This window comes from Prunus dulcis, chromosome 7, assembly GCF_902201215.1.
Source record: "Prunus dulcis chromosome 7, ALMONDv2, whole genome shotgun sequence".
NCBI classification, from domain to species: Eukaryota; Viridiplantae; Streptophyta; class Magnoliopsida; order Rosales; family Rosaceae; genus Prunus; species Prunus dulcis.
In genome coordinates this window covers 17093426-17160349 of record NC_047656.1, presented here as the reverse complement: position 1 = coordinate 17160349, position 66924 = coordinate 17093426, and the positions used below count along the sequence as shown (strand labels likewise).

Genomic DNA, 66924 nt, shown 5'->3' with positions numbered 1-66924 from the left:
CCAATTTGAATCCTCTCCTTATCTTTTTCATTTGAATCTTCTCCTCATCTTTTTTTATTTTGTTATAAAACCCTATCTAGGATAATTCTAACTCATTTTCTCACCCGAGTGGTCTGTTTTACTCTATTAAAATTTTTTTTTTTTTTAATATTCAAAACCTTCTTTAATTAAAAGGGAGAAATGTGAAGAGACACATGACACGTTGCTTAGTCTAAAAATGTGACACACGGCATTGCACAAACCAAATCTGTTGATAAAGTTAGGTTTGGAGTGAACTCTGTGCAGACTGTTGTGTCTAACTTTGCTGATGAGCATTTGATCCATCCAATTATTCAGAGCAAAAAGAAACATATAAAAGAAGAGATGACGAGTCTTGGAGTTTCACAGTTCACATAAAAAACTTGAAACAAAAACAGAACCAAAATGATGATGATTTCACAAAGCTGAATGCTTTAATGATCATACAAAATTGGGCAGTCTTCAAATCCTGAAAACAACAAAAACCCAACTTAAGTATGTGATATTTGTGTCCAGTCAACCCATCTAGAAAACTCATTCATTCAACATAAGGGTTGTGCCCATTTTTACTGCCACCAATGCTTAGTTAAGGTTTAGTAGGATTCCAGACATGATCCAATCCAACTTAGGCCACCAAACGTTTGACTAGGATCATAAATCCTATCCAACTACATAATCCAACTCACAAAATGAGCTCTTAAGGATTGCTCGGCCTTTGTTGATTCATGATGGAGCTGAGGATTATCAAGCAGTCTCTGTGTCCTCATTTTGAAAGGGTGTTTTGTGCCAAGTCAAGTGTAAGGTTCCTTGGCATACTAAGTTTGATTGTGTCAAGTTTCAGAAACTGCACAAGAAAAAGAACTGGAGGATGAAATGCAGGTCAAGTGAACTTTTGCCGCTGCCAATTTTTTTTTTTCTTTCTCAAGATGGCTAATTTGAGTTAAATATTTACTCAATCTGATGTTGGTTCTGCCAAAACGATACCAAAATGCATTGATCCTTTTTCTGCTGATGATCGGGTTTGAAAAATCATTTTGTTGCTGGCCATGGTTTTGTGTGGAGCCAAATGTACTTGATCTCACAAGTTTCATTAACCTAGTGCTTGATCCATCTTTTTTTTATCTGACCAAAAAAAGATGCATCTTTTCTTTCTGTTTTTGCCATTCCTAAGTACAACAACCCTCAGATTTTCCAGAATATATTGTTGGCTGCTTTGATTTTTGTGCGAGCTTGGAATTTGCGATTGTTTAACCGCCCCTCTAAAAGGTTAAGTTTAAAATCCTAGGGTTAATTTGATATGTTGGACTGAACTGACTAATTTATGTTGGATAATATTAATTTGTTTCAAAGAGTACTAACTATTTATCTATAATATTATGAAGCGTTTGGTGTTGTTCAAGATAAATAGTTAAGTTATATTGTGTTTGGTGCTCCGGATAATATCGGATCATACTATAATTTTTTAAATCTTTGATAATTTAAATGGAAATTGAAATTCAAATGACACGAGTTCTTTTAGTAATATTCATATGACAATTATTTTTTCATTTGTTTTTGCCAAATCATTTTAGCCATTAGATACATCCAACAGTTGCCTAATACTAAAACAAGAAACCTCTCTCCTCATTCTCTCTTCCTTCTATCTGCTTCCTTCATTGTCTTCCTCACTGGCCCACCCATCATTTATGCAACCCCCAAGTTAAAATTGGAATATGGGATTTTGACCAAAAAATTAATATATTAAAAAGCCCAAACTGGCATGTGTTCTTTTTTTTTTTATAGCCTTATAATTAAGCGTGTATTATCTAAAACGAGGTGTGTGAGTTGTATTAGTTGCTAAAATATGAATATGGTTTGAATGTATTAGGCTAATTTTATTCTTCTCCATAAGGAAGTATATATAAAAGTTTACAGGGTGCTTTACAAGGAATTAGATATAGTAAAAAATTAGAAAAGTATCTCCTAATTATACAATGATTTACCAACTATATAAAAATAGGAAAGTAAATCCCTTAATTAACCAAAGAAATAAATCTCCTTGATTAATTGGGAGACTCACGTCAACATTAGTTAGTCAGGTAATTAAATAATATAAGTTGACACCAAACAATTGACTTGGATTATTTACTCATATCTAGAGTCTAATAAGGTTTACCAATTTACCAAGGAAAGGATTCCTGACCTAACACCAACAAAAAATACCGAGACTTATTTAACCTATAATTAAGAGTTCCCACTCACGGTCTGCCTTGAAGATACGTATTCTTGGCATCGACATCCCACGAAATTAATCAATTACTAAGATTGAATCATGGAAGGGAAGAAAATTCGACACCAAAGGAAGGTTGTGGGATTGGCGATATTGTTAATCAATGACCAACAAGATGATATTAATCCAAGCACTTTCACATGTGATTTCTGCGTTGAGTCAAAGCATCTGCAAGAGTCATTCAAGGTGAAGGGTTGCAGCCATTTTTATTGCGACCAATGCATTGTCAAATTCGTAGTGTCCAAGCTCCAAGACAATGTGACATCCATTATGTGCCCTGTGCCAGGCTGCAAGGGCATGTTAGACCCGGAGCACTGCCGTCCAATTCTCCCGAACCAAATTTTCGATCGGTGGGGCAGTGCCTTGTGTGAAGCTGTGGTTATGGGGTCTGAGACTGACAAGTACTTGTACTGTCCCTTCAAGGATTGCTCAGCGTTGTTGGTTTATGAGAATGGCACCAAACGGGCTGTGTGTGCATCAGTGTGTCCTCATTGCAAGAGAGAGTTGTGCCCTAGTTGTAAGGTTCCTTGGCATACTGCATTCGATTGTATCCAGTTTCAGAAACTAAATGATGATGATATGGTCAAGGTGCTTGCCAGAAAACTGAAGTGGCCGAGGTGTCCAAGTTGCAAATACTATATTCAAAAATCTTCTGGGTGCAACCACATGATATGCAGGTCGGTTATGTAGATTATAGTACTCTTGCTGCTTAATTAATTCTGTAGATTGATTGTAGCTACCAGTTTGGAAATTAGGCCTAATTTGAGTTCTAGTGTTACTTAATTTGAAATTGGTTTCAAGATATTATGAATATATACGTAGATACAAAATTGTAGATACATTCAAATTCATCATTGATATGATCATTCATAAAACTATGAATCAAAGTATCTAAAACGTACGTCATCTTAGTTATTCAATGATATGAAAATCTAAATGCCCTTTGTTTGTTTATTTTTTTTTTAAAGCCACGTCGCCATCGAAATTGATTAGTATGAGTGATGATAATTTCCAGTTCGGGTTGTTGCAGGTGTGGACGTGGGTTCTTATACGACGAACCCAACTATTCCTTTTACGACAGAATACGTATATTCTTGGAAGAAATATGTATATTCTTGAAAGAAAGACATATATCATTCTTGAAAGAAACACGTATATTCTGGAACAAAAGACGTATATCATTCTTGAAAGAAACACAAGAAGCACGTATATCATTCTTGAAAGACACACGTATATTCCTGAAAGAAACACAAGAAGCACGTATATCATTATTGAAAGAAACACGTATATTCTTGAAAGAAACAAGTATATCATTGAAAGAAATACTTATATTCTTGAAAGAAAGACGTATATTATTCTTGAAAGAAATACATATATTCTTGAAAGAAATACGTATATTCTTGAAAGGAGAATAGTAACGATCCTTCTACTGATACACTCGATAGATATCTTACTAAAATTGCTTTCTCTTTTCTTTAATTAATGTAATTAAGGTAGAGCATCTCCAATGTAATAGCAAATTAAACTCTTTAAATTAAAGTTTTTGTTGACTTATGCGACAATTTGAAAAGATTTGTTTGTTGCTTTAATAATTTTTGCCCCAACAGAGTCTTAAATTCAATTAATGCATTGTTATGGTAAAAAAATTACGAAAATATGTGAAGAAAGTTTATATATTTATTATTTGAAAATAATTAGTGTATGTTTTATTTTTCCAACACAAAATTAAATGTTTTGAAGAGTAAAGTCAACTTATCAGTTCTGAAGGTAAAGATAAAAGAATTGCAACTTTGGTGATTTAGTTTGTTGGAAAGAATTTTGCTGATGTGAATCACATCTATTTTCAAGGGGAAACTTTGTTTATGCTCCCCTGGACTTTAGCCTAATAATTATAGGGTTTTATCAATCTTAATTAGCCCCTCAAAACCATCTTCAAAACATCAAGCCTATCTCTAATTACAACAATAAACCTAATGCAGCTCAATAACAAACATTCCCAAATACAACTAGGCCCATAATACTAGTCTACCCAACTTATTTTTTTAATTATCGTCTTGCCTGTTTTTCTTTTTCGTGCTAGAACCCCTATTTTTAAGTTATTAAATTGTGGTTATTGATTTGGATTTTTTCCTTTTTTTTTTTTTTGTTCCCTTGCCAATTCTATCTTGTAATTTCAGTGGACCTTCCCCTTTTTTTTTTTTTTTTTTTTTTTTTTAATTTTATAAACTATCCTAAATGCAAGATTCAATACAGATTATGGATTAGACTTTGTCGAACCTGTAGCTTGTCGTGTGCATTGGTGTGGGAAGATTTTTATAAAAGAAAGGGAAGCAAATGTTTTGTTCTGAAGCAAGTTGGGAAATTTGCGATTGCAGGGAATAATAATGTATTGTTTTTCTGTTATTTTTATTTTTGTTGAGTAAAAAAAATGCCACTAAAAAAGGTTTAAAATCCTTATTGACCAAGGAAAGGATTCTTGAATTTAACACCGACACAAAATACCAAGACTGCTCTATTTAACCTGCCTTGAGGAGTAACGTACGCACGAAGCAACAAGAGGAATAATAGCAAACTAGAACATACATGTTCTTGCCCTAATTAATTCAAAATTTTCCACAGATTAAAAGCCGAAAAAACACACACACACAAATAAAAAAAGAATATAGTTTTCTATGATTGCAGCAACTAGTTGGGAAATTAGGCTTAATTTGAGTTGAAGTATATACTTAGTTTGAAATTGAACATGTACGCAGATACAAAATTGTAGATACATTCTCATTCATTCTTAATATATTCATTCAAAACCTACGAAGAAAGTATCTACGTATAATGACATATCTACGTGTACGATGATGATTTCGAATTTGGGTGGTTGCTTGCAGGTGTGGACATGCGTTCTTCTACAAATCCAGACCTCACTCTAATTCGTACTACGACAAAATAAGTCTAATGTTGGTGCTAGAACCCTCGTATTCTTGGAAGAATTGGAACAATCCTTGTACGAATACATGCACATTTAACACCACAGCTAGCTTATTCAATTTTATCTTTTGTTTTCACTGGGAAGGGCCTTCCATTTTTATAAAGGGAACAATGTTGGGCTATCTGATTTTGTAGCACAGGTTTGGTTGCCATTTGTGGGCCTCAATGTGTTTGTATTGGGCTTGATCAACAGACACGTGTTTGATTTTTTTTTTCTTATTCCAAAAATACATTTCAGTTTTCATTTTTTTTTCTTAACTTTTTTTTTTTGCCTCAATCACAGCCTCTCCACATGCCTCTTGAAAAAGAACCCCAACTTCAGCCACTTGGGACAGAATGACTTGCTTTATTTGGGGAATAAAAATTAAATAGGAAAGTTAAACCAAAAATAAAAAGACAAAATAGCATTCAACTGAGAAAATAATGTTGTGAAATGAAATATATATTTAGATTAAGAAAGAAAAACACGTGTCTACTTCTGAATGGGTTGCACTAGTGAGCAACGAGTACGAACAATGAGGGAATCATTGTCCTTACCAAAAAATAAGTCTACCATATAAAGTCACTTTTTGCTTGTGAGGTAGAGATTTTGAATTAGACTGCGTTTGCATTGGTGTGGGAAGGTTTTTATAAAATAAAGGGAGACAAAGTGGATTAAAGAATGCATGTTTTATTCCCCATTAATTTAAAAAAAACAAACAAAGAGTCTTTCATGTGTCTATCTTTCATATAAATAAAGTTACTTTAAACAAAAGTACTTCATATAATTTGAGAAGAGAAGATGGCATAAGGAAAATATTGGCACGCTAGTGGTGGTTGTTTTCACATAATTAGAGGAGATTCACAGATTGAATGAAATGAATGCAATGATGGATACAAATTTGTTGTGAGTTTGATACCTAATTGACGCTAATTCATTATAATATCGTAACTTTGTTGTATATGAATTATTTTTTTATTATAAAAGTAGCTTTGTAGAATTTTAAAATAAATAAATAAATAAATTGATCAAATAATTTGTTACCAATGAACTCATATTATAAGGAAAATACTTGTCTTCTCTCTTACATTCTTATCAATAAAAGTTTGACATGTGTGTAGAAGTGTTTTGTTTTGTTATTTTTTTTGCGTTAGATAAATTATTTATTGCACTTGTGTCAAGCAACATTCATTAATCCTTAGATTTCTATGTGGATGTGTCACACCAGTTTGACATGTGTGTGGTAATTTTTATTTTTATCTTTTTTTATGTATTATTTTTACACACATGTCAAGTAATATTCGTGAATGCTTGCTAGTGAGGTTTAGTCCAACGAAAAAAGAATCTTAACTTATATACTAATGGTCTCGAATTTGATTCTACATGACACCTTGACATAGCATGTATGAGAAAATCCTCCTTCCTCTTCCCCCTTCATTCTATCACGATGTGTCACACTCCACAAAGCACGGCAAGAATTCCTGTCTTTTCTGTAGTTTTTATAAAGGCTTATTATCACAAAACGTCCTTAAAGTTTGCGAAACTATCAGATTGCATCCTTAATGTTTTTTTTTGTCATTCGTGGTCCTCAAAGTTAGCATACATGATCACAAATGGTCCCTGCCGTTAGGTTCCGTCAAAAACTCCGTTAGTTTGCTGACGTGGCATATATGTATATCACAAAACATCCTTAAGGTTCACACACCTATCACAAATGGTCCTTACGAAATTTTTTTAATTTAAAATTCATAAAATTTTTGTTTTCTTTTTAAAATTTTATGAATTATAATTATTTTAAAATATATATTAAATTTTAAATACATGTGACACTATATTATTGTAGATGTGGGCTTCATATATATGCCACATCAACAAACTAATGAAGTTTTTAAAAAATAATTTAAAATTCATAAAATTTAAAAATGAAAAAAAAACTAAAGGTTTAGGATTCATAAATGGTCCTCAAGATTAAAATCCTTCTATAAATTGTTTTTTCATTTATAAATAATTTTAAAAAGAAAACCAAAACTTTATGAATTTTAAATTTAAAAAAAAAATAAATTCGTAAGGACCATTTGTGATAAGTGTGTAAACCTCAGGGATGTTTTGTGATATATATGTATGCCACGTCAGCAAACTAACAGAGTTTTTGACAGAACCTAACGTCAGGGACCATTTGTGATTGCACATACTAACCTTGAGGACCATAAGTGACACAAAAAAACATTAAGGATGCAATCTGATAGTTTCGTAAACCTTAGGGACGTTTTGTGATAATAAGCCTTTTATAAAAGAATAGCAATTTTTAGGTTGATTGGCCAGAATCCAACCCAGAATATGTAACCAATAAAATAATAACATTGTGCTTGATTAATTGTCGTTGATTAAAAAGAGATCCCAGGACTGTATAATCGTCTGCGTCACCACCATTGTAGAATTTAAAGAGTTAACCATAATTAACAAGAGTAGCGTGCACATTAAGGAAGAGGAAGACTACTCAAATTGAAATTGCAGAGAGAGAGTCCGAAAGCGTCTCAATCTCAGCGACAAGTTTCCAATGAGAACAAGGAAACCTAAGATGGAGAGAACAGTGGCTCACTCTCAGTCTCAGCCTCAGTCCCAAATTGAGATCGTGAACATTGAAGACGACGATGCCTGTTGCTTCACATCCATTTCACTGAAGCGCTCAGCAGAGCACTTGGAAGAGGAAAGAGGCCTTCAATCGATCAAAGCAGGTAACTTTATCGACCTTTCTGATGAAACTCTAGACTTTTACGACGATGACGATGAGCTTAGAATTCTTAGGTTTAAACCCTCAAACACCCCCTTCGGAAAACGAACAAAGCCCTTTACGGGTCCTTCTGTGACCGAAGCTGGGCAATCTTCCAATTCCAATGAAAACCCATCTTTTGTTTGTGAAATCTGTGTTGAAACCAAGCCCGGAAACCAGTTGTTTGGGGTAGAAAATTGCAGCCATGGTTATTGTACTGACTGTACGGTCAACTACGTGGCCTCAAAGCTTCAAGAGAACATCACAAACATTAGGTGCCCTGTTCCTGATTGTAAAGGATTGCTAGAGGCCGAGTATTGTCGACCAATTCTGCCCCCTGAGGTGTTTGATAGGTGGGGAAGTGTGTTGTGTGAGAGTGTGATTCTTGGGTCTGAGAAGTTTTATTGTCCCTATAAGGATTGCTCTGCTATGTTGATTGATGATGGGAAAGAGGTTATAAGGCAATCACAGTGCCTCAATTGTTGGAGAATGTTCTGTGCCCAGTGCAAGGTTCCTTGGCACGAGGAGATTGAGTGCGAAGAATTTCAGAAGTTGAATAAGGATGAGAGGGAAAAGGAAGCTGTCATGTTGAAGAACCTTGCGCAGCAGAAACAATGGAGAAGATGCCCCAATTGTAAGTTCTATGTGGAAAAATCGGAGGGTTGCATGTTCATGATGTGCAGGTCAGTTTATCTGCTATTTTTTCTCAAAGTCTTCGCATTTGATTTATACCCATATATGTTATCTTTTGTTGAAATTATTACATGGTTTTTTCACGTGAATTAGCAATTTCGTTGTTGGTTCTACCTTATAATATAAAAGATCAGTTGGAGTTGCTTTGCCACTCCATGCCTGTTGTATAAAAATCCCCTTGAGGATGATTATGCGATCATGTTTGCTCACTATTATTGGATGCATTGCTGGGAAAATGCATTTGATAAAGAAAACTAATTAGTGCGTCTTTATGAGGCTACACATACAATTTGCCCTGAATTTGCTGTACTAAGCATCAAAGCTATAAAGTAGACTGCTCACTTCTTTATCTCAATCAACCTCTGTCAACAGCAATTTCTGTCTCCCTAAAATTGACTTTATTCAAAACTGTTTACCTTGGTTGTTCTCGGTTCTTGAAACGTGGTTCAAGGTCCACAGACCAGGGTATGAATTTGAGTACGATTACCCTATAATAGCCAATTCCTACGTGGAGGAATTATTGGTTTTCTGGCACCTCTAGTAAGGTAATATTCTCAAACAACAATTGAGTTCGAGCGAAAGTTCCCATCTTTAGAGTCCTTTGTCTTTGTCCTTTGAAGTGGCTATCTGGAGGTCTAATGTGGGAGTCTGCAAAAATAAGGCAGCCATGCCTTGACACATTTGAATAGATTTGTGAAAAGCAGTGAACTGAATTGGAGTTGTCACAATGGATGAGCATAGTAACTGTGTATCTTTGTTCAAACGAACAAGATAGGAAATAAATCCTTTCTTAAATTCAGATCAGCACTTCCTAACTTTTTTAGCTGCAAAATTTAAACTTGCCTAAATTTTCTTCTTGTTTTATGTGACCAGTCTATGAACTAAATTTTGAGTTTACTGTGTATGAAGCTTTCTATTTTTCAGAACTTTATATAGCTACACCCTATTGTTCTGCTGAAATTTTCCCTGTACAATTACTCTGACTTGTTTCGTTCAATGAATCCTTGAATTCCCTGTGAATTTCTATTTATTATGTGTTGATTGCAGGTGCAAAACAGCTTTCTGCTACAGATGTGGTAAAATTTTAAAAGCCAATCATGGCCACAATTGTCCCAATTGTAGGGGGCGTTGACATGTTCTATAACATAGATTATGATGATACTTTAAATATTGCAAATCATCAATCAGTACATGTATGAGAAAATTCTACAGTCCCAAAAGAGGTGGGATAACAATAGCTGATACCTCCGTGCTCAATAAAGTTCCAGTTAGCTTTTCATCGGATTTGAGCTCGGTTTGAATATATCTGCACTTCACTTTTAAGTTTAAGCAGTAGGAGAGTTTACTTCGGTACCGTCAAGTCTTGCAGATGCTTCAGGTGTTTCAATGCTTCCCATCCTCTCCACAACTCAGCCTTTCCAAAAGGTGACCATGGTTGCGGGGTAGCTACCTAATCCATGAGGGGCAATATAGGCCTTCCACTGAGTATAGTTTATGCTGCTTTTTACAAGTTTGTTTGAGGCTCTTTCGCCAAATGAAAGTGATGCTCCTTCTAAAGGGGGAAAAAAAGTCCTCCACCCATTGAATGAGCAATGATCAAGTTGGTAAATCGTTCCATGAAAATGTACTATATTTACCCAACAATCAGTCAAAAAGAAACCATGTTTGAGCTTCAAGTTATTCAAATTTAGACATTTGGTTGACGATTAAGAGGCAAACTTCCAAAAGCATATAAAATGATCAAAACCAGATATAAAACTATGAGCAAGGGTCTTGATGGGCTCTGATTTTTGTGACCCTAGTGGGATATTTTGGGCTATTAATTGAATTACAGAAATACCCCTGACGAACAATATAAACTATTGAGTGGCACGGGAAGGAAGGTTTGTTTTGGTCAACAAGAAGAAGGAAGTGGTGAAACTAAGCACTTCCCCACTACAAACCAAAGGAACCGAAACCCGTCCGCTTTGTCAGGGTGCATGGTTAACTTGTCACCACTAAAATTACCATAATGCCCCTATAGATGCTGCATTGCAATTTGCATGGACAACTCAGAGGACATATAATTGATCAGCATCAGTTGACGATTAAGAGGCTAACTTTACGGAAATTTTGAAAGCTCATTGAAAAATCTGTAACGTTCTAGTCAAGAGGAAAATTCTTTTGAAATCTTGGTGATGTGGACCAATGGCTGATTGACACCATGCACAACTTTAAAGGGTAAGGAATAAAGTAGAGAGTAATAAGAATACTGGAAAAAAGAAGGATAAATGAGCTTTTCATCTGTAAAAGCCTACAAGAGCGGTTTCTGGTTTAGTTGTGAGTCTAATTAATTATTTAATTAATCAATTTTCTTCTTTTGGATGCTCAAAGTTTCTACTATAACTGTTGCTTCTACTCTCTTGGCTTCTCTTAGTGTAATCTCTCTCTCTCTCTCTCTCTCTCTCTCTCTCTCTCTCTCGGTGAGTGTCAATGTTTGATCTCACATTATTGTTTACTGTTTTCTCTTTCTGCAAAATAATATATATATATATATATATATATATATATATATGTAAGCATATGCGTATGAATGTATGTTGTGTGTCCTGTTGTCACGCTTGGAAACCAATTCTGTCAACTGGGTTTATGGAAGATAATGTGATCAATATGTTAACCCATGAGTTTAATTTAGCTGCCATTTAGATTATAAGGCCGGGTATATATATGTCTTATATTTTTCTGTTCTCTTCATGCAAATTTTGTAATACATCTGTGTTGGGTTTTCTGGAATGTATGATTGGGGTTTTGTTCCTGCTAAATTTAGGTTCTTTCAGGAATTTCAGAGACTCATTTCATAATAGATTTAGAGAGTGCTGATTTTCTTAGGCTTTATTGGAAAACATGACAGTAAATTCATGTACAGGAAAGTCTTTAAGCTAATTGTATGTCCATTTTTCATGAACTTTATGTGCAGCCAGCATAAAATAAGCAGAGGAGGAAAAGTCTTTATCTTTGAAGATGGACAACTATCTTAATCAATTTTTCAGTTCCTCTTCATGGTCAGATGTAGATGTGAAGGAGAGATCATCTTGGGGATGTTGTGAATCTGGGCAACCAAATGAAATGCTTCTCAATTCAGCTGGAGTGGATGAGGATGACAACAATAGTTCCCCTACATATTTGACTAATTCAAACCACAGTATGGAGAGCTTTGCTGCTCAAGATGCTTCATCTATTGTTCATGATTTAGAGTCAGATGCACAAGATGATGGTAAAAACTTCAAGCCAAACCTCTCAAATGGAAAGGTGGATGGTAGCTTTAAAGTCGAAAATCCTGGCCTGCAATATGATGTGGATATTCTAACCCCCTGCTCACTTGCTTCTCTGGAGCAGCTGCCTTTGAATGGTAACATGGTGAGAACATCTCTTTCCGCCATAGAGCCGGAAAATGTGGTATGCAACAACCGTGAACCATCCATCTTCGAAAGATTCAATGGAGATTTCGAAACCCTTCCTTCGATTTCTCAGTTGTGGCCTCTTCAATCTTATGAGGGTGTTCCTTCTTCTCTTTCTCCTGGTATGGGACAGCACAGAATGTGCAGCTTCGGCTTAAAAGGAGAATATGGGGATAATGGTACTTATGCCATGGCAAACGATCCCAATAACTTGGCTGCTTTAGTCACCACGGAGGTATCAGTCTAGGATCATAAACTTACTTAATATTTCTAGTTATATAAGCTTTAGGGAAAAACTTGGGTAGCTACAAATTAGATTTTAACTCATAGTTATGATTATCTATTTACAGTTTTGGTAAGTGAAATGGTTTTATGATTGTTGCTTGTGTAATTTTGAAGGGAAAGCAGGCCCTACAAAATTATCCTTTGCCTTCTTTTGCTTCTGGGCCTCAGATTACAATGACAATGTCTGGATTGCAGTCTTTACAGCAGGTACTTATCCTAGCTCCACTGTTCTCTTGGATACTTTTGAGAAGGAAATCCTAATTCTATCAAGCATTGTAAAAAAATGAACTTACAATTTTCACTTACAGGCTACATCAACTACCCCCTCTGCTGAATGTACTGGAACTGGAAAGCCTCGTATGAGGGCACGTCGAGGCCAGGCAACTGATCCACACAGTATTGCTGAAAGGGTTAGTTGTGTCATTCATATAAAGTTTTGCTTCTTCATGCATTCTCTGTTTCCAAGACCTGAACCATTAGAATTTGAAGCCACTTGTCAAAGGAATTTGGTTGGGAATTAAATGGACTAAGCATTTATATCTTATAAAACACATATTTGCAGCTTCGGAGAGAAAAAATTGCTGAAAGAATGAAGAACCTGCAAGAACTGGTGCCGAATTCTAACAGGGTAAGCTCTTCCATCTCGCACTGAAACAGTTGCCAGTGTAATTTATAGTGGCTGGATTTAAAGAAGAGCTGACATGATTCATGATTTTTCAGACTGACAAGGCATCCATGCTAGATGAAATCATTGAATATGTCAAATTCCTTCAGCTCCAAATCAAGGTATATGATGGAGAACTTTCATTAACAGTTTATATTCTTTGCTCCAGAAATAGGGTTGTAATGAAACTCAATTTTCAGTTTCCCAATCTGTGGATGGTTGACTCGAATACGGTCTGAAAAATTGAACAAAATCACAATTAACAGAACTGAGACTTTGAATTCTGTTGCAGTGTCCATAATTTGGTGCTTGATATGACAATATGCAGGTGCTAAGCATGAGCAGAGTTGGTGCTGCAGGAGCAGTTGTTCCTCTCATCACAGACACTCAACAAGCTAAGGTGCCAAACTCTCTTCTAAATTTTCTTCTTCTCTCTCTCTCTCTCTCTCTCTCTCTCTCTCTCTCTCTCTCATGTTCTAATTTGGAATAAGAACAACTTGATCATTGTTCTGATAAGTGAATCTATGTCAGGGTGCCAATGGTTCTTCGCTGTTGCCGTCAGTTGGCCAAGTAACTGACATTTCATTCAATGAAATTGCCTTAGAGCAAGTAGTGAGGCTGATGGAATCAGATGTGACCAAGGCAATGCAGCATCTCCAAAGCAAAGGTCTCTGCCTTATGCCAATTGCTCTTGCTGATGCCATATCCACAGAAAAAAAATCATCATCATCACCAGCTCCTGCTTCTGATGATTGGAAGAAAACCGGTTTCAACGATAGCGGCCTTGTTCAAAACAACAGCAGCAGCAGCAGCAACAGCAGCTTGCCTGAGGTCAAACAAGAAGCCAAGAACCATTCTTTTGCTGCAAGATAACTTAGAACAAGATATATATATATATATATATATAACTTTTACCTCATTATTTTTTTTCTAGGCTTCTCTAGCAAATTGGGTTAGTTGCTACTTCATGAATTTAATTTAATTTTCTATTTAAAATTTTTTTTTTTTGGGTCCTTTGGCCTTCAAAAGAAATCAAATTCTGTAGGGTTTTCTGTCATCTTTCAACACACACACATGGCAAACACTGACCATCTGAATCAAAAGGGTATGCACCAGCGACGGTTCATACTTCATTCATGGCTTGGTTTTGACTTGTAGCAGTTGGATCAGTTCAATCACGTGGCCTTGGTCACGTGTTGTCTTGTTTGACCAATGACCATGCGCTCGGCATCTACTCAGTAAAATGACTATTGAGATGAATTGTATGCTTTAAAAACCTTTGGCAAAAATGGTCTCTGGGATGAATAATTTGCTATAAAAACCGAATTTAATGTAGTTTTTTTTTCACTTAATTAGAAAAAAATCTCATATTCGACTCACATGAACGGATAAAGAAATACTTTAATTTTTCAAAAAAAGTAAGTTATTCCACCAAATTACGGAATGACTCATATTTGACTTAAATAAATACAAGAAAGAAAAAAGTTATTGATGAATCATTCTCGTTTATAAAAATAAAACAAAATAAAAACCATTGGCAAAAATCACATTCATCTTTTCTCACACACATGCATGACGTGCTACCGTTCTAGTTTTATCATAAATCAATCTCTAATATAAAAAGTTATCAGATCTCAATAAAATTGATTTCAATTTCGACATTTATCTTTTTATCTTCACATGCACTGATTATAGTATGCAAATAATTAATAATAATTATGGTGATTCATGAGTAAAGAACCCTCCTTTTCTTCTTCGACGTGCCACCACTCCACACAAAAATCGAAATAGTATTCCAAAAAACAATATTTAAAAAATAAAAATAAAAAAATAAAAAAATAAATATAACAAGCCAAAAACAAACAACAAAAGACAAAAAAATAGAGGAAGAAGGTATAAATTTTTTGCATGAGAATTCATTAAATAAGTCGGTGGATCTTGGCATGATATATAGAGTAAAGTTTCAATGGAAGCGCCAAATTGTGGGGGAATTACAGTTACAGGTGCGGTTGACATTTCGTCTTTCTTTATCTTGTAATTTTTCGTATGATTATAATAATATTATTATTAATTTTTGTGTGGTTTATATATTTTATGGTTCGTGTTTGTTTCCATGAACGAATATATGCAGGTTTGTCGTTGTATGAACAAACCATTTTGAGCCGAAATTAAAACATTTATATATTCTGCATATAAGACGTGGTTATATTTCTGGTGGGGTCTATCGAAGATTTTGCGCCTTGTTTGATTGATTAGGGCTTGGGTTGTTTGGTTGGCACACAGATAAATTGAATTGAAGAAAGAAAGCATTTTGGGATTGAGCTCTGTAATTGTTTGCAATCTATCAGAATTCTAATTCGGAAAGGCACTGAATTTGGGGACTTTCGCCTTGGGGAATTGAATTTGGCTGCTTCGCAACTCTTAGTCCTGGTAATTTATGTTGCTTTTCTTCTACACCATGAGAAAATTAAGCTTAAGTTGTGCCTTTGCATGCAACCCTTTTGCTAGCTACAATGGGTAATTCTTTTTTTGAATTCTCAGTTTCTCTGCAAACCTCAATTCTCAGGTTCTCTTTTTATGTTTATGAATTTTGGAGTTGTCAATCCAAGTATGAGTGTTAAGATGACATTTATGTATACATTTTAATTTCAATGAGTTCTTAGCAATCAGCTAGGCCTACCTTATTGAGTTCCAAATTCATAAAGTGGTGATCTTGTTGGGTTTTGCAATTGCTTCATTTTCTTTGTTTTCTTTTGGATTTTTATTTCTTAGCAGGTGCATTCGTACTCACTTGTCGTTTGTTGTGGGAAGAGTTTGCAATGATCCTCTCATCATGAGTGGGCTTGGGTGGGGTAGTTGTCCATGGGCACCCCCGACAACAAACTATCCGAGTTAGTTGACATTTTCAGGTCTTGGATCCCCAGGAGGTCCGAGCCGCCCAATGTGTCCAGGGACTTTTGGATGCCTGATCAGAGCTGTAGGGTATGTTATGACTGTGACTCTCAGTTCACAATATTTAACCGGAGGCATCATTGTCGACTTTGTGGCCGAGTTTTCTGTGCCAAGTGTACTGCAAACTCTGTTCCTGCCCCATCTGATGAGCAAAGGGCTGGAAGGGAGGATTGGGAGAGGATTAGGGTCTGTAATTATTGCTTCAGGCAATGGGAGCAAGGGATAGCAACAGTTGATAATGGCCCCCCTGCACGAAGCCCTGGCCTCAGTCCATCACCATCTGCGACAAGTTTGGCAAGTACCAAGTCCAGCTGCACCTGCCACAGTAGTAGCAGCACTATTGGCTCTACCCCTTATTCGACTGGACCTTACCAGCGTGTGCCGTATACTTCTGGTCTTAGCCCTAATCAATCATCTCCCCAAATCGATTCAGTTACAGCCACACAAGACAATTGTACATCTCAGAGGAGTATTAGTACTGATGCAGCCATGGCAGAGTCGTCTCCTAACCACTTTGGCTTTGGCATGAACAGGTATCTCCTGCCCTATCTGAATATTTTTTTTCTGAGTACTTTCACAAATTGATACAGCATTATTTTCTCTAGTTTCACATGTGTTTTCAATTGTCCTTGTAAGATATTTGAGTATTTCTGAATAAAGAAGACAAAATGTGGGTTGAAAAGTGAATAAAGAGTTTCTGTTTCTGTGAAATATCATTTGACTCAATTCATTCTTCATCTAAGGTGAATGTTACCTGTGAGACATTTATTATGTTAGGTCATATTAATGACTGTATTCTCATATTCTTACATCTGATTCTTTATAAGGTAATTAGTTTCATGTTTTTACTTATCCTCTGATACCAGGAGTGATGATGAGGATGATGACTATGGCGTTTATCGTTTAGATTCAGAACCAAGTCATTTCTCTCATGCCAATGACTATTATGGTGCAGTCAATATCGAGGAGTTCGATAATGTCTATGGACCACACAATGTGCATCTTGATGGAGATAACACGAGTTCCTTATTACCTGAGGGTTTTGATACTCAGGGTGTAGAGGGAAGTCAGGAACTCAGGGAAGAATCATATGAACACAATAATTGTGATGAGTGCGAAACTTCTCCATATGACCTGCAAAGTACAAATGCAGAACCTGTGGATTTCGAGAACAATGGGCTACTTTGGCTCCCTCCAGAGCCTGAGGATGAGGAAGATGAGAGAGAAGCTGTCTTATTTGATGAGGACGATGATGATGGTGGTGGTGTTGGTGGTGCTACTGGGGAGTGGGGATATTTGCGTTCTTCAAATAGCTTTGGCAATGGGGAGTGTCGTACTAGAGAGAAGTCAATTGAGGAGCACAGGAATGCGATGAAGAATGTGGTGGAAGGTCATTTTAGAGCTTTGGTAGCTCAGCTTTTGCAGGTTGAAAACCTACCTCTGGGTGATGAAGACAACAAAGAGAGCTGGTTGGACATAATTACATCTTTGTCGTGGGAGGCTGCCACACTCCTTAAACCAGATACAAGCAAGGGTGGAGGAATGGATCCTGGGGGATATGTGAAGGTCAAATGCATAGCTTGTGGGCGTAGGAATGAGAGGTAATTTTGATCTAAAGTCTGTGTATGGTTTCACATTGCAGTGCAGCTTAAGGCACCGTCATTCAGTGTAGTATTTCAGTAGACTAAATTCAGAATGGTTCCTAAAATTTTAGCTTATATTTGTGACAGTCCTGTTATGTCTGCTTATGCAAGCATTTCTTGTTGATTCTATTATCAATGAGTATATTTTAGCTATCGATTTGGGCTGAAGTGTTAATCATTAGCTATTTAACCATATCTCCTGTTATTGAACCATTTATGTGTCCAAGATGGAGATTTCCATTCTACACAAATATCATTGTGAAAGCTTATTAAAAGAAGATGGCCTTTGTTATTCTGTTAGACTGATGATTCATACGTTTAGGTTCTTGGAGGTGGATGACATGTTTTTGCTGAATAGATGCTATATGCTTGCTTGAATGTTCGCTTCATGTCTTCCATCACCACCATTTATTGCAATAAGGCTTCATTAAGGTTGTATGTTCTTGTAACAAATCACCCATTTTCATAATTTTGACGGCTTTTCATTTCATTTTCTTCAGTACGGTGGTTAAAGGAGTTGTTTGTAAGAAAAATGTGGCTCATCGGCGAATGACATCAAAGATAGAAAAGCCACGCTTTTTAATCCTTGGAGGAGCTTTGGAATATCAGCGTGTTTCAAATCTGTTATCTAGTTTTGATACTTTGTTGCAGCAGGTTGCCCTTTTCCCTTTATTTAGGCTTTGTAAGTTAACGATTTAAATATATAGGGTTTTGATAAGGGTTTGAACCCTGCCTATGTTTTGTGTCACTTACTTATCCTACCATTCATTTAGCAATCTGGGAGGTTTCTTCTTCTGATGGACTAAATTCTCTATCTTAGGAAATGGATCATCTGAAGATGGCAGTTGCAAAGATAGACTCACATCACCCTAATGTTCTTTTGGTGGAGAAGTCTGTATCCCGTTATGCTCAAGATTACCTTCTTGCTAAAGACATATCACTTGTTCTGAATATCAAGAGGCCACTTTTAGAGCGAATAGCCCGCTGCACTGGGGCACAAATAGTCCCTTCAATAGATCATCTCATATCACCAAAACTAGGGTATTGTGATATATTCCATGTGGAGAAATTTCTTGAAGTGCATGGCAGTGCTGGGCAAGGTGGGAAGAAATTGACAAAGACTCTAATGTTCTTCGAGGGTTGCCCGAAGCCCTTGGGTGTTACTGTAAGTCATTAATATAATTACATCACACATGGACATGGTGGATATACAAAATTCTGCTTAAATTTTGGGCATTAACTGGCACTTATTGTTGTTCTTCTTAGACCTTGAATGTACAGGCTAGTTACTGTATTTTCAGTTAGGTTATCTATACAAATATAATATCCAGGTGGGAGCACAAAAGCAATATAGCAGAGACTAGGAAATTCTAATCAGCTTAACAGGATCACTGACCAAGGATGTTAATATTGTAAGATAGAGTTCGTAGCTTGGACTGATGGATTGTGGGGTTGCAATTGCATGCCTGTTTTTGCGTTTGTAGTAGTAATTCCTTTTAATCTGTTTTCTATTTTAAGAAAATTAGAAAAAGAAGAGTCAGAAGTATTCAGATGAATTGAATTTGTTTCAGATTTTGCTCCGTGGTGCCAATGGGGATGAGTTAAAGAAAGTGAAACATGTTGTCCAATATGGAGTTTTTGCGGCTTATCACTTGGCTCTGGAGACTTCATTTCTAGCTGATGAAGGTGCTTCACTTCCAGAACTTCCTTTGAAGTCTGTGATAACTGTTGCATTACCCGATAAACCATCAAGTATTGACAGGTCTATTTCCACAATACCTGGTTTTAGTGTCCCAGCGGCTGGCAAGCCTCAGGGTCCCGAAGCTAGCAGTGAACTACAGAAATCTAATAAAGGCTCAATTTCCGATAGTGACTTGTGTACCAATATCGACCCCATTTTGAATATGGAAGGCTCCAATTCAATTTGCTCATCTAAAGCTGCTTGCTCTCAAGCTTTTCTTGGAGTTCATTCCTCTGGCTCTGTAGAACCTAGATCTCCCTTCGGTTCCTTGTCTCACCCGGGAGAGGATATCAGAGATTCCTACTGTAAAAAGCTCCCCGGAATTTGTGCCTCTGAAAATGATATTGATATGGGTTGTAAAGAATCTTTCCTGGCCAAAACAGATAAGGCTGGAGAAGCTTTGTTCAATGATAGATTGATCTCTAATTCTTTTGGAGCCTCAGAGGCATTAGAACATGGTGGTAGCAATAGCCATTCTGATAATGTTGCTTTAGTTGCAAATCTTGGAGAGGCTCCAGGATTTACATCCATAAAAAATCATAGTGATAATCACAATGAGGAGGTGGAATCTTCAAAGGAAGAGTTTCCCCCCTCACCTTCTGACCACCAAAGCATTTTGGTTTCCCTATCAACACGTTGTGTGTGGAAAGGAACTGTTTGTGAACGGTCCCATCTCTTTCGAATCAAATACTATGGAAATTTTGATAAGCCTTTGGGGAGGTTCTTACGAGATCATCTATTTGATCAGGTACTTTCTATTGTCAATCATGACCTTTTTCCTTTGCTAATTTGATATGAAATATATTTTTCTTCAGCACTGTCATAACACGAAGTTGTCATTCTTCTTTATTAGAGTTACCTTTGTCGTTCATGTGGGATGCCATCAGAAGCGCATGTTCATTGTTATACTCATAGACAAGGGAGCCTTACAATATCTGTTAAGAAACTCCCAGAGACTTTGTTACCGGGGGAAAGGGAAGGCAAAATTTGGATGTGGCACAGGTGCTTGAGATGTCCTCGAACCAATGGCTTTCCTCCAGCAACTCGCAGAGTAGTCATGTCAGATGCTGCTTGGGGTTTATCTTTTGGGAAATTTTTGGAATTGAGCTTTTCAAATCATGCAGCTGCAAACAGAGTTGCAACCTGCGGTCATTCCCTTCACAGAGATTGTCTTCGGTTTTATGGGTATGCATTTTCCCTTATGAACTGCTGAAACTTGCACTAAACAGTCTCAGTCCACCCCACCAAATAGAAAATGTTGAAGAAGAAAAACATTCAGGACGTGTATTAAATTTTTTCTGTCATTGTACCAGATAGACACTACATTCATAATTTTGTCGTAATTTCTCAGCTTAGACATCTGTAGGTTAGTCAGGGTGGTTTCATAACTGTTAACTCAAGGTGCTCTGATTTGGGTTTCTTGGGTTGAGTGGTCTAGACTTCAAGACATCTTGTCACCATTCTTAGTTTACCTTTTTGAGTTGCAGAGAAAAACTTGTTCTGTTGCATCACTTTGTTTCTTTTTGTTCTTTCTAAGTTCTCATCTAGACACTAAAGCAACGTTATTTGGTATCTTCTTATCCTATTGTTCTTACGTGTACAGTTTTGGGAGAATGGTTGCTTGCTTCAGCTATGCTTCAATTCATGTTCATTCTGTTTATCTGCCACCATCCAAACTCGAATTTTACTATGATAATCAGGAATGGATACAAAAAGAAGCAGATGAGGTGCAGTTTTTAAATCTTAGTTGCTATAGCAAGTGATTCTAAACTTCTCAGTGCTTATGAGATTGTTGATCTTGTGTTACTAGGTGGGTCATCGGGCAGAGCTTCTATTTACTGAATTGCGCAATGCTCTTAATCAAATTTTAGGGAAGAGACCACTTGCAGGAACACAGGATGGTGGTAAGAAAGCACCTGAATCAAGTCATCAAATTGCAGAACTTGAAGAGATGCTTCAAAAGGAAAGAGAAGACTTTGAGGTAGTTCACTTGAATCCCACCCCCATTCCACCTGCTCCTTCGTACTCAAAGTCTACCAAGCATTATGAAATTTTCATTTCCTTTTTCATTTGTTAAGGAAGTTCTATTATTTGCATTATTTAGTATCTCACTGGTGACAATGGCATTGTTTAGGAATCACTGCGAAAAGTTATGCATAGGGAGGTGAAGTTTGGCCATCCTGCAATTGATATTCTTGAGATCAATAAATTGCGGAGGCAGTTGCTTTTCCACTCTTATGTTTGGGACCAACGCCTGATTCATGCTGCCAGTTTAAGTAACAAAGGTTTTCAGGAAGGTTTGAGCAGTTCCCTTCCGAAACTCAAGGAGAAACCTCTCAGTTCTATGGAGAAGCTTGCCGAGACAAATATAAACTCCAAGCCAGGTAAAGGAGTTAGTATTTGTGATTCATCTTTTCTGGAAACAAAGCCCGATATAAATGTTAATCAAGGAGGAGATGTTGGCTACTTTAGCCCGCCTGGAGGGGTTCAGAACAAAACTGAAATGGGTCTAGACCTGAATCATAGTAATGAGGCTGATCTTTCCACTCCTTCCTTTCCAAATGTCATAGATAAATCTGATCCATTGGAATCTGGAAAAAGTGTACGAAGGGCCCTCTCAGAAGGGGATGAGTGTCCAACAGTGGCAAATTTATCTGATACCCTTGATGCAGCTTGGACTGGTGAAAGTCATCCAACTAGTACAATACCTAAAGACAATGGCTATTCTATTCCTGATTCAACCTTAGTAAATTCTCCAACTGCAATAAGAAAAGTTGCATCTAATTCAGATTTGCAGAACTATACTATTGACCAAGTTGGGGTACAGGTAACCCATTCTCTTAGCTCTCCATTGCATCTTAAGGGATTCGACAAAAATATTTCCTTGAATGCTCAGAAGCTCTTTATTGGTGAGGGCAATCCTGTTTATGTTCCATTGTTCAGGGAATTGGAACGGCAAAGTGGTGCCAGGCTGCTACTGCCTATTGGTGTTAATGACACTGTTATCCCTGTGTTTGATGATGAACCCACTAGTATTGTTGCATATGCACTTGTCTCGCCAGATTACCATTTGCAGATCTCTGAGTCTGAGAGACCAAAAGATGCTCTGGATTCTTCAGTCTCATTACCCCTTTTTGATTCAGCAAATCTTCTCTCACTTACCTCTTTTGACGAGGCAGTTTCTGAGACCTACAGGAATCTTGGTTCGTCTGATGAGAGCCTCATATCCACGTCACGGTCACGGAGCTCTCAGGCTTTGGACTCACTCTTGTCAAAGGATTTACATGCTAGAGTTTCTTTCACAGATGATGGCCCCCTTGGCAAGGTGAAGTATACAGTGACTTGTTACTACGCAACACGGTTTGAGGCTTTAAGGAGGACATGCTGCCCTTCTGAAATAGATTTTGTGCGATCTCTTAGCCGTTGTAAGAAGTGGGGTGCCCAGGGTGGAAAGAGCAATGTTTTCTTTGCAAAAACCTTGGATGATCGGTTTATCATCAAACAAGTCACAAAGACGGAGCTGGAGTCGTTTATCAAGTTTGCACCATCTTATTTTAAGTATTTGTCAGAGTCAATTAGTACTCGAAGCCCGACTTGCCTGGCAAAGATCCTGGGTATTTATCAGGTATTCTTCGTTGCTTTTGCTTTCACCAAAATGCTTAATGACTTTATGTTGAGGTCATAACCTGAGCTATAAAATTATCATTTGCCTTGGTAACTAACTGCTTCTCCTGCTGCTGCTTTCTTGTTCAGATATGGAACTAGCAACTAGTTATAATAAGATCAATTAGTAGATCTTACCTCATTCATATTCACATCTCAATCTGGACATCTTGCCTGTGTAACGGATGCAAAAGTATTTCATGTGGATTTTCTTACTTGTCTAATCTAGATTGAGAAAACCAAGTTCTTTTGACTTGCAACCCAAAAAAAAATTTCACCATAAAAAGAAATCCTGAATATGATATACTACTTTTCACTATATCTCAGTCTAACCCAAATTCTTCATTTCCTTTTTGTCATGAAGGTTTCATCAAAGCATGGTAAAGGAGGAAAAGAGTCCAAGATGGATGTTTTAGTAATGGAGAATTTGTTATTTCGACGGAATGTCACACGGCTTTATGATCTCAAAGGATCTTCTCGATCACGTTATAATCCAGATACAAGTGGGAGCAATAAAGTTTTACTGGACCAGAATCTGATTGAAGCAATGCCAACTTCTCCAATTTTTGTGGGTAACAAGGCAAAGCGGCTACTAGAGAGAGCTGTCTGGAATGATACTGCATTCCTTGCTGTAAGTTAGATTTAACTCCCTGTTGCGGTATTAATGTTTTCTCAGCAATCAGAAATCCTACTGTTTTGTTGTGTGATTTTTGTGGCATCCATGTTTTGCTAATATACTTTCATCGATTTTGCCAGTCAATTGATGTGATGGACTATTCATTACTTGTTGGCGTGGATGAGGAAAAGGATGAGCTAGTTCTGGGGATTATTGATTTTGTGAGGCAATATACATGGGACAAGCACCTTGAAACTTGGGTGAAGACCTCAGGCCTTCTCGGCGGACCGAAGAACACGTCTCCCACTGTGATTTCACCCCAGCAGTACAAGAAACGTTTCAGGAAAGCTATGACCACTTATTTTCTCATGGTACCTGATCAGTGGTCTCCCGCAACGATCATTGCTAGTAGGTCCCAATCTGAACTTTGCGAAGAAAATGCGCAGGGTGATGGAGAGCTGTGACACCTTTTAGCCTGTATATGTCGAGATTTAAGCCGAATAATCTCAACAATTTTTACTTGTATATGTGAAAATCTGAGCTGAATGAATAATGTCACTGCAAAGCTATATATCAATATTCCTCAATTTCTCTCGTTTTCCTTGTCTTGCTCCCAATGTCATTTTTTAAATAATTCTTTTGATATAGGCATTCAAAACTTTTTCTTTATAAGAAGACTTGGCAAGGAATTTTTCGTGAGGCATATTTCTTAAGCAAAGTTGATATCTTTGTCTCTTTCAGGCTATTCCCTTTGAAAAGTCCGTCTTTGGATGCTCAGCCATCACTTGGCAAATCCAAAGTAAAAATGATAAAGTATATATTAAATGCACGACTACGGTTAGATGTTGATCCAGCGGTGTTCCTTGACAGCAAATTTCTTGGCTCCACATGTCTATACTAGTTCATATTTATAATTATTATAAATAAATAAATAAATAAATAAATAAAACTAGTTTATATAATTTATACAAACTAAATCAGTGGTGATGATATCCCTAAACCCTAAAGATGAGAAATGGGGTCTAAGATGAGAAATCATGCTTAAGATTTATATTTAGTTTCTTATTTTGTTGTTAAGTATAAAACACATAGTAATCTCGTTAAGATATTATTTCCCTGATACGGTTATATGTTTTTATAATTCAGGATTTTATAATATTTTCTTATTGGGTAAATTTTACCTCATGCAAAAATTTCCGTCATAATGTTTTGAAAAAAATCTATTTGTGCAGGAGCCTTTTAGAAACGAGAAAACATACACATTCTCATAAGCTGTTTGCAATTATGTTGTTGCGTACGGTCAAATCAATCCAAAGTAGTTTTAAAAAATTTTTAGTTTCTAAGGAATATTGGAACACATAATTATTTTCTCTGAATGACAGGGCGCCAAATTTGCCAAATTTTGTATCTTGATGAATGTTTTCTGCCGTTTTAGTTTTATACAAGTAAGATTTGCTTTGTTGCTAAATTCATTGGCATGGGCAATGCAAGCTAATGATAAGCTCAGGCATCGGCAAGGTCTCAGTCTCGTGTTATCATAAGCTCAGGCAAGGGCTAAATTCTGTGCGCCTCGTTGAGTTATCGGGGAAAGGCCCATTTTCCAGTTGCAAATAGCATATTCTGAATCTATCATATAAAAAGAATGACGTTTACAAAAATAGAAAATGTGCTTCACTGAAACAGCCTATGAGCAATCTGGCTGACAAAACACCCTATAACACTACCCATCGGCTGATTATCTGAAGCCAAAACTGATACATATATTCGTCCTTTCACACAAAAAAGTGTTTCAATATTGCTGCATTTCTCTAATCTAACAATAAAAACCTCTAGATCAGCCAGCTAATAAGAACAATGTTTAGGTTCACAAACACTCTATAAGAGATTATCCAGTTGTGCTTGAAGTTCTTGTATGGAAGGCATGTTTATGATGCCTTGTATCTCTTCGGGGGAATACTCGGCCTTTAGCAGGGACTGTACTTGCAAATGAGCTTCCACGATATTTGTCCTGCATTAAAAAAAATAGTTTGCAACTTGTTGAGATGTTGGGCGTGATAGATATTATTGGTGGAATGATAAGTAGCTATTATCGATTAAACTTTCGCACTTCTTAGGTGTGGTATCAATGCATAGATCCAAATTAAAAGCATCCAATCGTCAGTTCCAAATGTTACTAAAGGAATATAAACAGTTGATATCAACTTAATCAGTCCGAGGAGTGCATGTGGAAAACCATAAAATTGTGCCTTGTACATGTGAATCTTGCACTTACTTTATGGGTTTGAACAGAATAGTTCGCGTTGATGGGTTCTGCAGATAAAGCTTCATCTTCGTCATTACTATTGGCAACTCTTGCTGAATAGCAGCAGCTACCTGTTCCAGATATGCATTACGGGGATTAGCTCTAGTTGAACCTTACGACTGAATAAGTTATTTTAATATGTGAAGTCCTATGTCCCAAACAATGTCAATTTTGATGTGAAACAAGAACCCCAGCAAACAAATATATACACAGCCCTCACCAACATTGCTCTCCACCACAGCAATTATTTTAAATGCATACCTTTTGAACAAGTTCAGCCACCTTATCCGGAGTTGCAAAAGCTTGATCTTTGAGTGGTTTGGCCATAACCGACTGTGCCTTTTGATTCTGGCTGCCAGATGACATTGCAACTTTCACAGCTGTGACCTATAAAAAAAGCACAATGAAGATCTTTTAGACATGATTAGGCAATTTATTCTAACATTCTGTTTGTTTATTACTTGTATACTTATATTTAAGTGTCTGGTCTCTCATTAGCTCCAAAATACAAGACAATTTTCCAGCCATGATACTAACGGGGAAGTGACAAACACAAACCTTCGTAACAAATGAAAGCATAGGATCCACAACCAGCTTAGTTACTGACATTATGAACTCCTCACAAGTGGTTTTCAGGCTTTTCTCCAATTCCTGCAAGTACATTAGCATGAATGGAAGTGAGGTAACGACCAATTATGTTAATATAATGAAGCATCCACAGAAAATGAACCCCAAAGTGACAACAAATAAAAACAAAACCTTGCTCTGAAATAAGAAATCATAGATTGAAAGGAAAATTGACAAACCTTCTTAGCATCTATTTGACTTTCCAAAACTCGGGGAGATAGGGTCCTTGCCAATGAAGTTGACCTGGACCAATCAAATAAAGAGGCTTGACCTCTAAGAATTCGTCTTAGATGCTCCTGCGCAAGGAGATTGAAAAATATTAAGATTTCCATTCCATCAAATTTCAGGCATTTAGGGAACTTTTAATGACGCATTGTTACATTTTCTCAACCAAAAGAAGAAGATGCATGGTTACCTAAACCACATAAACATTCTAAACATCTTGGTTGATGAAACATGCCTGTCTGGTTGGGTAAAAACGAAACCTAAACTAGAGAACTTATGAGTTATTTGAGAAGAATAAATTAGCTCCATTAGTGGGTTGTGGGCCACTTCTCTTTGTAATGGATGCTACAACAATGCACCATTTCCCCTGCTATTTGAAACCCTAATAATAATATAGCAGTTGGATAGGACAAATTTAGCTTTGGAGGTACTAACCAGCAAGTGTGAGAAATCGAGTTCCTTATGTGTGACAGAAAACTCAATATCAAACGGTGCAATCTGTGAAGACAAAATAAATGTGTTAATAAGTCATTTTTAAAAGAATAACCACTTATGATATATACAGCAGAGATAAGGGATCACCTGCTCCCTTAAGATAAGAAGATTCTTTATGAGGAAAAGCTGACCATCCATTGGTGATGATCTCCTTGCAATGAGTTTGCTCGCTTTCTGGCAAATGAAAGGAAAGACAAACTTTTGTCACCATATTAAGGCAACACTAACCAAATCCCAGCATCTTAATAAACACGGATAACTTATATGACACCAGAGTTACATAATAAAATTAGTGTAGAACTATTCACCTGGATAGATGTTGAACAAACTTCAACCACTTCCTGAAAGACAAAAAAAAAAAAAAAGGGCCAATTGTTTAACAAAATTCATATAAAGGGAATTTATTTAAGACAAGTATAACATGTGGTGGCTGTACAAAGGCTTAAATACCTGTGCTAAACCAGTGAAAACTCCTGGTTCTAAACAGCGATACAACTTTGAAAGGCAAGATATCGTTTTCTCTAGAGGTGGATACCACGTTTTGAAAACTAGGTTTTCATCAGCCTGCTGTTTGACAAAAAAATAATCACAGGTGAGTCCATTAAAGCAGCCAACAATGACACAGAACTGGAGCTAACAGTAGAAATTACCAGCTTGGAAATATTTACATGGGCAAAGGCATACTAGTGTCCTAGAGGTAGACTGCAAACCTAACAGATATCTTTGACAAAAGAAGTGATTAAATAAACTCTTGGGTCACTGAATGGCATCTCTAGAATCCGTAGTTTGTTTATCAGTTGTGGACATTTCAATAAGTGAACTACCAATATCAACAGACTGAACAAGTAACTCATTGAGGGCATGGAAGATTACATAATGGAATATCAGAATTAATAAGCCATGTGCTGGTGTCCCATAAGATATAATTTAGGGACTAGGCAAATTTGACGACAAGATACATATCTAAAAATATACTCTATGTCAAAGAGAAAAAAAAGGAAATGGCAAAAAATTTACAGTAGTAGTTTCAAGATTATCTGCCACAGATCTTTCCAGCTTTGCAGGGTAATCCAAGTCTTCATCCAAAGGAAAATAATTTGCTATCTGAAAAGAAACAAGAGAAATCTTAAATGAATAAATAGAAAGAAAAAAAAGCAAAAGGAAAAACGTAGCTAGTCATGTAAAATATACAAGATATGCTGGAAAAGTAAAGTAGAAGTGCTGGCTAAAAAGTGGAAAACTGGAAACAATGAACAGGGGAAAGACCAAACATCAGTAGAAAATTAAGAATAAATGTAAATACTTTTTCCTTCTACAGCATGCAAGCTCTTGTGTCTCCACTGGAAAATAAACTTGTTTTTGCAAGCTCATTGTCATTTTAAGCTAGATATTAAATTGATGTAAGACATAGATTAAAATCAAGCAACACGATACAGCAGACCATTGAATCAACAAGTTCAATCAATATTCAAACAAATGAATATTTCCATTCATTTCATTCTACCATTTAGGAAAAGGATCACTTTCCATTTCCCATTTGTTTAATTGAGAAGTTCCAGTGTTTCAACAAGGATGTCAAAAGTGTTACTCCTTATAGTAAAAGATATCCAACAAGATTTAAAACAACCTACTGAAATAAAACATTAAGCAATGTTACGAAAAACCACCACTATCATCAATCAAGCCGGAAAAAAAAATATAGAAGTGGACAAAGTAAATTGAAAGAATTATGATAACAAAGAGGTAACAGCTGTCATATGAAATGAAATCAACAAACAATAACTCCCAGGAACAGGAATCACCTCATCACGAATATGTGTTCGAGCACGGAAAGTCAACCGTTCATGAACATCTGCAAGAATTCTCTCTAGTGTAGGACGTAGACCAGCTAATGATTCACTTCTCCGACTTAACTGTTCACCTAGGACTTCAACTTTCAATATATCAACAAGTTCGCAAAGAAAATCAACATTTGTTTCATGAATAAGTTTTGGCCGCAGTGTATCATACAAATATGTAGACCTGCATTAAGTTATCACCATAAGAAGGTTATTATATAGTTTGAAGTGCACATAAACCAATCAAAGAGCCAACCTCCACCTTACAATGTAACAGCCTAACAAGGAACAAAGCGAAAAAGACAGAAACCAATCAAGCTTGACTTGCCTCTGGCACATGTAATTTAACAGAGATTGCCTTACCCCAGTTATTACACGTCAACCTCTAAATAAAGCAAGAGAGAGATAGAGAGGGAGAGAGAAAAGGAGACCTACAGAGGATCTATCAATGGAGCCAAACTTGAAACGTCCTCTGCAGAAGATGGGAAAAAATGATAAAAAAGTTGATGCTCAAGCTGACAGACCTGCAAATAAGTAGTTTCAAATTCAATTACAATAGAAACTTTTGTCCTACAACATGAATTATTATATTATATTCTGAAAATGAAAAATAGAATGAAAAACCTTGATCCAATATAAAAGAAAAACAGAAAATGATCACTCTCACCAACTATGACATGGAATCCAAAGATTGCTAAATTGTACCAAGTGTGACCTTACAGCATACTCAATATATCTATGCAGCATAAATTGATATATGACAGTAAGTTGCATATAATATTTAATCCCACATCACAGATATCTTATCCTGTCCTTAATTAGGACAGGATGAATCATACCATCCTCAGTTTATATTTATAAGTCCTTCATTGCCAGTTTTTTTAAAAGGAGTCTATTTCGATGAATATCCTTGTAACATATATATATATCTTACCTGCATTAGATATGCACATCCAGACCTAGTCAATGATGGCAAGGCCTCTTTCTTGGCAAATTCAGATATCCGTTGATGTACTATACCTCTTACCTGGATAAAAAGGGGGATAAGATAAAAGTGATAAAATGAATAAACTAATATGGTAAACAACCAATGATCCTTTTCAAAAATTATAAATAAATAAATAAATATAGCGCACCAAGGAAAGTCTCTGTTCACAATATAGTTTGTGGCATTCGGCCAAGATCTGAGTATACTCTTTCCTTGATGATCTGCTTTCAATTTCCTCCAGCACTGGCTTAAGCTGCAGAGATTCTATTTGTTAGACATCAACACCTAAATGAGTTTTTAGTTAATGCACAGAACTGCATTCCCATATTAAAAATACTAGTGTAAAAACGTTTTCCAGGATCAACTTGCAATCAGCCTTTCAGGCCCCAACTGCTAAATGCAGTAACCACATTTCAATTAATCCCATAGATCATTCCAAGCCAAAAGGGGTTACTGTTACCTCACTTGCTGCTGCCTTGAAACGGACATATATAACAGATGCTTCCACACCCTCAGAAACAGATGCTTTGCTGCCCCCACTACTTCGGATAGCTGCCTGAACCTGATGCAAGGCAGTGAACATAAGACAAAGTGGTGTAATATGCATTAATGCATGTATATACTGAAGCCTACTATGAAAGATGTGTTCATGGTAACTCAGTTCAATATGGTAACTTACCTGAGAAGAAGCACCTTTGAGAACTGAAAGTACATGAGAACGAATCATGCCCAAAGCTCGAGACTGTCCAAAACATGTATATTTATATATTACTGAAGGTCAAAATAAATCTTACAAGAAGATGAATCTCCATTCTATACCATTCACCTAATCAAACCTCTGGCAAATTACCTGCAATTGTCGAAATTTGAGTAGGTAAACACTGGATTCTGCATATTGTGGATTGCTTTCAACATACCTATAGTAGGAACAAGTCATTTGAAAACAATAAGTTCTAATCTCAATAATATATCCTTATTAAATGCTCATTGTTTCCTAGTATCAATGACAAATTTGCAAGTGTTTAACGGAATAGTGTCTGGGGCATAGAATTACTAATAATAAAGGTATCCCACTTACGATATGCAATCATCAAGGCGTTTGAGAAGAGGGAGAAAGTTCTCATTTAGAACATTCATGTTTGGAGAATAAAAATTGGTCGTAATCTGCACAAAATTGAAGATTTAAACATGAATTATGCATATGATATGTTTATATGATGAATATAAACATATATACTCTGGATGGTATTACATACAGACTTTGTGCATCATGTTATTTTCTTACAAATCTAAACCAACCAAAGAAGGTAAGATCCTTGGCACAAAGCTTCAAAACATATATAATTCAGTTTAAGTTTGAACAACACTACAAAATAATGCCTGAAAAGGAAAATTCATGCTGAGGAGAAACTGACTTATGCATATTCTGCAAAACTTAAAGCTTCAACACAGAGAAAAATAAAAAAAATAAAAAAAAATTCATATTATTATATCCATTCATTGCCACATATATTAGAGGAAAAAAAAAAAAAAAACCCCCCACAATCTCAACAAAGGAATATTATTCTAGGTAAGGTAGCATTCAAACCTTACATTCTCCAATTCATCAAAGTAGTTCAGCTTACTGCGGAGTGCTTCTGAAAATTCAATCAGTCGTTGCTTCTCTATTAACTGCAAAGGAGAAATGCGTAAACAGCAAGTTTTAAACAAGTTTTCAAGCACCACAAACAGTGGTTTAACATGACACCAAGGAAAGTGTAACAAAGAAAAAGGGTGACAATTGAAAGAAAATCCCACCAGTCTGTCACATGCATCGTGGAGAGTTTTAGTCTTCGTTGCTACCGCCTGATGCTGAAGTTGTAGTTCATTAAACAAGTCTAGGGTGTCATCCACCTGCATAGAATGAAGCCCAGCTCTTTCAAACAAGCATAACAATCTAAAACAAAAGTGCCTTCAATGATACTAATAGACATATAACCAATACCTGACCAAGTATACCATCACATGTCTGTATACGCTCTGTCAAAGTGTCTACATAGTGGCGATACTTCTCCTCTGTCTTAAAAGTTGAAAAACCCATAACAAAAAAAGAAAAGATGTGCAATAAGCGCATATGCACACTTGCTTAAATCATAAGGAGCTGTGCTGGTGCAAAAATTGAGTACTAACCTCCGACTTCAAAGCGGCTTCAAGATCTGTAAACCATTTGTAAAACTGCAGGTAGAAGAAGCTAAGTTGCAGTGAAATAGCCATTGAATTGGAATAGACAAAGGAATGTGATGGTGAAAATTTACCTGATTTGTGTTGACGAGAACGGCTTCTATAGCAACAGAGTGTTCCGAGCCAAAGGAGCTGTCCTTGGTGGAGACAGACAGGGCACTTTGATGTCCTGTACGGTCCTGGCCCTAGAATTAACGCAAAATAATAAAAAATCATGTTATTATGGAGATAAATTCGTGACGACAATGGAAGAGAAATAAATAGATGAATTTGCATTTGTAAATAATCTGACCAAATTGGGAGGGAAGGGTCGCTCTGCGACGGAATGCGATAGGGTTGCAATGGCCGCTTGCTGCTGCTCCGTTAATGGCGTGTTCTGCAGAGCGAGCGAAGAAAGAAAGAACTATATCAAAATCCATATCGAAAGGATCTGATCCGATCCGATCTGATCTGATCTGAAGCTTGCTAAGTGTAATTATAGTGAATAAAATTTGGAGAAAAATCAGATGCATATGAACTGAAATTGTGAATTTGAATCTAGGGCAATGAGGCTGTGCCAAATTGAAAGAAGAGGAAGCAAACACCTGTTCCCAGTTAGATGCGAAGTTGTAGCCCTTGGAAATGGCTCCAGATTTTGGAAGGTTGGCCTTACTTGCCATTCTTAATCTCTTCAACCTTCGTCGCTCTCGCTCTCACAATTCACAGTTCAGACAACGCTTGTGGTTGTCTTCATCCCAATTGCCTCCGCCTATTTCTCAGTTCCGTCGCTTCCTCTTTTTCTTCTGTACGGGCTTTCAACGATAAAGAAGATTTAAACGCGAGCTCTTTGTGTGTATTAGCATCAGGACGACGCCGTTTCGGTTACGGAAAACAGTTGAAAACGGTGCGAAATTGCTTGGTCCTTTTGCCTCTCTTTTTTCATCTTTTATTTTCTGTTTGTAACATTGCTTTGTCGCAGTAAAATTTTAGTGACGCAATGTTTTTTTACCCTTGAGTTGTACCACGGTTATGAATTTTGAACTGTACAAGTGATTCATGCAATAGGTCTATATTTCCATTACAAAACCATTAAAATGAGAGTGAAATTAACCAGACAAAATGGGGGAAAAACATACTGGAAATTTTTATAAACTTTTAAAAAACTGTTCAAATATTGAACACAACTGTAGACCCAAAAAAAAAAAAAAAATTACAAACTTGTGACATTTTGCTAGGTTCCTTGCAGACCCTTTACAAGAAAGATACAACAAGAATACATGAACAAGATGTTGCAAAAGTTTTAGCAAGAGCTGAAGTGTATTAGTCCTTAACATCAGTGACACCTTCCGGAGAGATCTGAAACCGTGCTTCGGCCTCAGCCAGACAAGGAGAACTTATTACTTTACAGATCCGCTCCTCGCCTCTTCCTTTCCGGACAGCAAGCCTATCATAAGAAGAGATAAGTGACTAGAAATGCTAACACAAGAGTAATTTGTTCTGAGAGGAAGGTAGAGAATGAAGTTAGAAGGACAAACCTTGTTGTGGAAGCATGCGCCATGATGTTACCACCAATAGGCTTAACTTGAGGCCCGGCAAAGATTGCAGAACCATCCACTTGTGCAACTACTTGATTTGTGATAACAACAGCCACACCGAACTGCAGTCACAGTGTACAAAAAGGGAAATACCAATAAATAACAAAGCTAAACTAGGAGGTCTGAGTATGTATTATAAGTGAAGCTGTAAAATTTTTAACCTCATCTGCTAACTTCTGTAGGCTCCGTAGAAACTTTGCAAGATGCATTTGCCGGGCTGAAAGTTCTCCTCTTCCTGAGAAATCTGTTCTGTAGAGGGCTGTTGCACTATCTACTATCATGAGAGCAAACCTACAGAGACATCCGTTAAATAATTAGTCTTAACCTAAAAAGTTGAAGACTAGACCAAACTCTAAACAAGCACATAACTAGAACCGAGAGGTTCACAACAGACCTTGATTCATGACAATTAACAAATCTCTATACGAGACAAGAGAAAAAAAATGATAAAGTGTTACACCTTGTTTCTACCATCATGGAAGCTGCTTCAAGCAAGAGCCTTGACTGATGGTCCGTGTTATAAGCTCTAGCATATGCCACATTCTCCAAGACATCAGCACCATTGAGTCCAAACCTGTACCAACAACACCATTGACCATCTAGCATACATAAACCACAAGAGCAAGTTCACCTCAAAATATTTATATCAAACCTCTCTGCTATCTGTAAGAGTCTCTGTGGCCTGAAAGTACCCTCAGCATCAATGTACATTGCTTTTCCCTCACCACCTCCTTGATCCAATGGGAGCTGAAACATCAAAATGAATCAGAAGTCCACTATAGTGAATTGAAATTATAGGTTGTAGTTCGGTGGTTTCTGTACCAGCACAACATGTTAAAGAGAAAAGAAAGTCACTTACTTGGCAAGTGACACAAAGCGTGTGACACAGCTGGGTCTTTCCAGAACGGAACTCACCATATATCTCAGTAATAGATCCAGTCTCGATTCCTCCTGTCAGAAGAAAACCACGTGGAAACTTTGATACCACAGAACTATCAACTGAAGTTTAAAGTATTACATTCCTATCGGTAAAACAAGGACTCAATTCTAAGAACTTGCAAGTTCTTGAAATTGGAGACAGGTCTTGGTTAAAAAAAGAAGAACCGTGGAAACTGACCCTCCAATATCTTATCAAGTTCTCTTGATCCGGAAGTAATCTGAATGATTTCGAGTCTCTGAGCGTGGAGCTGACTAGCACTAGTAAAACCCAAAGGCACAAGTTTGGATGCTGTCAATGAAATGAAACAAGCCAGGCAATGGGATATCAAATTATCACAAATAGTGAATAGCTTCACACATAAAAATATTGGGAAAACGAGAAAAATAGATAACAATGAATGACATACCTGCTTCAATGATCTTGTCAACTTTAGCTTCGCTGATTCCTTTGATCTGCAGAAGATCCTTTCTTGGAGAGTATGCAACAGCTTCAACTGTGCAAAGACCCGCATCTTTGAGCTTCTTTACATCAATGGAAGCTATGCCTGATGTCTTTATTTGAAAAAATAAAAACATTCCATAATCAATTAAAGAAAGATTTCTACTTTGATAGAAATATCATTGGTCAGTGAAAATACGCAATCCAGTTATAAATTTCATCTCCACCGGGATGAACTGATCTGTAACAAACTAAACCCATACGACTATCAAAACCAGAAAGAGATAGGCCGTTGGCTAGGGTTTCGAATTGCAGGTAAAGAACAAAACCCATGACTGATAATTAAAAGTAAAATGATAACACTATTGGATTTCATCGTACGATGGTCAAAACGAGAATAAATTGCAGAAACCCATAGGAAATATTGAATCTTGAACAAAAATTTGCAGAAATTCGAACCCAATTCAGAGAAAAAGAAAAACCCTTTCTTCAATTTTGAAGGGAACAGACGAATCTAAACATGATAAACCACTGGAAGCATATTGAAGAAGAACCCATTTGGGGAAGCCGCTGAATTGTTCGAAATGAGTGTAAATTTGAAATGGGTTACCTGAAGTTGTTCAACGGGGACAGGGCCGTGCTGCATTTCTTCGTGTTCATCTTGTTGTTGGGCCGTCTTCTGGTTGCTCTGTTGCTCCATGCCTTCGCTAATAGTACCTCCACGACCACGACGTGTGCTCCTACACCACAACTGATCCCAAAACACAGAAGGAGAAACAGAACACGAGATGAGACAATGGGGAAGAAGGAGAGAACTGATATTTTCAAAAGCGTTTTAGGGGCGCCAAAGTACACACAGCTTGCCGGAGAAGCTTACTGAAAAAGGCTCTACAACCTATCGATATGGGCTTGGATCACAACTTTCTTCTCCAAGGAAATGTGCTCTTGGCCCAATTTTGTAAATCCAATTCGTCATACAACCATCTCAGCCTAAATGTCACAACTACAAATGGATGGGGGTGTGTGTGCCTGTCCCATTGCATCCAAATTCAAATCTTCTTTCGTAAATTAGAATAATTTATAATATTTATAATATCGGTTAGACATTAGATAATGAATAAAAGGACTCAAATTAATTTAAACTACTAAAGCAAAACTTTCATTTTTAATGTGGGATAATTCTCTAAACAATCAATTTGTTTAGTATTGCAAGAAATATAATCTACATGAAAAAAGAGTAATCCAACATCGAAAACTCATTATAAAAGAAACAAACACCTATAAGGATAGACTTTACCATTGCTGAGCCTTATAGCATAAGCTTGTAATTAAGTGAGACATTAAAGATTAGACTGGACTACACTAGTAAAATGCCTACAACCCTATCCAATATGGGTAAGTAGCAAATTGAATTCATACCTTGCATCTGAGGCCTTCAACAAGATGAATGGAGTGGTGTCTCTACAAGCCTTGAAGGTCTTAGCGGCTTCACCAACCCCTCATCCCACGATCACTTTTTATTTTCCTTGGGCATTCACGTGATCATAAAAATAGCATTCATATTTACCACTTTAATCACAATCTTCGGGCTAAATGAATTAGAATCAACACGCAAGTTTTTGAACTTTTTTTTAAAAGGGAAATTCACTATTATACCAAATATAGGGGCCAAATTATTAAAAAAAAAATCATACATGAAATGGACTTTAGAAACACACCCGAAGCTCATTTACAACATAACAAAGAGTCTTTTAACTTCTTAGAAATTACAAAACTTTCATCAATTTCTTAAAACAAGCCTAACCCCAAAACCTCCTAAAAAATCCAAAATACTCAATAGGACATCAAAGTAATTTTTATTTATATTATTAGTGTTAAGAATAGGTATATAACTAAATATATCTTTTTTTAATCTCACAACCACTTTTCTTATTTTTCTCATCATACATACCATATTTTTTTAAATATATATTGTTCCCGATAAGCATATAGGGTTTATGATAGTAACCAAACTTATTAACATATATGAGCAATTAATTATGTAAAGGTGGTATCATCACTAGCCTATACAAATATAAAAACGTAAGGTTATAAGCTTAAAAAGATGCATATGCTTAAACTTTGGTACATGACTTTTAAGGTTACATGTGGTGTATGACAACTTCGATATCCACCTCTTCACATTAAATCCGGGTAACACATCCTTTTCATCCCAATCAATGGAGGCCAGAAACGAAAGTGACTCCAGTAGAAGGCAGCCATGAAGTCCCAGCAATAAAATTAGAAACAGTAAACTCAACAGCCTCATCAGCTCCGATCACATGAAACCCAGGCCATTGCACCCTTTTGCCCAATCCGGCCCCCGGCCCCCCATTCGCATACTCCGCGAAGTACAGTGTCTTGAGGCTGGATCCTCCAGCCCCAGGCCACTCCACCCAGCCTTGGGGTGCAATCACGTCGTCTATGGTTGATTCCATGACGATGGCTCTAGAGTATTGCTTCCATGGCCTCCCCAAATACGAGCTGTAGGAATGCTTAACTGGAGAGAAGTCCGAGCTGGGTATGATCCTACAGTTTTGGACCGAGAACCCAGTTTTTTGTCCAGGATCAGACCTACCATTTGCCAGAATTGCATTGTAGCCCTTGTGCCTGCGTAGCACCAGATCACAACTCTGAAACACAGCAGCAGCGTTGCCAAAGATGAAGTCTATTGTGCCATAGATGTCACATTCTCTGTAGAACTGACGGAGGGCATAGGCGTAGAGAGTGTCTTGGTAGCCAACAATGCTACACCTGTAGAGAACTGAGCGATCAGAAGAGATGTAGAGAGCCAAGGCTTGCTCTCCTTGAGGGCCTGCTGTGTTTTGGAACCCTATATCCCTAGCAATAAACCCATCTCCTGTTACGGCTGCCCATGCCATGCAAACCAGGAAGAAACATTACACAATGTTTTTGGCAATTGATGAAACCAATAATAAACATTACATGCACAATTCAATTATCATCCAAAATCTGGATGAAGATTATAGAGGTAAATAACACATTATTTTTATCACGTTGTTTGACAAGTACTTATTACAACTTTAATTATTAGGGTCAATTTTAAATGTTTAATTACACATTTCAATTGACACGTGATGTGATTAGTTAATTCAAAAATGTGGATTTTACCCTTCATGAGACTTGCAATGCTAACTAAAATTTGTTTACTAAACTATAAAGAAATGTTCTTTTGCCAGACAGTGTGTGGCAGCATAAAATGTTTTTGTTGCCAAATTGTGAAATCATTAGTAGTTATTGACTTTGTTTGAATGTGTGGTTAAGATTCACAGTCTAGCAATATATACACATGATCAGATAAATTTACCCCTAAATTATACATGACACTAAGACTGGCCCAATGGTAAAGTGAATGAATTATTATCATCTATCATTTGCCAACAATATAGACGTGACAAGACCCTATACATGACATTAAGACGGGCCCAATGTTAAAGTGAATGAATTATTACCATATATCATTTGACAGGAATATTATGAGAGAGAGAGAGAGAGAGAGAGAGAGAGAGAGAGTACTAACTGAAAGTAGCTGAGCCAGGCATGGAGGCACCTTTGGCAACGCTATCATCCCCAGTAATAATAGTGGAATATTTTCCATCTCCTATCAACGTAATACCATCTTTTTTAGTGTGAATCTTCTCCTCATAAACCCCTGCCTTTACATAAATCACAAACCGGCCCCCGGAAGCTGCATTGACGGCTTCCGATACAGTTTTGTAGTCACCCGATCCATCTTTGGCAACCACGGCATCAGCTTTTATGGTGGTTGCCTGAAGTAGTTTCCGGTCCCTTTGCGATACCCATTTGGCAAAAAGCCCTTGGTCAACACTACGGTGATTTGTGACCGTTGTTGTATGGTTACTTGTGATACGGTTGACAAGAGCTAATAGGTTACTTACCAACTGAGAAGCGTTGTCTATGCGCTTGGAAATTTGACCAGAAGCGTAGTCTTTGCAAGTGTCTTGGAAGGTCAACGCAGCACTGAGCCATGCTTGGATGTCATGCTTGTTTTTCCTTGGAGATTGTTTGAGTGCCAATAGGGATTGGTCTAGCCGCTTCAAGGACATGTTCATGAGCTCTTCACAATAATAGTCTGCATACATATTAATCAACATATGGTGAAAAAGGCTTGCATTCAGAGACAAATACTTACGTTTCTACACTATGAATCCGAACATATTTTGTGCGCACATATTAATGTTTAGATTTACAGTATGACTATTACCTTTGACGGAATGAACACGTTGAGGTTCACGGGCTCCAAGTTTGCCTCCCAATTTGAATTGGGAGCTGAAGTTTACAAACTCGAAGGTGGCCAACATGGTCTCAGATATGGTCTTGTTTGCAAGGGCCAACATTATATCAACATGCCCTAAACCAGACCCCATCATGGTTTGAACACATACGCTGGGATATCTAGTAAAGCTGCATTCCTTTTGAACATAAATTTGGTAGCTATCATTGGCTTGCCCTGCCCCTAACACCGAGGCCCCTCCCAGTGCCCAAAACACTACCACAAACTTCAACATTCTAAATACTACCAGAGAAAACAGACTCACAAATGTTTTAGCCAAAGAAAAGAGGCAACGGGCCCTGAAATATATAGGTGAAGGACGTGCAAAATATGTGGAAAAGTAAAGAGCCTTTTTACTGTTGGTTTGGTGGGCCCCTTGATGAAGAAGTGGGTGCTAAAATGTTCATGTCATTCCTTATAACGGACATTGCTGGCTCCTGATGCATCAGGAGCCTTTCCTCCTCCACATGCGACGTGGCCTCATTACCAAAAGACAACAGTTTTTTTATAAAAAAAAAAATAAAAAAAAAAACTCTTTTCAACTCTCTTAATTTAAGTTCTTTTAACTCAGGTCGTGCTTTTCTTTCAGAGAGACCTCTTCTTTTGATAACCTAACTCTAATAACCAGCGACGTAAACCTCCGACCATCGACCACGTAAATCTCCGATCATCAACAACATAAATTTCAAGCGAACTTAAGTAAATGATATGAAAACCAATTTACTTTAACAAAAGATATGAAAACCAATTAGCTTGCAAGGAGAGGAGAAAATTATATAACAAATTAAATACCTTTTATTTATTTATCAACAAAAGTTTATTATAAGCAAGGGTCTGGGAGTTTAAAGTAATTGAAGTTTGCTGTTGAGGAGGCTTGAGTTAAAGCTAAAACCAGCCAACAAGACTTGGGTTAGAGAGTTGAAATATGTAGAGGAGCAAAGGCTCCTGATGTATCACGAACCCAGCAATGTCCATCCTTAACCTTGACTGTGATTTGATAACGGCCTGTTTGTACACTTTTAGCACACACTTGGGGAGATCACATGATACATTTTGTACATATAAACGACGTAGTTTTTTTTTTAATTTTTAAAAAATATTATCAATAAATATCTACTTATATTATAACCTATCATAACCATAGGAGGTGGTGGTGATATGTCAAATTAATGCATGATTTTAAGTTGATTTGCGCTGCTACTCTTGACTTGAGTAATCTTATGTTTAGAAATCAGGTCACACTATAGTTTAATGCATTTATGGTGCAATTAATTATGCACCACCAATCTGCTGGCTGTAGGAGAATTTTTCAAAACCCAAATTATGCATTTTTGTTTTATTTTTGACAACTGTTATTGACAATCTAAAAAAGTCTGTTGAAGAATATGAGTCCCACATCGGAATTTTGACTAAATAAAATACAAAATATAATGAATGGTTCTACTATTAATAATACCGAGATCTTTTGTGAAAAAATCTCACACGTACTGGACTTTATATGCGGTTAAGTTGAAGACAATATCAGTATTGTTAGTAGTGGGTCGTGACCCATATCTCTGAATTTAACATGGTATCAGAACTCGAATGTAGTGTCATCCTACATTTGTTCGAGTTGAGTTTTTACTTTATATTTTTATACCGGAGTTTAGCATAATATTTTGTAAAGAAAATTTCAATAACAATTTCAAGGTTTTTGATTAGATTTTATTTGACATGTACATTGATAAAGTGGTTGGAGCTTTCCAGTTTTTTCAAGCGAAAACTAATTAATAAAAGCACATTAGATTGTGCAATTGTAGAAAGCGATTTCCAACCAACAAATGACGAAAGATATGGAAGAAATATTAATACCATGCCATCCTATTCCATTGCAGCTGTATCCTGCCCTAGCTAGTTAATGCAGCAGATATAATTATATTAATGCACACAACCTTGTTTAGAGATGCTCGCATAATTCTTTAATTTTTTTATACTTGTTATAGAAGGGTTCCAACAATGTATTAAAAGATCAAAACCGTTCTCTAAACCTTAGGTTATCGTTTTGAATTATATAAAGTATGATTGTTATAATACATGTGGTTAGTGTACCGTCATATATCGGTCGAGGGTCATGATCAGGTAGGCTTTTAATATCTGGGGGACATTAGCACATGCATGTGTGTATGTGATTCAAGTGATTGATGCAGAAAATAAGCACACGGGACAAGTCATGAACTGATCGAACAAGTAGTTTACCAGTCAAGATAATGAGAATTTCAGCCACCAATGATGAACAACAGTTCATGCTCCCAAACTTTTCGAGGAGGCTAGCGAGCTGTTTTGATACTTGGGCTACAAAAATGGTTGTGGATTTTGTTGTGTTCTTCAGATAGTAAATTCTTCCGTCTATCTCTAATGCTTCTGAAACCTTCGTGTGATTTTCTTTTCTTTATATAGTTTGTTTTAAGTCTTGTCTTGTCCCTATAGAGTCCGACCCGAAGATGAGATTTATTTTTCCTAATACGTGAGATTATTGTTCTTCAATTTAACAAATCTTTCGCCATGCTACCCTCAAATTTTCCCATTTTCAGTATTAAACGGTGAAACATTAAAAACCCAAAAAAAAAACACTTGATTAACTAAGGCGAAGAGACAACAAATTGGAACATGACACTAATCCATTTTAATTGGAATAACCGTGTATGAGCCCTAGGCCCAACCTTGAGATCCACCAACTCTCCGCAAGTGTTGATAAGAGTAGTCCATATTGACTTTTCTGGGTCGGGTCAGGTGGTCTTGACCCAACATGAGAGGAGTAAAGCAACGACGACGATCTGTTTGTAAAATCCATGTCGTTCGCTGGAAGCCCATCCCTTCCTCTGAATGTACAAACGACAAGTCATGACCATTCTCTCACTCAGTCACTGAAGCAGTGTAGCAGAGTAAATGACGGGAGAGAAGCTGCTCACGCTGCAGATAGATGGCTTCCGATGGACTTGGCTGATCTCGTGAGTGGTATCATCGTGCTTGAACAGCTGAACTCTAGTAATTACCCATTTCATATTATTTCGAAGAAATTAATCTTTGCTAATTTAGAAAACTAGTTCTCAAAAGCATTTTCTATTGTAATTCTCTTTCAAACTCGATATCTTTTGCAATTCAAAATCATCATCTTGTCTTTTCAAAAACCTGACGTATAGCCGCAGTATACTTAAGGAGTATAGCCGCGCGGCGATCGTATTTATTAGAAAATTTTGAAAAAACCGAAGTATAGCCGCAATATAATTAAAGAAAAAAAGAGAAGCCCATCAGGTGGTCTTGACCCAACCTGAGAGGAGTAAACCAACGACGACGATCTGTTTGTAAAGTCCATGTCGTTTGCTGGAACTCCCTCCATTCTCTCTCTCAGTCGCTGAAGCTGTGTGGGAGAGTAAATGGCGGGAGAGAAGTTGCTGACGCTGCAGATAGATGACTTCCGATAGACTCGGCCGAGCTCGTGAGTGGTATCATCGTGCTTGAACAGCTGAACTCTAAGCCTCCTGTAAGTAATTACCCATTTCATATTATTTCGAAGAAATTAATCTCTTCCTTTTAGCTTTTGAATAGATTAAAGCCAACCCTTCTAATGCACTTGTTTCAGAGTTTTTCACACCTACTTTTTGTGTGGTTGAGTCGTTGACATAATTTTTTATTTATTTTATATAATCATTCTGTTGATAAATTTAGAAAACTAGTTCTGCGAAGCGTTTTCTATTGTAATTCTCTTTCAAACTTGATAACTTTTGCAATTCAAAATCATCATCTTGTTGTTTTAGTAGAAAATAAAAAACCCAACTGAAGGCAGTGTTCGAAAAATCTTCCTAGGCGTTTCCTAGGCGGTAGGCGGGCGGATCCTAGGGGGTAGGCGGGAGGATAGCGCCGCGATTTCACCCTAATCGTTAGGGGTAGGCGCCAGGGAGTTAGGCGGCGCCTAGGCGGGTCGGGTGGCTGCTTCTCTACTCTTCTCGACCCAACCAGTGGCAGCGACGGCTTCTTCTCTACTCATCAGAGGTGTATCTTTGAATGTTTCTTCTTTTCTTTGTAGCTGCTGCTGGGCTCATCTTATTTCAAAGGCGCGCAAGAGGAGATGATGGAGGCAGAGAGAGCAGAGACGATGGAGGTAGAGAGAGATGGGAGGTGATGGAGGCGGATAGATGAGAGCTATATAGGACACAACGGACAGATAACTGAGGATAGGGTTCGTCCAAAAAAAGGTGAAAATAGGGTTAGTGAAACGCTATGGTTTACTTGTGCGCTGGTATTTTAACAAGTTTCTCTTATGGACCCATATACTAAAACATAACCAAATGTTTGGAACATTGACTGAAGGAGTGTGAAGTTTTGATATATTGGAACCCCATATTTTGTGATCTTCTTCTTTTTTCTCTTGATATTGCTCAACTTTTAAACCCCCTCTTGTATTATAGATTCAAGGTCATCTTCTATCTTTGAGTTTTTTCTGTTAAACTGTAAACCATGTACAAAAGAAGAGAAGTGAAAGAAATTTTTGCATTTGGAGCAAACTGTCAAACAACACCAAAAACAAGGCAGAGTCCATTTCCCACTTTGCAGCACCACAAACAATACATCCTTTCCGTCACATCTACAATTTATAATTCCACCCTCACCATGAGGACAGATGTCTATCCTCTTTCTGGAAGAAGTTTTCCAATTAAAGCAAAATTTTGAAAACATGGAAACCTAGCATTCAGTTCTCTGGTACAACCTAGTATTTAATGAATTATCTACATGATGAACAAATGTTCTCATAAGTAATTCATTTTTTTCCTTCTTTTCGTTAGGGCTAATATATATTAGTGTGTTCCAAAATACAACAGGATGCCAATTTCCCTGCCTTGTTGATCAATTCGAAACAAGAAATTGACAACATCACCATTTCAATCCAGACACAGATGTTCCTCTCTTGTTGATCAGATACTTGTCGTCTCGGTTCGATAGATGAACTCCTTAGTTTTCAGATAGGCCGAAGCGAACAGGAACCCCCTTGACCCTGAGCCAAGCATTCCCTTTCAAGAAAGGCCCTACAGTATATTTCATAGCCTCTTGCTTGTCAATGACTTTGTATCCAGACCACTTGACCCTGTTATCAGTCTTGGCACCTGGTCCCTTGTTGTTATACTCTGCATAATACAGCGTTTTCAGTGCAAAGTCTCCTTGCCATGGTGTCCATCCATCTGGGTGAATCAGATCCTCAATTGTTGAGCCCATCACTATGGTTCTTGAGAATTCCTTCCATGGCCTCCCGAGGTAGGTCTTGAACTGAGACTTTACTGGCTCAAGATCTTTGTCAGGCATGATTTTGCAATTCTGCAGAACTATTCCTGTGGTTTCCCTTTTGTCGGTCCGTCCCTGGGCAGTAACAATGTTTTGTTGGTTTTCCATAGGTTTCCTGACGTAGATCAAGCAGTTCTGAAAGATAGCAGCAGCGTCACCAAAGATGAAATCAACGGTGCCTGAAATAACACAGCTTTTATAGAACTGCCGATGGGTTTGTGCATACAAGGTGTCTTGGTACCCTTCAAATCGGCAGTTGAGAAAAATAGCACGGTCTGCTTGGACTCTTGCTGCCACTGCCTGATGCTTCTCAGGACCTGCCGTGTTTCTGAATCCCATGGACTTTGCCATAAAACCTTCTCCTAAGGCCGCTGAAACAGAAACAAATGAAAAAGGAATAAGTGCCATTGACAATGGCATTAACTTCTAACAGTAAGTACGGAAGTGGAGCATATCATATGGTTTAAAATGGTGAGTTAGGCCTTATATATATATATAAGTTCTTGCCTAAGTTTTGCACATACCAAAAGATGCAGTTTGGAATGTCCTAACTCCGTCCGCAAAGTTCTTATTCCCGGTGATGATGCTCTTCTGTGACCCATCACCGTATATGGTAACATTTGGCATTTTTTTTGTCACAATCACAGTCTCATCATAGACTCCTCCTTTAACGTAGATGATATATCTGAATTTTCATAAGGGTAAAAACAAACAAACAAATAAATAAAGATAGCAAGTGTGTGTAATTCTTTTTTCTTCTTTTTCTTTTTCAGAAGTGAAGGAACAAAACGCATACCGTCCTTCATATTTTGCAGGCATGGCTGCCAAGGCTTCACTAATGGTTTTGAAGTTTCCACTGCCATCTTTTGCCACAGTCACATTAGGTGTGGGCTTCTCATCGTTTTTCTTCAACACCCTTCGCTCCTCATGGCTCATCCAGGTAGGAAACCCATCCTTGTTCTGTGCTAGAAGACGACGTTTTGCTCCCGAAACTGCTGCTGTAACCGGTAGCTGGAATTGGGAAAGGAGGGAAAGCATGGCCAAGGAATTGCTGGTGAATTCCTTGGAGGCCTGCAACATCTTCTCCAAGTCAGACTTCAATTTTCCATCAGGAAACCCATCAACACACGTCTGCTGGTAAGATATGACTGCACTCAGCCAAGTGTTCAAGAGACCAGTTCGAATCTTCCCCGAAGCAGTTGTGTTGCCAATTTGAGAAATCGCATCCCCTAATTCGTCCATGGCATCTTCAAACAACACTTTGCAATCCTCAAATGCTCCCTTCTCTTCTGGGCTGTTAAAAGTGAGCTCGCTGGATTTGCTGTAGGCAATCCTGGCCTCATCCGAGGCTGCTGAGATAGCGGTCTTGATGAATTCCTTTGGTTTAGATGCGCCCTTTGCCTTTCCGATGATGCTCTCGCACTTGTCCTCGTAGTCTGTTGCGCCACACATCTGCTTCATGATCTTCTCACCTTTTGCCGGCTCTTTCTTCTTGGCTTGATCGTTCTTGGGTTGAGCTTTTGCCGGAGCAGGCTTAGAATTGGCTGTTTTGTCTTGCTTAGCATTGCCCTTCTTACTATTAAGTTTGTTCAAAAGTAAATAGGCTCCGACAGCAATCAGAATAAGCAGCACGACGACGACAACTGCGATGATAATTCTCTTCCTCATTTTACGTGCCCTCTCAGCCTTTCGGCGTTCGGATATCTGGTCAAAATCCTGGAATGCCATTGCGAGAGTGGCTAAGGCAGAGGAGCCTCTGCCTTAATAATCCAGGCCCAGGCACACGGCGACAGAGAGAAAGAGACTGGAAAGAGATTGAAATACGATGGTGTTTCAGTTTTAATCAATTTCCTCTTCCTATCTCTTTGTTCTTCAGTTTGGAATTTGAGTCTCCATTATTATTTTGGCAATTGACAGAGGAGGGCTGGTCAGGAGAGTTTTCAGGTTTTCTATTTTTCAAAAGTTAGTTAGAGATGACAACAGGGGTCCTTTCCTTTCCAACCGCATTTCCCTCGCGAATTCTTTCCTTCAGGTCAATTTTCAGCTTCCAAAATTACGTCTAGACCCCCGACTCTCAAACTATATGTGAGCATGTATTGTTCAAATTTGTCAATGAATTCAAAGGCTGTGTTCTTTTGTGAGGTTATGATTTTAGCTCCAACAAATTCATGACTCAGAATCCAGTCTACATTCTTCAACCAATTAAAGCACCAATGCTGCTAGAAGGATCAAATTTTGACCACGTTAGCTGCCCATATGATGTGTACTTATAGCATCCATTGTTATGACTTATTGCCACACACATCAACTGCCATGTCATGCGATTAGCTAATATGACCGCAAAACGCAATCCAATCTACATTCTTCAACTAATTAAAGAACGAATGTTGCTAGAAGGATAGCATTTTTACCACATTAACTGGCCTATATGACGTGTGCTTATAACATCAATCGTTACATTTTATTGTTAATCAACACATCAACTACCACATCACGTGGTAAGCTAATAGGATCATGAAATGCCCAAAATGTATAATAATATCAGAAAATATTTGACCTCATCCATACAACTTCTACCTTTGGTGTACCTATCTTGCACACTTATAAAACATTGATAATCTTTCTTATTTTGTAGGAGAATTCTTACATAGAAGAACATTCATTAATACAGAAATCCCAAAGATCAGATGCCATCATCATAAGGAAATGAAGTGGCCTGCAGCCATTCATCACCAATAATAAACTCTGATACTGTGAAGTTTGCTGCATCATAATATTCCATAATATGATATCCAGTCCACTTAACCCTATTTTCTGTCAATGAACCAGGCCCATAATTTTCATACTCTCCATAGTACAAAGTGTCCAACCCTAGATCCCCAGACCACTGTCTCCACCCAGTTGGGTCAATAAAGTCACCAATGTAGGACTCTAGGTACACTGTCCTAGAGAACACCCTCCATGGCCGGCCTAGGTAGCTTTTTACAATCCTGGAGTTTGAGTACAAGTCATCGGTGGCCACAATTGAACAATTCTGTATGGAGATTCCTGTGTCTTCATCTGCTGTGTCTCTGGATTGTGCTGTGATGACCGTGAACTGTCCCGGCATTGGCATCTTGGATACAATGTCACATCCTTGGAATATCACTGCTGCATTGCCAAATATATAATCTATGGTCCCAAATATGTCACACTCTCTGTAAAATTGTCTGAAAGAGTGGACATACAACGTGTCCTGGTAGCCATTGATGATGCACTTGTAGATTGCAGCAAAGTCTGCATTCACTCTGAGAGCAACAGCTTGGTGCTTTTCTGGTCCAGCTGTGTTCTCAAATGTTATATCTCTTGCCAGAAACCCCTCTCCAGAAACAGCTGAAAATTGAATATCACGGAAAATCAAAATGGGGTTAAATTCAGGTTCACTTGTGAAAGGGGTTTTGGATGCAAGCAAGATTTTACCATATGAAGACAATATAAATAAATGAAATGAAACAAGGGCTGCAGTAATTAAATTTTTAATTACCTAGGGTTGCAGATCTGAATGTGGTCCAGCCATCAACTACACTTCTGTTACCAGTTATGACAGTGATGTCTCTTCCATCTCCAAGAAGAACAATGTTGGTCTTGTAGCTTGGGATTTCCACATTTTCAACATAAACGCCTTCCTTGACATAGATGATTGTTCTATCATAACTATTATTTGGAGCAAAATTAACAGCATCAGTAATGGTGGTAAAGTTCCCAGTCCCATCTGCTGCAACTGTTAGGACTTCACTTGGATCATATTTGTCGCCAGAGCTCTCCAGGATCCGGCGATCTTTCCTTGACATCCATGTTGGAACAGCCAAGAGATGCCGGTTTGTACCGCCTTTTGGAGCCCCTGGCTTTGAGATAACTGAGAGAGAATTGCTAACATACTTGTATGTACTAGTTAAGGAATTTACTAGAGCCGGCTTCATAGGGCCAGAAGCAGAATCCAAGCCTTCCAAGCATGTGTTCTTGTTTGTAAGAGCAGCACTGAGGTAAGCTCTTGCATCATTTAGTTTCTTGGTGTTGCCTGCTCGAACCCGAGAGACGGATCTTTGTAGAGAAGAGAGTGTGATTTGGTGAAGCTCCTTACAATCCTGGATAGCTCCCCTTTGCTTCTCAACGATATTTGAGTACTGTCCAGCCTTGTAGAAAAGATCAGAAAGCTTCCCAGCTTCGGATATCGCAACTTGGAGAGACTGGAGGAGGTAGGTTATGATGTTAGGACTGATGTTTATTGAGATTGAAAGTTTCAATGAGTCAAAGCATACATCTGGGTATGGAGTGGACTTGCAGAATGATCTTATTGAAGACAAGTTGGGATTAAAATTAGTAGCATTTGTGGAAGAAGAAGAAGAAGAAGTATTGTGGAGAGCACTGCAGGTTGTTGAGAAGAAGATTATGCAGAGGAGCTGCAACACTTTTGCAATGGAGGAAGCCATAAGAGTAGTGTTGATGGGACAAAACTGACTCAAACATGTAAAAGAGAGAGTTAAAAAAAACTTAGTGATGTTGGTTTTTCTTAAATAATATCTTTGGGAACGTAAGTTGCATGGATTTGCTTTAGTTAATTAATGAATCATTACACGGGTTCTTATAATGTTCATCTTTGAAAAAGTACAATAACAGGACAACATGATTCTTGTATCTATGTATATATATTTATGCAGAGTTTAATTCCTTTCTAATAGACTTTATGCAGAGCTGTTGTCCAGTTGAAAAGTTCCAAAGCAGAGGAAAGGGGAGCTGCATTCAGAAAACCTTAATAATATTTTATATATCTGTTTTGTTTGGAGTTTCATGTTATCAGAATTCAGAGGGAGGGGAGGAAGGTCTTCCCATCTCTGCAAAGATATTTTTCTGGCATGTTTTAGAAACTATGGACATGGGCCACATGGCCTTGTCCTTGGCCTTGTGGGTGGACTAGGCAGAGTGGGTCATCTTTTGGAGTTTGTGAGTCAAGACCTCACCAAATCCATGAAAGCTCAAGCAAAAGTCTCACTCACAAATTCCAAAATATGAGTTTGATATGTGTCTAGTACTCTATAGGATAGAAATTGAGGTGAAGGATTTTGCTAGGGACTGTTGCCCTACGAGTAGACAAGATGCATCAATCGTCGGGAGTCATCCACGCGCTACATGTATCAATGAATAGTTGAGAGTCGTCCACTCGCCGGGGGGCAACTTACTCAAGCATTGCTCATGTTGTGAATTTGTGTGGGGATATGTAACTTGGACTTCCGTGAATGCCAGGTTTTCCATACTAAAACACAAGCAGAAGGCATTACAACTTGATGGAAACGTTCACAACTTTGATAGAGAGACTTAGCAAAAGCATTAGATGATATATTAACAGGTAATATGTTGCCAAACTATAAATTAATACACACCACACTCTTGCAAGTTGCAACTTGACCTTTGTCTGGTGAAAATTCACGGGGGACAAAGACAATTATAAACTTGTAATATTTAATTGTCCTGATATCTGCCAATATCTCACATGCCCAGATTCTTTTCTCAACAATTTTTTAGCCTTATTTATCTACAGAGACCTGTCTTGTTTATATCCCACTTGACCGACTTATCTTAGCATCCCCAACAACTACCTGGTTATGCTAAGAAATATAACCTATGGAAGGGATTCTTTTTTCTTTTTTCTTTTTTCTCATTTCTTTTTAGACTAGTTTTTTTTCAGAAATGGTGGTTTTTCTACTCATATTTTGTTACATACTAAGATGAATTCATTTTGCAAGTTCCTACATTCATCAGCATGGCACACAAATAACATACTTATCACAGAATTTAGCAAAAAAAATTTGATTTAAGAAGAAGATATGATTAGGTACAAGAGGTGAAATTACACATTAACTGCTTAAATCCTTAAACCCCAAATTCTGCAGTATATTTGACACCAGTAGAAGGCAACCACAGGTTGCCTTCAATAAACTGGGCCACAGTATAGTTCTTGGCCTGAGTAGACTCGTTGAACGCTTGATAGCCGGGCCACTTGACCCGGCTACCGAGACCTGCCCCGGGTCCATAATTCATGTACTCTCCATAAAACAATGAATTCAAAGCAAAGTCACCATTCCACTCAAGCCACCCTTCAGGCCTTATGACATTGCTCAAGAAAGACTGCATAATTACAGTTCTTGAATATAGCTTCCATGGCCTACCAAGGTAAGTGGGTGTGGAGTTGACTGAGGCAGCTTCCAAGTCTGAATCTGCAGTTATGTTGCAGAATTGGATTGAAATTCCTGTTGGCTCATTTGGGTCCTTGCGGCCTTGGGCTGTGATGCTGTTCTTTTGGTTTGGGAGGCCTTTTTTGGCTAGGATTTGGCAGTTTTGGAACACAACTGTGGCATCACCAAAAATGAAGTCAACAGTGCCACTGATTTTGCAGTCTCTGTAGAATTGGCGCATTGTGTGTGTGTAGAGTGTGTCTTGGTAGCCCCTTATGTTGCATCTGTAGAAAACTGAAAGGTCAGAATCTGATCTTAGTGCCACTGCTTGGTGCTTCTCTGGCCCTGCTGTGTTCTCAAATGTTAGGTCTCTTGCTATGAACCCTCTGCCGCTAACAGCTGAATTCACACAAAGAAAAATAGATCAATTTTGAATGGTTGAATGCTAAATTACCATTAGTGTAGAATGTATATCAACGAAAAATATGCGCCAGTTATATATAACCTCTTTATCGTATCGGATACAATGCATGTAGGTTCTACAAAGGTTGTATACAACCAATGTACATATCAAAATGATAAAATGTTTTCCGATATCAGACTATTAAATGAGAGCCTATGCTAGGTGAATTCAAGAAATTAAAGTATATGTTTCCTGCTTGAGCCCCTCCAACCAAAAAAAAGGTGAGCATTTGGATGTGACATAAGACTTGCTAGCTCAAGCAGCTTACAGTATGTATTGGGTCCATGCACTTCACTCTCACACCTCTCAACTGCCATTTTGTTGAGGTTAATTGAATTGGCTGGGATATCATTTAAGATCTCAATGGTACGATTTTTTCTAATAGTCTTAGAATAGCAAACGAAACGTTACTGTCCAGAGGCCCCCAGGCCAAAGTTGACAGAATAAAGAAAATCAGGGACCAGACAGGAAAAGTAAAAGAAAATTTAAACAGATGCTTATTGCTTACCAAAGGTTGCAGATCTAAATGTGGTCCAGCCATCCACAAAGCTTCTGTTACCAGAGATTATAGTAGCATCCATACCATCTCCAATCATCATTAGGTTCCATTTTTTCTTCTTAATCTCCACATTCTCTTTGTATGTGCCTCTCTTGATGTATATAACATATCTTCTCATGCTATAATCTGGTGCTGCTAACACGGCATCCGTCACATTTGTGAAATTCCCAGTGCCATCTTGAGCTACAATGGCATCAACAGAGACCCCATCGGCTTGAAGTAGTTTTCGATCTTTGGTTTTAACCCATGAAGGGATTTGGCCATTAGGCCCCTGCTGATTAGAATTTGGGTGCACTTGGGTAAGAAGTTCTTGGACTAAAGAGGTTACTTGGCCAAGGCCAGCTGAGATCAGCCCTTTGACGATGCTGTTGGTGCCTTCAAACCCATTACTGCATGTGTCCTGGTTAACAAGTGCAGCGCTCAACCATGTCCTCAGATCAGAACTTAGCTTCCCAGTGCTGTTATTTTTGCCTGCAAATAAATCAAAATTTGTGCCTCTTTGTTAATTTGGTTAACTATTGCAGCTGAAAATCATATAAATGTAACCAAATTGTATTTTGTACATGATTTAAGCAAGCAAAATTAATCACAGCCCTAAGGTAAATATGTGACTTGCATGCAGAGCATATTGGAATTTGCAGAGGAAAATCTTCTACTATATTTTTTTTATAGCTTAGATTTCAAGCCACCCTGTGACCTAATAAGTGGCAACGTGTCACACAGAAAATGCCATAAACACAAACATCTAAAAGGAGAAACTTCAAGTACTTAATTGACTGGGATTGTTCATAATTTAGTTACCCTTCTGATTCTGGGAAGCAGAGAGAGACCAGTTCAACTCATCAGCAGAGAAGTCAAGCAAATCAAGGCAGTCGGAAATGGCGTTGGCAAGCCGAAAATCTCCAAAAGCATTTGCAAACTGAGAGAGAATGGAGGCCACCTGTTGCACAGCATCAATGGTGTCCTTCAAAGAGCCTGCAAATTCTGTAGCAGACACCTTCAAACACTGTGTCTGTAAATCATCTGTGATGCTGCAGCTAGCAAATGGGATGAAGCTGCTGCTGAAAAAAGCACAGAATAAGACTAACAAAAGCAGTTGCTTCCCAGCAGGCAATGGATTATGAGAAGCCATTAGCAAATATGGCACTAGTTAGCTATTAATGATCAAAGCCTTAAGGCCTACAATAAACTTGAAGTGCCTAAGAATGATAAGAGTGGAGAGCGGCCTATTTAAGGCAAGCAGGGATGGGATTTTGAGAAGGGAGGTTAGCTAGGCAGGTGAGGGAATTTAAGAGGGCCGGTGGATATGTTTATGTGGCATGAGTCAGAGTCAAATCGCACTAGAAAAACTTACGTAGGGTTGTTCTTGTAGCTTTAAAACGAGTACATTGAATTGGTAGAATAATTAACTAGTAGATTAAATTATTTTGCTGCTTAACACTGTTACGTGACGGAAACAGTTTGAAATTTGGGTAAACCCTATGTGTCGGTGTTGGGATTTCATTCTCCTCATCTAAATATTGAAAAGTCCCACATGCTAATGCAAAGAGTGGCCATTTTCTTTGGGTATCAAACCACGAGTACTTTTCAAATGGACAAATAATATCAAGGGCCCTCTCCCATTTGAATGTCTCGTAGACTCAAATTAGAGGCCATGCATATGCACATTACTTGTCCCTTCAGCCTCCATCGCTCGGTTTCCAAGACCAATTGAATTGAGAATTAATGATGGTAATTAACATAATTGCAGAGTCAGCGTGCCACGTGTATCTCTATTTCTCTAGATTTCTGCACCTGGTTACTGGTAAAGTCAATTTGTTATCCAGGTTAAAAAAAAAATGTAAAAAAGTGAGAGTTGAATTCTGCTTTTCAATAGCAATTAGTATGCATTGTCCATGTTATCAAATATGAGCAATTTTGTTTTTTCAAACTTTTTTGTCTTGTTTTGTTTTTACTTTAGTATCATTGTCACATGGAACCTACAAAGAAAAGTATTGTAATGGAATATTTGTGGTGAAGACATTTATAACGAGAGTTATGGATGAATTAATGAAGCTATAGGAAGGCACATGCATCTATGACGCAAGTTACAGAGAAAAGGAAATATCTATGTTCATCGCTTTTAACTTAAAGTGTATTTATATTATTATTTTAACACTTGATACATGTTTATCAGCGTAACTACAGTTAATTTTTTATTTTGAATTTATAAAACTATAATTATGTCAATAGACACGTATTAAATATTAAAACGTACAATAAAAATACACATTAATTAAAGTGGTGAGCAAAAATACTTTCAAAAAAAAACGAACTCTCATCTATCAAATTTTAATCCAAAAGATTAATTATCACTTAGCTAAGTAAATACAAAAAAAGAAAAAGAAAAAAATAATATTAATACAAATCAGCCATATGAAATTGAATGAGATTCTGGAACAGACAGTCAATGGCAAAGCATATTGCAACCACTAAAGAAGTGTGGACCCCAGAAACCATACATGGATGTTGACCTAAAAATACATGCATGTTGACATGTGGCATTATAAAACAAAAATAATATTATTATATCATGGGCAATTACTGACGTGGATTAAGATTTATAAAACCGACAAGTTTTGTAATCAGAAATAGAAGGAAGCAAAAAGAAAGTGTCATTTTCGAAATTAAAGAAAAAAGGAATAACTTAATTGCTTTTCCAAAAAGCAATAAGGGCTCGAAGAAGGAAATGGCTCATTGCTTTAAAGAAGAGGGACGCAGGACGACGCTAAAAACGCGTTTTTACAGCTTGGGTTGCTTGGACTTTTCTCCAAACTGCTTTAATTTTCAGAAAAGCATTGCATATCTATAAAAACGCGGTTACAGCTTTTTGCATTGTCTGACTCACTGTGTGTAAACAATTAAGCTTAAGCCATGCATCTTAATATAATTACATGCACGTCATTATATTGATTTGTTGGCAATATTAATTGTCGATCCATCAAGCATCACCCCCACACCACAAGCACGTTCTTTTCTGTTTAATAAATATTATCATAAGTTCCTTTCTGATTTCTCCTTTACTAATGAAGTTTAAGGACCAATACAATCAATGCTTTGCATCAAGTAAATTCAAGTGTTTAATTTTTTTTTTCCCAATAAATGTTGGTTATATTTCTTTATGTTAATTATTTATAGCAGTGTTTATGGATGCGTGTTCTAGTGTAATGGGTATGACTTTGAATTGAACCCACATACATTATTATTGTTTCTCATAAAATTCATGCAACGAAATATCCTGAATTTGAGATTTTTTACACCGAAATACTATCTTAAGGTATTTATGCTTATATGACAGCTCAAGATCGGCCTCATGAAAAACCCATAGATTCTACCGCGTTAAAAAGCTCTATTAATTTTTTTGAAACAAAAATTATTTAGTATATAAGAATGCTTTAACTTTATCGTGTCTCTCCATCTATCATTGATTTTGTGACCAAAAAGATAATGTAGACTCGTCATATCAAAAATTTCATGCACAATGTAGGCATCCATCTTGTACAACTTTCATGTGGCATTGAACTGTTGATTCGTCTTTTCGACGCAACTATGATTCTTTCTTCTTTTATCTTAAAATAGGCTAAAGTTATGTGGTAGAAGAACACAGAGGTGGTGGGGTGGGGGCCAGTCTGAGACAAGAGCTGCTAAATTAATCGACTTTTGGGCTGGTTTGGTTTTTAGAAAATCTTTGCTTTCTCTTTTATATGCGATTTGTCGGATCATATTTGAGGTGGATTTGTAATGTCTTTGAAGGTGCACATGTAATTGAAATTGCAATTCATCTCCACCTTCCTCTCTTTAAGAATGCAGTTGAACCATAGTCGTTCTCATAGGCCTAAATCTAGTTAAAAAGAATTGGACAGCTTTGCTTTTGTTTTTTTCATTTGGGTAAATTTGCAAGCTATAGATACATCTGATTTGGGCTGCTGAAATCCTAATGGCCCAAAAACTATAGTGAGTTTATATTCTTGAAAATTTAGACCAACATATAAAATTCAAATTCATTCTTCGTTTCGTTTTTTGAAATAGAATTATAAGTGACTTTTGAAGAAACTAGTCATAAAACATGTGCTTATATTATCCAAAAGCTTTCAAGTTTTACAGTAAACTAAGACCATATATCCAAAAGGTTCACACTTCTATTTTGCAAGTCAATGCCTACTTCAATCTAGATTCATAAAGTTTTTTTTTATAGAGACAATTATTATCAATAGTTTAAAACTGCTAAAAACATACTCTTCTTCCGAGATCCAACTCTCAAATTCTTATTGTTCTCCTTAATGAGACTAGCTTGCCTTCCACGTTACTGTTAAACAGTCCTAACTTATTTACATGATATTATAGTATTTATCTGTGTATCGAGTACTATGTTCATATCTCCTATACTTCATTGGACTCTTGTCTTGTACATTATATATAAAGTGAATACAAGAGCTACCAAGTGCTTCTCCTCAGAACGATCCCTTATGCTATAATGAGAGAGAGAGAGAGAGAGAGAGAGAGAGAGAGAGAGAGAGAGAGAGAGAGGGATTACGCTATGGACTATGGTTATTGGGTGGAGAAGTGGTGTGGAGCTACAAGCCATGGTGGGCGAAAGTGAGTTTAAATGAGGTCTCTTCTTCTCTGGCTCGTCAGAGTCAGAGTTTTCCATTTATCGTTGTTATGGTGCTCTTTACGGAACCCACCGCACCATTACAGCTCTCAGGTTCCGAGCTTTTTCTGTCAAAAGAAAAAAGCCTAGGATTGCGTTTCCGCAGGTACGACTCGGAGTAGGAGAGAGAGAGCTTGTCGTCCACACGACGTCGTTGAGAGATCACGAGGAATTCATTTACTATCGTCAAAATCAAATCTTTAATAAATCTCGCCTCAAAATAAGTAAAGGGTATAGCCGATGATAGTATAGCCACGGGGCTATACTATTTATAAAATATAAAAAAGGAGGACCCGCAGTAAAGGGTATAGCCGATGATAGTATAGCCACGGGGCTATACTATTTATAAAATATAAAAAAGGAGGACCCGCCTGGCGCTAGCGCCACGTGTTAAAACCTTATAGCCCAGCCCCTATACTATTTTTATAATTAAAAAAAGTAGTATAGCCGCCCGGCTATACGCTTTTTGTAAAATTAAAACCTAAGTACGTATAACCGCCTGGCAAAAAAAGGCAGACATAAAAAGCTTGCTAGCTGCATCCGTTTATTCAATTCAACTTAAAAGCTCCAAAGTTTGAGGTAGCTTTTGGAGTTTGGATCAAAACAAAGTTCCTTCATGCGCCTCAGAATCCACTATCTGCAGATTAATGGCAACAGAAGCTGATATTTCCAGAAGCTATATCTGTCACGGTAGGGTATTCTAGAATCTTGATCACTCTAACTCAAATAGGTTACTCTGTTTTTCTGTAATCTAATGATCTTATTTATATCTTATAATTATGCGTTATAGTATAATTGTTCTCGTTGATGAAAAATCAATCACAATCATATGTAGGCAAGATCATGCATTGCTAGTTACTACAAAAGGAGTATCTTAACTTCAACACTACTTTTTCCAGCAAAAAAACTTCAACACTTTTTTTTAGCCAGAAACCAATGAGCAGGTATCTTAACTTCAACACTTCTTTTTGCATCTATGTGCCCTCTGTCTATAATTTTCTCTCTCATGCAATGCAAGATGAGAGACTCCATGTCAAGAAGGGTGTTAGCTTGATGCCCCATTATCTTTCACTTGTCTTCACTTCACTCCCTTTTTACTCTAAGGCTGGCCAACTGATGTGTTTTTCCTTTGAACCCATTCTTTCTAGATTCAATATAACACTCTTGGTATGATTAGGGCTCATACATAGTACATCAGATGTATATAAGAGAGTGTTACCACTCTCTCTCTCTCTCTCTCTCTCTCTCTCTCTCTCTCTGTGGACAGTGGATGCTATGATAATTGTTGACTTGTTGAGAGTGATCTAATTGTATTGTTCTGATTTACTCTTGCAATTGTTAGTTGTTGAGTTGGGTTTATGTTAGAAATATGCAGAAAACTCAACACCCACCAGCTTAGTTCTGCCTTGGCTTTATGTCTCCTCAGAAAAAATTCCATTCTACTCTTATTATCACAAGTGCTTTCATGCATTAGGCCAATGCCAGTGAAAAAAATCGATGATTCATATGACATTTAAGGGCTGGTAAGGACAAATTAATATCAAATGATTGTTGAGTAAAATTAAAAATACTTTTTTATTTTTATTTGATTATTATTATTTTTTTGGTCGAAGTTTTTTATTTTATTAATTTTTCTTCATCTTGGTGCTCTGTTTACATGTTTTCTTATCTCTTCAACCCCCCAAACCACAAAAAAAAAAAAAAAAAAAAAAGAAAGAAGAAGAAGAAGAAGAAGAAGAAGAAACTCTGAAACATCGACCTAGGTGACGCCTAGGCGGTAGGCGAGAGAACACCGCTGCGAGTTTACCCTTAACGTTAGGGGTAGGCACCAGGGAGTTAGGCGGCGCTTGGGCTCCAACATAGGCTGCCTAGGCGGGTCAGGTGGTTGCTTCTCTACTCTTCTCGACCCAACCAGTGGCGGCGACGGCTTCTTCTCTACTAGGTATCTTTGAATTTTTCTTCTTTTCTTCGTGGCTGCTGCTGGGCTCAGCTTATTTCAAGGGCGCACAAGAGGAGATGATGGAGGCAGAGAAATGAAGGCTGAGAGATGGGAGGTGATGGAGGCGGAGAGATGAGAGATAATTGAGGTAGAGTTTGTCCAAAAAAAGGTGAAGATAGGGTTAGTGAAACGCTGTGTTTCACTTATGGGCTTTGGTATCTAATAAGTATTGGTCGGATTTATTGTTGGCTTGGCTTAGCATAGATTAATACACAGAGGCGTTATTCACCTAACAAGTCAGAAAGGCTGCTCATTTTATTATATTGTTGTGCAGGGTTGGTGGCTAAATCTATGCAACAAACTAACAAAGGTCTGAGTCAAGCATCACTTTTCGTTATACAAGTAAACGACCCACTAATCACTCACAGGGAATTCTAATATGGTTGTGTGCTTTCATTATTATATTAAATTGCACCATTTAGTGTTGAGATGGTGGATCTCTTGTTTGTCAAGTTTCCATCGATAGTCCTTGCACTGCATATTTGACATCAAGTTCTAGGAACTACAGCAACTGGCGCGTAAGGGTTCCTTGACTTGGATTTTGTCTGTTTGGCATGGCATTGAAGCTACCATTGGATTTTGAAGGCTGTTAACGTTTTTAACTTGTTTGATAGGGTTTGAACTCTGCAATCCACCTCTACAATGTCAAAATTTTACTTCTTGAGTTGCAGTTGCAGAAATGTTGATGGTCATGAGAGGAGATTTATATGCAATGCACCGTTTCCTGAACCGGTGAAGACAAAAACCAGAGGCAGATTCCTGATGGCAGTCCCAGAGTCACTATCTCTTCACCCACGGAAATCACTGTAGCCTTGGCCGCAGCCAAGGACAGATACATATAAGATGCTCCCAATAGGTGGAACGGTGTTAAATATCCAAGACTTAAGTACCCTTGAAAAAGAAAAGAAAGAATGAGAAAAAGAAAAAGAAGGTTAAAAAAAAAAAGGTCAATGAAAAAACCTCACATCACACAGGGACACCCTTTCAGCTAGGATCTGCACACCAGAGACAATGATAAACTAGTAATGAAGCAAAACAGGTTTTTATAAATCACTGTCCTCCTCATAAAATATGCAAATGCAAACAAGACTAGACCTTGTCCAAGAGTAGCATGGTTTCCTTCTGAGCCTTGTGAGTGTGAGAGAAAAAAGGTGTGAGAGAAAAAAGGCATAGGCTATATCAGGAAGAATGATCCCCAGCTGCGCCAGAGGTCCAAAGTCAAAAAAATTGTGTCTATAAATCGGTGATCCATTGACAAACTTGATGTTATATTATGTTGAAAGCCAAGCAGACAAGAATGTAAAAAATAGCACCTTTGGGTTTTTGATGCCCAGGATGTGATCCATTGGGATAAATCCTCAAAGAGAGTTCGCATCCAACATCCTCACACATTGCAATGGTCAAACTGCAATGTGTGAGGATGTTGGATGGTCAAACTGCTTCTAATTGTTTGAGAACTTGCATTTAGAAAGTTGCTTTACACAGATTTTATATGTAGACCTGAATTAAACTGTTTGTTTATTTCCAATGATTTCCTGGTAACTCTGCCTCTTCCCAGTTGCTTGAAAGTTTCCAAGCATCATATCCAGCATTGACTTTTCCTCCACTCCCAGAAAGAGGCGACTTTGACTTGCAACAGGTTCTAGAATCTCCATACTTTTTCAACTGAATTTCCAGTCACGAGCAACGGTGTGGAAAGCATTGTCACTTGTATCATATGCACCCCAAAATTGACCAAGAAGCTTTGTTAAGAGTACATTTGTAATTAATGAAGCTTTTAATGATTGGGCTTTGTCACGTAAAGAAAGTGTTTCATGAGCTGTTTCCTTCAACTGAGCTTCCATCATTCCCATTTCTTTTGACAAAGATGAGACCATCACATGAAACTCGGCTATAATATCCTTTCATCCTGCAGCACAGAACATCTTGAGTACCAGGAGCTTGGGTAAACTCACAATCAATATCAATAAACATCAAACTGATGTACTGCTTCTTCCATGTTTATTTCAAAGTCATTTTTTTTCAATTATACACTTCTGCAGCTGAAGTTCTAGTTCTCCAATCCTAGAATCAGTATTGTCAATTGAATTCCTAATTGCATCTGCTGACTCTACTTTGACATTTAGGTCCTTCTCCCTTCCCACAACAAGAGCCCTATCAGCCTGAAATTAAACTTTTAAAAGACAGAACTTATGGGACAAGCATTCAAAGCATCTGGAAACACAAAAACAAAGCAATTTTGTGAGATCCCACATCGACCAACGGAGACGGGGTGATGTGCCTTATATGGCACACCTCGCATCCTCATAGCGGGAGGCCTTCTGGGAGCTCACTGGCTTCGGAGTTGTAAGAACTCCGAAGTTAAGCGAGTTGGAGGCTGGAGCAATCCCAGGATGGGTGACCACCCTGGGAAGTTGCTCCGTGAGCTCCCAGGAACAAATTCTTGAGGGGGGGCGTCGGCCCAGCCCAGAGCGGACAATATCTTGCTAGGTGGAGTTGGGCCAGTCCGCTGTGCCACTCTGAACTTAGGTGAGGCCTTCTGGGAGCTCACTGGCTTCGGGTTCGTAGGAACTCCGAAGTTAAGCGAGTTGGAGGCTGGAGCAATCCCAGGATGGGTGACCACCCTGGGAAGTTGCTCGTGAGCTCCTAGAAACAAAATCGTGCGGGCAGTGAGGGAGGCCCAAAGAGGACAATATCGTGCTACGGCGGAGCCGGTCCCGGGGTGTGACAATTTGGTATCAGAGCCACTCTGCCGTGTGGTGCGAGTGTGCCGACGAGGACGTCGGATCCCTTAAGGGGGGTGGATTGTGAGATCCCACATCGACCAACGGAGAGTGGGCGATGTGCCTTATATGTGCACACTCGCATCTACCTAACGCGAGGCCTTTTGGGAGCTCACTGGCTTCGGAGTTGTAAGAACTCCGAAGTTAAGCGAGTAGGAGGTCACTGGCTTCGGAGTTGTAAGAACTCCGAAGTTAAGCGAGTAGGAGGCTGGAGCAATCCCAGGATGGGTGACCACCCTGGAAAGTTACTCCGTGAGCTCCCAGAAACAAAACCGTGCGGGCCTAGGCCCAAAGCGGACAATATCGCGTTACGGCGGAGCCGGTCCGGGGTGTGACAATTTGGTATCAGAGCCACTCTGCCGTGTGGTGCGAGTGTGCCGACGAGGACGTCGGATCCCTTAAGGGGGGTGGATTGTGAGATCCCACATCGACCAACGGAGAGTGGGCGATGTGCCTTATATGTGCACACTCGCATCTACCTAACGCGAGGCCTTTTGGGAGCTCACTGGCTTCGGAGTTGTAAGAACTCCGAAGTTAAGCGAGTAGGAGGCTGGAGCAATCCCAGGATGGGTGACCACCCTGGGAAGTTGCTCCGTGAGCTCCCAGAAACAAAACCGTGCGGGCCTAGGCCCAAAGCGGACAATATCGCGTTACGGCGGAGCCGGTCCGGGGTGTGACAAATTTAACCTGCAAAGAATCAGTCAATGCTTTGTATCGGTCCACTTCAACATTCCAATGTTGGAGTTGATCATTTCGCCTAGTGTAGTCTCAATGATTGTACAAATTTGTCATCCTTCAATTCATTCTCCGAGAAGCATAGATTGTTTATCAAAGAAGTAGACACACACTGAAATCATTTTGAAGTATGTATGTCAACTATCAAACATTTAGAAAATTCCAAATTAGAAACCTGAAATTCTTGCAATTGTTTTGACAGTGTTAAGTTTTCTTCATGTGCCTCTTCATACTCAAAAAGGTGGTCAGCTGCTGCTAGTATCTGCAAAACATGCTCAAACACATGTCAGAGAAAGAGTGAGAATGGGAGATGGTACAAAGGAGATTTGGCAACATGTCCATACCTTTGTTTCCTCGATTGAATTTCTAAGTTCCTGCAAGCTTATTGTCCTTTCTGTTGATTTTTCAGGTGATAGGTTCTTTTTTTAAATAAAAAACCGTAGTATCGCCGACCGGCTATACTATTTATAAAATATTAAAAAAAAAGGACCTGCCTGGCGCCTAGCGCTCGTTTGCCACGTGTTAAAAGCAGTATAGCCCAACCACGATACTATTTTTATAATGAAAACCGTAGTATAGCCCGGCGGCTATACTATTTTTGGTAAAAATCCGGGTATAGCCGCGCGGCTGCACTATTTATGAAAAAACCCACCTGCCGCCTATGCCATTTCGCCACGTGTCAAAAATAGTATAGCCGATCTGCTATACCATTTTTGTTATAAAAAAATTCGAGTATAGCATTGCGGCTATAATATTTATTAAAAAACAGGCGGACCCACTTGGTGTTGCGCCCATTTCGCCACGTGTCATAATTAGTACAGCCCATCTTTATTTATAAAAAACGTAGTATAGCCGCACGGCGATACGCAATTATATTTAATTGGAATACAGCCAACCGGCTATACTATTTATTAAAAATAATAATAGAGGAAAAGGACCCCGTCTAGTTGCATTAGTTTATGCTTTATAGATGGGTTTCTAATGCTTTCAAGCTGGTGTGATTGACTGAGCATGGACATGGTATTTATATGCGTTAGCTCAGGTTTCCTTGCCCATCAAGGAATATTGAAATTTACTCTAGGTAACTTGTGATGTCAATATATAATTTTAATCGAGAATTGGAAGACCAACAAGCTTCATCGACTGACCATCACAATGTAGATAGCCATCTTCTACGACTTTCATGTGGCATTGAACTGTTGATTCGTCTTTTCGACGCAACTATGGTTTGGTTTCTAGAAAATCTTTGCTTTCTCTTTTATATGCGATTTGTCGGATCATATTTGAGGTGGATTTGTAATGTCTTTGAAGCTGCACATGTAATTGAAATTGCAATTCATCTCCACCCTCCTGTCTTTAAGAATGCAGTTGAACCATATTCGTTCTCATAAGCCTAAATCTATTTAAAAGGAACTGGACAACTTTGTTTTTGGTTTTTGGTTTTTTTTTTTGGGAGATTCACTATTATACCCAATATGGGGGCCCAAATTATAAAAATACCCTATATAAAATGGACTTTAGAAAGACACCCAAAGCCCATTTACAACATAACAAAAAAGCTTTTAACTTCTTATAAATTACAAAACTGCCATCAATTTCTTAAAACAAGCCCAACCCCAAAATCTCATAAAAATACCCAAAGCACTCAATAGGGCATCAAAGTAATTTAATAATCAATATTAAATTCAATAAGGCTAACTATCATTTTTTGAGTTTTTTTTGGGTTTGTTTATAGGAATTCAATTGTGTAGGGTTTATTTATAATATTAGTGCTAGAAATGGGTATATCACTAAATATCTTTTTTTTTTTCATTTGGGTAAATTTGCAAACTATGGATAAATCTGATTTGGGCTGCTGGAATCCTAATGACCCAAAAAATATACTGGACTTATATCCTTGAAAATTTAGAGGAATATGTAAAATTCAAATCCATTCTTAGTTTTACAGTAAACTAAGCCCATACATAAAAAAGGTTCGCACTTTTATTTTGCAAGTCCCTAAACACTAAGCTCGCAATTTCTCAGCAGATACTAGCTATCTCGATATCTCCCATATCGAGAGGGCCCACCATTCTCCCAAATCTGCACCAAAATGAATACGTATTATTAACACAATTAGTTAAAAGGTAGGGCAGTTGTCATAATGCAGATATATATATATATATATATATATATATATATATATATATATATATATATAAATCTTCACATACTTTCAGTTTCTTCTCTCTTGCATTACTCTCAGCAAAGGCATAAGCGGAGAGCGAAACATCTTCAAGTTCTGCAAGGCCGGCTTCAAGGACGGGAGTTAGCACATGGTATTTGACTCCGATAAATATCCCACAAAATATCCATCTTCATCAATAGTCTGCAGTTCAACCTGTGCAAGAGATACAATTTTATGGAGGCAGGAAGAAAAATCAAGGGGTAATCAAAGCTACCACATAAATGCTAAATAATCACCTCCACCCATCTCTGAGATATGGTTGTCCTCAGCAGTTCAATTGCTTCATCTGCATAAGGCTCATCTTCGGGCCATATGACACCATAAAGTGAGAATGCAATCCTCCATATCTTTTGGTTTTGAATCCGTAGTATAATTTTATCTCTCTTGTTAATACGGGTAACAAATTCTACAAAAGCATTAATTTCTTGTATTTACCAAAGGACGATAAAAAATAGAATTACAGGCTCTACGAGCTTCTTTGCGCGTTGCCTGAAAAAACACACACACATCAAATGACTGAATGAAGGAAAAAACTAGCTCTTCAGAAAAAAAAAAAACACATCGTTATCAACCGGGTTTCTCACGTTTGACAAGTCTGTTGTGTCCGTAACTGAGGGATTTACCCCAGAATCCTCTCCTTTCTTATTAAGAATCATATGGTCCCTAATTACACATTTCTCAACCTGGAAGAAAACGAAAATCAATTAGACATACACACACATGACAAAGAATAACGAGCAGATGAATTGGAATAGGCATACTGTACAGATGAAAAAAGCATAATTGAGTGATAAATTTTCAAACCCTTGATCTTCCTTCCTTAGCATCATAATCCCGATCCCAATAATTTGTCATCATATTCGATACTGCTTCTCCCAATATGAAAACACAAGCTCTTGGTATTAAAAACTGTCGCTTAATTTGATTGAATGAGAATTATGGCAGTGCGGTGCCAAGGGCCTTGTCCTTTTTATAGGGGATCACCCTAGGCTTGAAATCTTAATTGGGAACCCTAATTCTATAATATTTTGGGTAACTGGAAGCAAAGTTTCCTAGAAGAAGGCACGTTGCACCCCAAAAAAAATAAAAAAAATAAAAAATAAAAAAATAAAGAAAAAGAAGAATGCACGTGTGGTGGAAAAAAGGAAAGTTTAGAATATCCCTAAAACTTATCTAATAAGAAAATTCTTATCAATTCTCATTAATTCAATATTCATGCGATCAATTTTCATTAATTCAATATTCTTTTATAGATTAATGTATGTACCTAGTTTTAAATCAAGAAAGATTTACAGCATTTTATATTACAAAGTAACGTACTTCTTATTTATTTTATTTATTTTAATCAGAAAATGAATATTTCATTGAAACAACAAAGTTAGAAAAGGAAGGATGACATAGATATTTTCGGGATTTTATGTTGCTTGAGCTAATTAATTTCAAGAAAAGTTTCTTTTTGGGCAAGATTTTGGTCGAAAATTTGGATTTAATTTCTTATTCTATCTTTAACTTCTTCTTCTTCTTCTTCTTTTTTTGTTGGATATTCTATCTTTAACTATAAAAGAAATAGTCGTTTGAGATATTATTTCTCAGACATGGTTATATCTTTTTAATAATTTAGGATTTTAATCTGTCTCTTGGCAAATTTTAGGGATATTTCACACTTGCCTCTCTCCACATGTGCATTCTTCTAACTCTTTTTAATTTTTGGGTGTAACGTGCACGATTAGGAAATCCAGAGTTTCCTAAATGTTTTCTTCCTAGAATTAGGGTTTCTGACCTGATTATTTAAACTCTAGGGTGATCTTGATCCCCTATAAAAAGGACATAACCTTGGCGAAGCACGTCACATAAAGAGAGAGAGAGTTTTTAACTGCAAGATAAAGAGAGAGGCTTTTCGTATTGAAGGACTGATCAATTTCTTTTTGGACGACGACTGGTAAGGGGTTATATTACTGCGATTGAAGTTTCGTCGAATGTTTAGTCGATTTGAGTTATTTGGTTCAAGTTATATATCACATGTTTTATTATGAACGATTTGGGTTGTATAGATCCATGACAAAAACTATTTAGATATCTATAAAAATTTGCAATTTAATTTCGTCGAGTCTATAGAAACAACTCACATCCATAGAAACAATACCCGTGTGTCCATATATGATATGTTTTTCTCTTTGTGGGGGGATTAAGCAAAGAGGGGTGGCTTTGTAGGGGAGTAGCATTCGAGTTGGG

General features: G+C 37.7%; 10 protein-coding genes and 3 long non-coding RNA genes across 20 annotated transcripts; 5 read left to right on the top strand and 8 right to left on the bottom strand.

The window, feature by feature from the left end:
- The first annotated feature begins 2329 nt into the window (after positions 1-2329).
- LOC117635489 (E3 ubiquitin-protein ligase RNF14-like) lies at positions 2330-3000 on the top strand. The gene is made up of 2 exons (XM_034369799.1): positions 2330-2875; positions 2965-3000. Exons 1-2 carry the CDS (start codon positions 2330-2332, stop codon positions 2998-3000), a joined length of 582 nt encoding a protein of 193 aa, XP_034225690.1.
- Positions 3001-7571: 4571 nt separating this feature from the next.
- Positions 7572-10385, top strand: LOC117636121 (probable E3 ubiquitin-protein ligase RNF144A-A). The gene is made up of 2 exons (XM_034370587.1): positions 7572-8702; positions 9760-10385. Exons 1-2 carry the CDS (start codon positions 7807-7809, stop codon positions 9842-9844), a joined length of 981 nt encoding a protein of 326 aa, XP_034226478.1. The 5' UTR covers positions 7572-7806; the 3' UTR covers positions 9845-10385.
- A 612-nt stretch (positions 10386-10997) lies between these two features.
- On the top strand, positions 10998-14092 carry LOC117634617. Of its 4 annotated transcripts, none has more exons than XM_034368800.1 (8): positions 10998-11031; positions 11669-12384; positions 12549-12641; positions 12743-12844; positions 12997-13062; positions 13155-13220; positions 13427-13498; positions 13630-14092. In XM_034368800.1, the coding sequence occupies exons 2-8, from the start codon at positions 11713-11715 to the stop codon at positions 13969-13971; spliced, it is 1413 nt and encodes a 470-aa protein (XP_034224691.1). In that variant the 5' UTR covers positions 10998-11031; positions 11669-11712; the 3' UTR covers positions 13972-14092. The 4 variants fall into 4 exon arrangements, with proteins under 4 accessions (XP_034224691.1, XP_034224692.1, XP_034224689.1 ...); XM_034368801.1 differs by having other exon boundaries at positions 11027-11129; XM_034368798.1 differs by lacking the exon at positions 10998-11031 and adding an exon at positions 11115-11174.
- Positions 12632-13459, bottom strand: LOC117634618. Its single transcript, XR_004586797.1, has 2 exons — positions 13033-13459; positions 12632-12902 (listed from the first exon to the last, which is right to left on the bottom strand). It is a non-coding gene; the product is annotated as an uncharacterized LOC117634618 (long non-coding RNA).
- An 894-nt stretch (positions 14093-14986) lies between the features above and the next one.
- Positions 14987-24311, top strand: LOC117633738 (1-phosphatidylinositol-3-phosphate 5-kinase FAB1A). Of its 4 annotated transcripts, none has more exons than XM_034367474.1 (13): positions 14987-15101; positions 15382-15528; positions 15874-16583; positions 16917-17651; positions 18194-18347; positions 18514-18858; positions 19265-20182; positions 20288-20619; positions 21038-21161; positions 21245-21415; positions 21569-23059; positions 23462-23728; positions 23854-24311. In XM_034367474.1, exons 3-13 carry the CDS (start codon positions 15961-15963, stop codon positions 24175-24177), a joined length of 5484 nt encoding a protein of 1827 aa, XP_034223365.1. In that variant the 5' UTR covers positions 14987-15101; positions 15382-15528; positions 15874-15960; the 3' UTR covers positions 24178-24311. The 4 variants fall into 4 exon arrangements, with proteins under 4 accessions (XP_034223365.1, XP_034223363.1, XP_034223364.1 ...); XM_034367472.1 differs by having other exon boundaries at positions 15005-15101; positions 15230-15528; XM_034367473.1 differs by having other exon boundaries at positions 15005-15101; positions 15230-15528; positions 15871-16583.
- A 998-nt stretch (positions 24312-25309) lies between these two features.
- LOC117634938 (conserved oligomeric Golgi complex subunit 3) lies at positions 25310-33191 on the bottom strand. Of its 2 annotated transcripts, none has more exons than XM_034369222.1 (25): positions 32993-33191; positions 32701-32784; positions 32483-32593; positions 32358-32402; positions 32173-32247; positions 31986-32081; positions 31782-31859; positions 31267-31352; positions 31039-31105; positions 30868-30930; positions 30649-30750; positions 30337-30441; positions 30135-30227; positions 29636-29724; positions 29165-29384; positions 28380-28466; positions 27813-27929; positions 27671-27703; positions 27450-27536; positions 27303-27365; positions 26822-26938; positions 26574-26666; positions 26277-26402; positions 25986-26086; positions 25310-25721 (listed from the first exon to the last, which is right to left on the bottom strand). In XM_034369222.1, the coding sequence occupies exons 1-25, from the start codon at positions 33065-33067 to the stop codon at positions 25589-25591; spliced, it is 2346 nt and encodes a 781-aa protein (XP_034225113.1). In that variant the 5' UTR covers positions 33068-33191; the 3' UTR covers positions 25310-25588. The 2 variants fall into 2 exon arrangements, with proteins under 2 accessions (XP_034225113.1, XP_034225114.1); XM_034369223.1 differs by having other exon boundaries at positions 27813-27926.
- Positions 33192-33507: 316 nt separating this feature from the next.
- LOC117634517 (DNA repair protein RAD51 homolog) lies at positions 33508-36260 on the bottom strand. Its single transcript, XM_034368659.1, has 9 exons — positions 35971-36260; positions 35329-35473; positions 35100-35210; positions 34842-34933; positions 34635-34729; positions 34443-34556; positions 34144-34273; positions 33923-34044; positions 33508-33831 (listed from the first exon to the last, which is right to left on the bottom strand). The coding sequence occupies exons 1-9, from the start codon at positions 36058-36060 to the stop codon at positions 33708-33710; spliced, it is 1023 nt and encodes a 340-aa protein (XP_034224550.1). The 5' UTR covers positions 36061-36260; the 3' UTR covers positions 33508-33707.
- Positions 36261-37523: 1263 nt separating this feature from the next.
- LOC117635749 (pectinesterase) lies at positions 37524-39949 on the bottom strand. The gene is made up of 3 exons (XM_034370105.1): positions 39646-39949; positions 38941-39513; positions 37524-38268 (listed from the first exon to the last, which is right to left on the bottom strand). Exons 1-3 carry the CDS (start codon positions 39947-39949, stop codon positions 37577-37579), a joined length of 1569 nt encoding a protein of 522 aa, XP_034225996.1. The 3' UTR covers positions 37524-37576.
- Positions 39950-43092: 3143 nt separating this feature from the next.
- LOC117633836 lies at positions 43093-44102 on the top strand. Its single transcript, XR_004586710.1, has 2 exons — positions 43093-43234; positions 43778-44102. It is a non-coding gene; the product is annotated as an uncharacterized LOC117633836 (long non-coding RNA).
- Positions 44103-44261: 159 nt separating this feature from the next.
- On the bottom strand, positions 44262-46942 carry LOC117633834 (pectinesterase-like). Its single transcript, XM_034367640.1, has 3 exons — positions 45824-46942; positions 45552-45712; positions 44262-45398 (listed from the first exon to the last, which is right to left on the bottom strand). Exons 1-3 carry the CDS (start codon positions 46753-46755, stop codon positions 44701-44703), a joined length of 1791 nt encoding a protein of 596 aa, XP_034223531.1. The 5' UTR covers positions 46756-46942; the 3' UTR covers positions 44262-44700.
- A 621-nt stretch (positions 46943-47563) lies between these two features.
- Positions 47564-49647, bottom strand: LOC117633835 (probable pectinesterase/pectinesterase inhibitor 12). Its single transcript, XM_034367641.1, has 2 exons — positions 48551-49647; positions 47564-48399 (listed from the first exon to the last, which is right to left on the bottom strand). The coding sequence occupies exons 1-2, from the start codon at positions 49494-49496 to the stop codon at positions 47711-47713; spliced, it is 1635 nt and encodes a 544-aa protein (XP_034223532.1). The 5' UTR covers positions 49497-49647; the 3' UTR covers positions 47564-47710.
- Positions 49648-50855: 1208 nt separating this feature from the next.
- LOC117634009 (pectinesterase/pectinesterase inhibitor PPE8B) lies at positions 50856-53681 on the bottom strand. Its single transcript, XM_034367906.1, has 3 exons — positions 53060-53681; positions 52208-52729; positions 50856-51635 (listed from the first exon to the last, which is right to left on the bottom strand). Exons 1-3 carry the CDS (start codon positions 53388-53390, stop codon positions 50935-50937), a joined length of 1554 nt encoding a protein of 517 aa, XP_034223797.1. The 5' UTR covers positions 53391-53681; the 3' UTR covers positions 50856-50934.
- Positions 53682-64737: 11056 nt separating this feature from the next.
- Positions 64738-65368, bottom strand: LOC117636025. Its single transcript, XR_004586979.1, has 3 exons — positions 65277-65368; positions 64929-65181; positions 64738-64845 (listed from the first exon to the last, which is right to left on the bottom strand). It is a non-coding gene; the product is annotated as an uncharacterized LOC117636025 (long non-coding RNA).
- Between the last annotated feature and the right edge of the window lie 1556 nt (positions 65369-66924).

Coding starts and splice junctions, on each gene's coding strand:
- LOC117635489 (XM_034369799.1), top strand. CDS start 2,330: ATGGAAGGGAAGAAAATTCGACACCAAAGGAAGGTTGTGGGATTGGCG. Junction 2,876..2,964: donor ATGATGATGATATGGTCAAG/GTGCTTGCCAGA, acceptor CATGATATGCAG/GTCGGTTATGTAGATTATAG.
- LOC117636121 (XM_034370587.1), top strand. CDS start 7,807: ATGAGAACAAGGAAACCTAAGATGGAGAGAACAGTGGCTCACTCTCAG. Junction 8,703..9,759: donor TGCATGTTCATGATGTGCAG/GTCAGTTTATCT, acceptor TGTTGATTGCAG/GTGCAAAACAGCTTTCTGCT.
- LOC117634617 (XM_034368800.1), top strand. CDS start 11,713: ATGGACAACTATCTTAATCAATTTTTCAGTTCCTCTTCATGGTCAGAT. Junction 12,845..12,996: donor CACACAGTATTGCTGAAAGG/GTTAGTTGTGTC, acceptor ACATATTTGCAG/CTTCGGAGAGAAAAAATTGC. Junction 13,499..13,629: donor CAGACACTCAACAAGCTAAG/GTGCCAAACTCT, acceptor AATCTATGTCAG/GGTGCCAATGGTTCTTCGCT.
- LOC117633738 (XM_034367474.1), top strand. CDS start 15,961: ATGGGCACCCCCGACAACAAACTATCCGAGTTAGTTGACATTTTCAGG. Junction 17,652..18,193: donor TGTGGGCGTAGGAATGAGAG/GTAATTTTGATC, acceptor CATTTTCTTCAG/TACGGTGGTTAAAGGAGTTG. Junction 18,348..18,513: donor TTGATACTTTGTTGCAGCAG/GTTGCCCTTTTC, acceptor TCTCTATCTTAG/GAAATGGATCATCTGAAGAT.
- LOC117634938 (XM_034369222.1), bottom strand. CDS start 33,067: ATGGCAAGTAAGGCCAACCTTCCAAAATCTGGAGCCATTTCCAAGGGC. Junction 32,403..32,482: donor TTCTCGTCAACACAAATCAG/GTAAATTTTCAC, acceptor TTCTACCTGCAG/TTTTACAAATGGTTTACAGA. Junction 30,751..30,867: donor TCAAAGGTGCTTCTTCTCAG/GTAAGTTACCAT, acceptor GCCTTGCATCAG/GTTCAGGCAGCTATCCGAAG.
- LOC117634517 (XM_034368659.1), bottom strand. CDS start 36,060: ATGGAGCAACAGAGCAACCAGAAGACGGCCCAACAACAAGATGAACAC. Junction 34,934..35,099: donor ACTTGATAAGATATTGGAGG/GTCAGTTTCCAC, acceptor TTCTTCTGACAG/GAGGAATCGAGACTGGATCT. Junction 34,045..34,143: donor TACAGAAGTTAGCAGATGAG/GTTAAAAATTTT, acceptor CTGTGACTGCAG/TTCGGTGTGGCTGTTGTTAT.
- LOC117635749 (XM_034370105.1), bottom strand. CDS start 39,949: ATGTTGAAGTTTGTGGTAGTGTTTTGGGCACTGGGAGGGGCCTCGGTG. Junction 39,514..39,645: donor ACGTGTTCATTCCGTCAAAG/GTAATAGTCATA, acceptor ATATGTATGCAG/ACTATTATTGTGAAGAGCTC. Junction 38,269..38,940: donor GCCTGGCTCAGCTACTTTCA/GTTAGTACTCTC, acceptor TGGCATGGGCAG/CCGTAACAGGAGATGGGTTT.
- LOC117633834 (XM_034367640.1), bottom strand. CDS start 46,755: ATGGCATTCCAGGATTTTGACCAGATATCCGAACGCCGAAAGGCTGAG. Junction 45,713..45,823: donor CCTGCAAAATATGAAGGACG/GTATGCGTTTTG, acceptor ATGAAAATTCAG/ATATATCATCTACGTTAAAG. Junction 45,399..45,551: donor ATTCCAAACTGCATCTTTTG/GTATGTGCAAAA, acceptor TTTCTGTTTCAG/CGGCCTTAGGAGAAGGTTTT.
- LOC117633835 (XM_034367641.1), bottom strand. CDS start 49,496: ATGGCTTCCTCCATTGCAAAAGTGTTGCAGCTCCTCTGCATAATCTTC. Junction 48,400..48,550: donor ATTCAGATCTGCAACCCTAG/GTAATTAAAAAT, acceptor TTCAATTTTCAG/CTGTTTCTGGAGAGGGGTTT.
- LOC117634009 (XM_034367906.1), bottom strand. CDS start 53,390: ATGGCTTCTCATAATCCATTGCCTGCTGGGAAGCAACTGCTTTTGTTA. Junction 52,730..53,059: donor TGCTTCCCAGAATCAGAAGG/GTAACTAAATTA, acceptor ATTTATTTGCAG/GCAAAAATAACAGCACTGGG. Junction 51,636..52,207: donor ATTTAGATCTGCAACCTTTG/GTAAGCAATAAG, acceptor GTGTGAATTCAG/CTGTTAGCGGCAGAGGGTTC.